Raw genomic sequence first — 72,089 nt, forward strand, 5'->3', positions numbered from 1 at the left:
TAGATAGCAGAAAATAGATAGTAGACTATGCGGTTAGCAGAAAACCCTACAAAACATCCACGCTGAACATTCAAGAACCCCCACACCGACTGACGGTGTGGAGGGAGAATATCAGCCCCCTAGAGCTTCCAGCGAGTCAAAGATCAAATGTAAAGCAAGCTGGACAAAAACACTGAATAATGCAAACGATCCAAATTGTACAAAACAGACTTAGCTTTTCTTGCATGAGGCAGACTGAAAGGAATCCGGAGGAGACCAAATAGGTCTGGATACAACGATGCCAGGCAAGAGACTGAGTCCAGAGGAGACTCAAATAGGAAACACCCGCTGCTTAACGACACAGCTGGAGCTCAGGCCTGCAACAAGACATACCTAACACAATACCGTTAGTGACCACCAGAGGGAGCCCAGAAACACAGTTCACAACACCCGTCCTTCACCATGCTGTGATTTTAATTACATCCAAACACAGTTGGTTCCGACCTTCCTATAAATGCAGGCTTTACCATGTTATTAGCCATAGGTAAGTGTTCACACTAGGCAGACAGGTCAGGTACCCATCCAATCTGAGATTACCTTGACGTTTGGTGGATGGGCTCACAATTTTTGGCCAAATCTTGTGCTAAGCATCTCATGTGTTTTTTTCATAGATTTCACAAGCCATTATGCTATTCACATTTCATGTATCGCACATTTCCTTGCTTTAGTACAGTAAAATTGAGTGCAGCCATTGATCTATTTGCTATATGTCTTTTTAGGTTATGCACCAGTTCAGACTAGATTGCTGTTCAGTCAGTTTTCCTATATTTACTATGCACTGTTTTTTCTGACTTGAACGCCCCGCCCTTCACCATGCTGTGATTTTAATTACATCTAAACACAGTTGGTTCCGACCTTCCTATAAATGCAGGCTTTACCATGTTATTAGCCATAGGTAAGTGTTCACACTAGGCAGACAGGTCAGGTACCCATCCGATCTGAGATTATATTGACATTTGGTGGATGGGCTCACAATTTTTGGCCAAATCTTGTGCTAAGCATCTCATGTGTTTTTTTCATAGATTTCACAAGCCATTATGCTATTCACATTTCATGTATCGCACATTTCCTTGCTTTAGTACATTAAAATTGAGTGCAGTCATTGATCTATTTGCTATATGTCTTTTTAGGTTATGCACCACTTCAGACTAGATTGCTGTTAAGTCAGTTTTCCTATATTTACTATGTACTGTTTTTTCTGACTTGAACTCCCCGCCCTTCACCATGCTGTGATTTTAATTACATCCAAACACAGTTGGTTTTGGCCTTCCTATAAATGCAGGCTTTACAATGTTATTAGCCATAGGTAAGTGTTCACGCTAGGCAGACAGGTCAGGTACCCATCCGATCTGAGATTACCTTGACGTTTGGTGGATGGGTTCACAATTTTTGGCCAAATCTTGTGCTAAGCATCTCATGTGTTTTTTCATAGATTTCACAAGCCATTATGCTATTCACATTTCATGTATCGCACATTTCCTTGCTTTAGTACAGTAAAATTGAGTGCAGCCATTGATCTATTTGCTATATGTCTTTTTTGGATATGCACCAGTTCAGACTAGATTGCTGTTCAGTCAGTTTTCCTATATTTACTATGTACTGTTTTTTCTGACTTGAACGCCCCGCCCTTCACCATGCTGTGATTTTAATTACAACCAAACACAGTTGGTTCCGACCTTCCTATAAATGCAGGCTTTACCATGTTATTAGCCATAGGTAAGTGTCCACGCTAGGCAGACAGGTCAGGTGCCCATCCGATCTGAGATTGCCTTGACGTTTGGTGGATGGGCTCACAATTTTTGGCCAAATCTTGTGCTAAGCATCTCATGTGTTTTTTCATAGATTTCACAAGCCATTATGCTATTCACATTTCATGTATCGCACATTTCCTTCCTTTAGTACAGTAAAATTGAGTGCAGCCATTGATCTATTTGAGATATCATGGACTCATCAGACGAGGGGCCATAAACCCCTAGAAAATAAAAGCCACAAGAATTTAGATCAAACCATCATAGGCATAGTTTCAGTAAACTTTAATGTTTTACAATGACAAACAGAAAACATATAAAGGCTTAGATCTGTTTGTTTGTGAAGTGAATAAACAAACATTTATCAAGATTGTGTCACTATGAGCATTGTCTGTCACATCTGTAAATGTTTTACAAGAAATGCATCTATGTGATTGTCTGAATGTAATCGGCATACAGTTGTCACAATACCCGGGTATTAATGCAGCAGGGAAACTGCACCCAGCAGCAACGGAGCTGGACCAGAAACTGGGTAACTAACATGATCACCAACGGGACCTTCCACATGAGACAGAGTGATCAGGTAAAGCAACAGGACCTTAGACCATGTAACAGAGTGGGAGGCGGTCAGGGGGCAGAGCCAGACACCGAGGAAACAGAGAAGAGACAAGCATAAAAGAATAGTGAAACAAGCAGAGGTCGTAGCCAAGAGATCACAAGATACCAACAGGGAGAGTCAGGGAATTATCAGAAGCTATGCCAGAAGTCAATAATCCAGGAAAAAGAATAAAGCACGTGACAGCAAGACACAAAGCAAGCCAGCACACACTTCAGATGTCAAGCATACAGACTGCAGAAAAACCTATAGCTGACAAGGATACCAGGTTAGGAGCGAGTATAAATAGCCCTCCTATCTTGAAAGAGAGCCTAACAACATTAACCCTGAGAGCACAGGACATTAACCTTGTCCTAACCATGACAACAGTATTTTAATCTTGTTTACAAATCGCCATTTGTATATTCGCCATTTGTACATTTGAGGCAGCAAAAGTTATGGCTCTCAAAGAAAGAAACTAATATAGTGGACGAAGCTATATTTTTAAGGAACTACTGAGCCAAGCTAACAGCATTGCTTTATCAAATTTATATGAAGTGTATTGTGTCAAATGTGAGCAACCAGACAACACAAAAAGTAGCTTTTTAAGGGAGCTCTTTAAGGTACACAAATGTTTTGAAGTCTTTGCCAATACGGATGTGGTTTCACCAATGTGGGTTACCTTTTTTAAAAATATACTGTTGCCATCACAGCCACCCTTGACCAAACTTCACAGGCCTATAACAGTACAAAGCACATTCGCCCTGGTGATCTACTGGCAGTTAAACAAGAGACATTGCAGGAGACAGAGTTAAAAAGTAAGCCCAATGTAGTGGTGCGGGTCACTGATACTTAAAATGGAGTGCATGAGCTGCCAAACAATTCCCCAATGGGGGTACCTTTTTTAAAAATAGACTAGTGCCATCGCAGGCCCCTTGCCCAAAATTGACCGGCCCATAACAGTACTGAGCACATTCATCCTGGTTATCTAGTGGCAGTTAAAGGACACATTGCAGGAGACAGAGTTAAGAAGTAGGCCCAATGTAATGTAATGCCTAATTCCCCAATGTGGGGTCCTTTTTTTACTAAATAAACTAGTGCCATCACAGCCATGTGCCCAAAATTCACCGGTCTATAACAGTACAGAGCATGTTCACCCTGGTCATCTAGTGGTTCTGGATGATGAGGATGAGGATAAGGAGAGGATAACAACATACAGACCAAATCTGGAAGAGTATACCCATGTATGGTTGTGAAGAGGTGCATGAGAATACACCTCCCCAAAAGAGAGAATGTATTTGAGATTATATTTCACTGTTTTCACTTGGTGGTGTACAGAAGTCTTTCCCAATCCAGGCCTTGTTCATTTTTATAAGAGTCAGCCTGTCAGCATTTTCAGTTGACAGGCAGATGCGCTTATCTGTTATAATTCCACCAGCGGCACTAAAAACCCGCTCTGACCGAACGCTAGCAGCAGGGCAGGCCTGGACCTCCAAGGCATAGACAGCCAGTTCATGCCACGTGTCCAGCTTGTATACCCAATAATTAAAAGGCACAGAGGAATCACGGAGGACGTTTGTACGATCTGCAAGGTACTCCCTCAGCATCTTCCCAAACATTGCACTTCTTGTGACAGCACCCCTTGCCTCTGTGCCGTCACGATGGGAGGGTCTGAGAAAACTGTCCCAGAACTTTGCCATTGTTCCCCTGCCTGAGCTAGATTGCACTTCTGTCTCTCGCTTGGACTCCTTGGTTGTACAACAAACTCTGACGTCTGCTGCCAGTGTTCTCACATGGGAATTTTCTAAGTAATTCCGCTACAATGGCCCTCTGGTACTGCACCATTTTAGTACACCTCTCTGCCTCTGGTAGAAGAGATTGAAAGTTCTCCTTGTAGCGTGGGTCCAGAAGTGTCACCAACCAGTAATAAGTGTCACCCAAAATTTTTATAATGCGAGGGTCACGTGGAACGCATCACAACATAAAGTCAGCCATGCATGCCAGAATGCTAACAGGCAAGACTTCAGTGTCTTCACCAACAGGACGACTGACCATGTTGTCCTCCTCCTCCTCATTCTCCTCCTCCCTGTCCTCAGACCATCCTTGCTGAACAGACGGTATGACAGCTGTGTTTGTAGTACTGTCTATAGCGAATGAAAGTAGCTTCCTCTTCCTCATTGACTACCAGTCCATGATGAGAAGACATGAGGCTGGGCAGAGTGTAATCCCCCTGTATGGTTACTTGCTCCATGTCCTCATGCTCTGCCTGCAATGCATCCTCTTTAATTGTGAGCAGAGAGGTTTTCAGAATGCTGAGAAGCGGGATGGTGATGCTAATTATGGCATCATTGCTGCTCGCCATCTTGGTGCAGTCCTCAAAGTTTTGAGGATGGTACATACTGTATGTCTGACATCCATGTCCACTCCTGAGGTCTTATGTGTGGAGTATGAACTGAAAATCGATGGCCTTGTTGATGTTGGTAGTCAACAGCTGCCCTCTTCTGCTCACAAAGCCTTTCCAACATAAGCAGCGTAGAGTTCCAGCACGTGGGGACATCACACAACAGTCGGTGAGCTGGAAGCTGCAAATGCTGCTGAAGCACGACATGGGGGGCTGAAGCTGTAGCTGACTTTCTAAAATGGGCAGACAGATGGCGTACTTTCATTAGCAGATCCGGGTAGCTTTTCAGAAATCGTTGAACTACGAGGTTAAGCACATGGGCCAAGCAAGGTACGTGTGTGAGCTCACCTTTCCTCAGAGCCACCACCAGGTTATGGCCATTGTCACACACGACCATGCCTGGCTGTAGATTCAGCGGTGTCATCCAAACATCTGACTGCTTTTTTAGCACTGTCCACAACTCTTCCGTCCATTCCAACGAGCCTAAAAGGCTGCATTTCTATCGCAAGCAGAAGAGAAATATTATAATTTAGGACTGTGGCCTGTGGGGCGTTGGTGGGGTTATAGACAACTAAAGGTTGTGCTGGGACAAGGACATGGACGGGCTTGATGATGGTGTTGCTTGACTCTGGGCAACACCAGGTGCAGGGCTAGAGGCATCTTCACATGCACGGTGTACTGGGGATTGGCTACTCCACAAAAAAGTCAAAGAAGCATTGGTGTGACCTGCAGGCAGTGGTTCTGGAGCCTGGGGTTCGGCCAACAAAGTCGGGTGCTTTGCTGCCATGTGCCTGATCATGCTGGTGGTGGTCAGGCTGGTTGTTTTGCTACCCCTGCTGATGCGTGCATGGCAGGTGCTGCAATGGCCTGTTTGGGGTTATTGGCAGAGTCTTTAAAAAATAGCCAGACTCGGGAATATCTAACAGTTTGGATGGCTACTTCCCGCGTGTTGGTGTTACAGGGAACGGATGCATTCGTTCTGTCTGTGGCCACCAAACTGCTTCTTCCTGCCTGTTGTGGTGATATGCCTTCTTCCCCATGTGTGCTGCTGCCCTCGCTCTGCATGCCCTCCTGCCAGGTTGGGTCAGTCACTATGTCATTCACCACCTCGTCTTCCACACCGGCACCCTGTTCCTCCTTCTGACTTTCTGGCATTTGTGTCTCATCATCATCCACCTCTTCTGACACTTTCCCAACATCTCCTTCGCGTGACCGGGGCTGGTCAAAGCTTTGGGCATCTGTACACGCGATCTCATCTGTCCCCACTTCAAGTTGACTTGCCGAGAGTTTAGAATCTTGAAATGGAAAACTGAACAGCTCTTCAGAGTGTCAAAGTGTGGGATCAGTTGTCTCAGGGCACTTGGCATGGTGGGAGGAAGGAGGATCAGGGTGAGGAATATCCGGGCCACACTCAGGGCTACTCAGACTTGACCATGTGCAAGACATCGTGGTGGTGGTGGTGGCTAAGTGACTGGAAGCATTATCCGCTATCCAACCAACAACCGTTTCACACTGCTCTGGCTTCAATAGTGGTGTGCTGCAGTCACCTAGAAAGTGGGACAGGAAGGTCGAGCGAGAAGATGTGGGTCTTTGTTGTTGCCCAGTTTCACCTTGGCCACAGCCTTGTCCTCTGTATGCACCATCATCATCATGTCCAAATCCCCGTCCCTTGCTCTTGCCTTTCCCATTTTAAATGGACTACTGCACTATTTCAAATGCTCAACAAAAATATATTTATTAGTAGCTAAATTATATCTGATCAGTATGCCTGCAAATCTACGATTTTTAAAACCCAAACACCAGGCAGGCCTCAGCCTGATATAACAGACTGTACTCAATTTTGGGGGGCTTTTTTGTGAAGTAAATTTATGCAAAATAGTGCTGTATAGAATTAGAGTATCAGACAGCAAAAAAAAAGGGGTACTCCGGCTTACAATGACCAAACTTGGACCACGTAGATATATGAGGGCTGTCACGGAAATACCACACTGGCAAATATGTGGCCTTTTATATTTTTTGAAGCGAAACAGTGCTGTGTAGAATTAAAGTATCAGACAGCAAAAAAAAAATGGTCCACCGGCCTACAATGCCCAAACTTGGACCAAGTAGATATATTAGATATATGAGGGCTGTCATGGAAATACCACACTGGCAAATAAGTGTCCTTTTTATATTTTTTGAAGCGAAGTAGTGCTGGAGTGTATAGAATTAGAGTAACAGACACCAGAAACAGTGGCAAAACGGCCTAAAATGCTAAAACTTGGAGCACGCAGATATAGGAGGGCTGTCACGGAAATACCACACTGGCATATATGTGGCCTGTTTTTTTAAAAAAAATGCCAAATAGTGCTGTATATAATTAGAGTAACAGACAGCAAAAACAGTGGCAAAATGGCCTAAAATGAAAAAAACTTGAAGCACACAGATATAGGAGGCCTTTTTCGGTGAATTTAAAACACCGAAAAAAAAAGGGGCACAAGGCTAGCACACACAACTATGCTACGTATGCCTGACAAACTAAGATTTTTCAACAGGCCTCAGTCTAGCAGAACACACTCTATATTTTTGTTGTTTTGGGGTGAATTTTTGGAAAAAAAAATGCAACTAGGTATATAGTAAAGAAGCTGTAGCAGCAGCAGACAGTTATGGAGCTTTGGGAGGGATGCAGTGGGAGCAATGGACGTACATACAGTGCCTGCAGGCCTTGCACTGATGTGGATATGCTGTGCCCTGCCTACCTAGCGCTGCAATATTGTGGATTTAAGAGTTGCAGACCTACACTAACTCTTAAAACAACGACTCTGACCCTATCTCGGCACCAGCTCTCCCTACTCTCGCTGAATCAGGAACAGAATGCGGCGAGCAGGGCGGCGCCAGATCTCTTATACTCGGGATGATGCTGTGCGGCCAAGCCAATCACTGCACGACCACAAAAAAGATGGCTGCGGCATTTCATGGCCTGGCAGACAATCCCTGCACCGTGATTGGGTCTCTAAAGTCCGGCAAAAATGCTGGGTGGAGACACCAGTTACCACCAAATAATCCTGGAAATGCTCGGTGCTCGCCGAGTACACCGAGCAAAGTGATACTCGGGAGAGTAACGAGCAGTGGCGAGCACTTTCGCTCATCACTAGTGGTATTTGATGGTTCTGCAGTTGCTTATCAGGATGTTATAGCCATTTTTAGTAATTCCTGGGAGGAGCACTTTGTGCATCTGTCTCAGGTGCTGCAGAGACTTAACCCAGCAGGTCTGACTGTTAAGCCAAAGAAGAGTCAGATAGCCATGCTGAAAGTACAATACCTTAGACACCATGTGCGGGGAGGGGTGCTAAAACCTAAACAAGGGAACGTAGAAGCCATCACGGCATGGCCTACTCCATCAATCAAGAGGCAGGAAATTTGTGCGAAACTACCATGCTCTGGCTAAGACCTTAACGGACCTGACAAAGAAGAAGAAGATCCCCAAATCATTTCCTGGACTTCTCAATGTGAGACATTTGGTGCCCTAAAATCAGCATTGGCTAGTTCACCCGTTCTTCAGGCCCCAGATTTCACCCACTGTTTTTTTGGTTCAGACTCATGGCAGCACTTATGGGCTAGGTGTAGTTCTCAGCCAGGTAAACCAGCAAGGTATAGAGCACCCTATTTTCTATCTAAGCATGGAACTAGTGCCCAGAGAGGTTGCTTATGCCACAGTTGAAAAGGAGTGTTTAGCAATTTTGTGTGCTCTGCAGAAACTACAGCCATACTTCTATGGGTGCAACGTCACCACGATAACCGATCATAACCCACTGAGTTGGCTCAAGAAAGTAGTAGGAGATAATGGGAAATTGCCCAGATGGAGACTGACTTTGCAGCAATATAATTTTACAATTCAACATAAGAAAGGTCTTGATCATGGCAATGCTGATGGTTTATATAGCCAAAGGGGCCCAGAACTGGAGATGTGCTAGGGAGCTGACCAGTAAGTCAAACTCCCATGCATATTCAAAAGGGGTAGGTGTGACGGAAGTATAAAAATGTAAGGTAGCAGGGCCGGTGCCAGGTTTTCATGGGCCCCGGACAAAAGAGTCTCAATGGGTCCCTTTAACACATACCACAATTCATGATGCACATATACAGCAGAGAAATATAGGTATAGTACAATGTCAAAGGTTTGACTTACTTCTTACATTACATGAGTGATATCAATATCTCTGAAACCGGACAGTATAGTCCTCTATACAGTATCATGAGCATCACATAGTCCTTTATACAGAATAATGAGCCCCATATATTGCTCTATATAGTATTTTCGGAACCACATAGTACTCCATACAGAATATTGAGCCCCATATATTGCGCCATACAGAATAATGGACCCCATATAATGCTCGATAAAGTATAGTGAGCCCCATATAATGCTCCATACAGTATATGATGAACCCCATATATCGCTCCATACAGAACAGGCCCCATATAATGCTCCATACAGAATAGGCCCCATATAATGCTCCATACAGTATATGATGGGCACCATATAATGCTCCAGTATATGATAGGCCTATTATATATTGCAAACAGAATGGACCCCATATAATGTTCCATATGTAAATGGCCCCATAAGATGCTCTATATGTAATTGGCCCCATAAAATGTTCCATATGTAATCGGTTTCATAAGATGCTCCATATATAATGGGCCCTATATACTGCTCCATATGTATTTGGCCCCATAAGATGTTCCATATGTAATTGGCCCCATAAAATGCTCCATATGTAATTGGCCCCATATGATCCTCAATATGTAATTGGCCTCATAAAATGCTCCTTATGCAATTGGTCCCATAAGATGCTCCATATGTAATTGGCCTCGTAAGATGCTCCATATATAACTGACCCCATAGGATACTCCTTATGTAGTTGGCCCCATAAGATGCATCAAATATAAAAAAAATAAAATAAAATACTCACCTCTCCTCGCCGGCCACTGCTCTACTCCAGACTCCTCAGTTTTGCCATCTTCGGGCTCTCCACGCTGGACTGTTCAGGCAGAGGGCACACAGTTGTGATGTCATCGCGCCCTCTGACCTGAACGTCACAGTCAGAAGACGTAGAAGACGCCACAGAGATGGAATAACAGGGAGAGGTGAGTATCACAAGTGCCGGGGCCCGAAGCAAGTGGGGGGGCCACTCATGGACACTTTGCCCCAATAGCGTGTCTGTTTACCCAATGGCAAGTGGGCCCCTCACCTGCTCAGGGACCCGGTACTTACTTGGGTGCGCCAGGTGCTGGCACCGGCCCTGTAAGGTAGACTATAATGTCAGTAGAACAACTGAGTAAGGCTGCAGCCACATGTTGTCTCTGCTCAAAGGAGATACCATCTGCCTGCTCTTATTGCCGAAACTCAACCACAGGGGGGGTCTCTTGGAAGAATGCTAGAGGTGTCAAGCATGGCAGTTTCAAAGAGCTAGCAGATGGTTTATAGCTGTGAAAGGATATTTCTTATTGTCTGTATAGAGAGGGAGATGCAGGAAATTTGAAATGCCACAACTTAGTCCATCGTCCATTCACAAACAGCATCTTTTAAAGGAGCCAATCCGGGTCATCAAGGAGCTATGTGCCTATAGTTAGGACTATAAAAAGCTGATGACACAAAAAGAAGGTGCTCACATGTGGGGGTGGTGTGGGAGGCTGATGTGATTCATAACTCACTTCTCCTTCCCTCAAGGAAAACAGAAGTTACAGTGAAGAGCAAAAGGGTAACAATGTTTTGAACTTTTGACTTTCAGGCTCCATATCGAATCATCCACTACTGCTTTGCTCGTGAGATTACCATCATTTTATAGACAATCATCTTGGCTATCTTATACATAAATATGGCTTGCAGCTATTTAACATATGATTAGTTATACAGATTCTTGTCATGTCTCTGCATTGTTACTGTCTTGTGCCTGGTGGTGGAAAAATATTTTTCTTCCTAAATACTACAAAAACCCTGTTATAACTCTATCTAATAGCTCAGTGTATTATTAGGTTGATTCCCAAGTGAAAGGTTATTGGTTTGAATCAAGGAGCAGCCATGAAGACGATTTCCCAAGAAAAGAGAAACAGCATCATCCAGCTCATCGATAGCGGTCTATTGGCCAGGAAAATTGCCAAACTGCATCATATGAGTGCCATGACAGATGGAAGAATACGAAATGAAGTCCATCCATCCATTCAGAAGACAAAAGCTGGACATCAAGGCAAAATATCGGAGTCAACAAATCATCTCTTTCCAAGATCTATCAGTTCTGGTGCTACAAACACGGCAGTAGAGGTGGCTTGTATGCTTCATAATAGTGAGATTATGGACGTCCTTGCAAGCACGGTATGATGCACATTACACAAGTCTGGAATAGTGGCCTTAAAAAAGTGCAGAAGCTTCAACTTCAATATTGTCAGGGTATTTGCAAATTTCCTGCAGATCTGCAGCTTTCTTTCGGCGCAGAAACGCTGCCGATCTGCAAGTGATTTACAGTACAATGTAAATCAATGGCAAAAAAAATACTGTGCTAATGGTGCGGAAACATCTGCACGGAAAATGCAGCAGATTCAGAAAAGGACCATGTCACTTCTTTTTGCAGATCTGCTGCGTTTCTGCACCCATTCCATTACAGAAATCTGCAGGGGGAAAAAAAGGAAGAAATCTGCACAAAAATCTGCAACGTGTGCACATACCAAAAAAAGGCGCAGATTCTGACTTGTGTTTTCTGCCAAGGAATGCAGAATCTGCACAGAAAATTCCACAGTCAAATCTGCAACGTGTGCATATAGCCTCATAAGAAGAGTTGGTTTGAGTTTGCAAACATATACGAAAGTGGACATTTAGATTTGAAATGGGTGATTTAGAGCAATGACATGAAAATCAATAGACTAGGCTCTGATACAGTAGATGCAAATAGATCTGAAAGAAACAAGGAAAAAAGGAGCTAACGGACTGCGAAATTGAAGGAAGTGTCAAGTTTGGTGGAGTAAGCCTGATGATATGGGGTTGTTTCGCAGCCAAATGCATTGAATACTTGACCAGGATCGATGGTGGTCTCAATGCTGAGCTATATCTGAGTATCCTGTGAGATGAGTTACTTCAGAAACTGCCGAAAATAACTCATAAAGGTGACATTATGATTCGAGGTGCTATTATTACGGAAGTAATCAAACATGCCATTTTCTCTGTATACCAAATAGTGTACAAAAATTAAAATGGTCTTAGTAGCAGTTTAAAGTTGATAAATGTTTCTCTACCTTAATGTCATTTTCCTTTTCTTGCAAAGCAGCGTTTAACTCCTGTATTGACTTTTCCAGGTCTTTAATTTCATGTTTAATAAGATTTTGATTCTTCTCTGTTAATTGATTAATGAGAGAGTCCTTATTATCAAGCATGAGAGTCATCTGTTGGATCAGCCTGATAAGACAAAAATTATAGATGTCATCCTTACAACTCATTTATGATAAAACAACAAGAAAATTACATTCATGTAAATTAAGACAGAATTCTAAATACTGCTTGTGTAAACGTATATTGTGATTGTTTTTTCCACTGATTCTTGTAACGATCCTGCCATTCACTGTGTCCTAGCCCTTTTGTCGTGATCTGGTAATTCTTGGAATTCTGATCTCAGACTGTTTCCTGGCTACACCTTTGTCTTACCCCTCTGTCCATGATGTACCCTCTTGGCTCTTGACCTTGGACCTCTTGACTACCCAGCCTCACGGCTTGTCTGTGAGTAGTGACTAGCGTCACATTACCATTGGTCTGTGCAATTGTCTTTTTCACCAGTATGGATCCTGTTCACATGCTCTGTAACCAGGTGGTGAATCTGATGCAGATGATTCAGGATCTGACTACGGAATACCAGAGTCTTGAATCATTGCAATATCAGTTGCAGGGTAATTAGTTGGATGAAAACTTCTCATAGCTATCCACTGCCGGCAGTGACTGATATCAGTATCCTCTGATGTACAGTTGGTTTCTCCTGAACCAGTATTGACCCTTCCTGATAATTTTTTAGGTGAGAAAGACCAGTTTAGGGTGTTCAGGGAGAGCTGTAGGCTATTTTTTTTACCCTGCAGCCCCAGTCATTAGAGAATAAGTAACAGTGTGGCGCCCCAGGGTCCTGGTCGTCACAGTGGCATTGCTTTCCTCTCGGGGAGAGTGATGCTACGTTCGGAGGCAAGGAAGGATAACTGCATCCAGGTACCACAAGCATGCAACATATTCATACTCCAGGCCACCAGGGGGAGCTTTTGATCCTATTTACTAGGTGACTCCCCATATAGCTGTAACTGGTAGTCTGTAGGGAAAGTTAGAAAGTTCCAGACAGCCGTCTGATGAGGATAGAGGGTTCACAGAGCTGTGCATGCCCTAAGAGCTGCAGCTCCCAGAAAGATACATTTTGAAAGCAGAATTGATTGCAGTGAGCATGAAGGAAAGCAAAGCATGGGAGAGGATACCAGAAGGGGACCAGCCCTGAGCAGGCTGCCTCCTTCTGAGGGGTAGAACACCGGTAGCCGGAACACCAAGGTAGTAAGGACCTCTATGCCTTACTTTAGAGAGCAGCAGGACAGCTAATTGCATGTTACCTGTCCGTACTTATACCCAGGAGGCACAGTGACACCCCACAGAGCCGGGTTATCTAAGAAACCCTATAAACAGGCTCAAGTCATCAGTCATACGGGTTTTGTCCTATCCTAAAAGGGGGACAGAGAGAGAGACACCACATCTGTGATGAAGAGGGGTCACCGAACCCTCATCAGAGCCCCCAGGCCGATCAGGACGAGCCAGATGAAAGGCATGGACCAAATCAGCAGCATGGACATCAGAGGCAAAAACCCAAGAATTATCCTCCTGGCCATAACCCTTCCATTTGACCAGATACTGAAGCTTCTGCCTCGAAAAACGAGAATCCAAAATCTTCTCAACCACATACTCCAACTCCCCATCAACCAACACAGGGGCAGGAGGATCAACAGAGGGAACAACGGGCACCACATATTTCCGCAACAAAGATCTATGGAAAACATTATGGATGGCAAAAGAGGCCGGAAGGGCCAAACGAAAAGACACCAGATTGATAATCTCAGAAATCCTATAAGGACCAATAAACCGAGGCTTAAACTAAGGGGAAGAAACCTTCATAGGAACATGACGGGAAGACAACCAGACCAAATCCCCAACCCGAAGCCGGGAACCAACACACCGACGACGGTTAGCAAAACGTTGAGCCTCCTCCTGAGACAACACCAAATTGTCCACCACATGAGCCCATATCTGCTACAACCTGTCAACGACAGAATCCACACCAGGACAATCAGAAGGCTCAACCTGCCCTGAAGAAAAACTAGGATGAAAACCAAAATTACAAAAGAAGGGCGAAACCAAGGTAGCCGAACTAGCCCGATTATTAAGGGCAAACTCGGCCAATGGCAAGAAAGCCACCCAATCATCCTGATCAGCAGACACAAAGCATCGCAAATAAGTTTCCAAAGTCTGATTAGTTCGCACGGTTTGGCCATTTGTCTGAGGATGAAATGCGGAAAAAAAAGACAAATCAATGCCCAGCCTAGCACAAAAGGCCCGCCAAAACCTAGAAACAAACTGGGAACCTCTGTCGGACACAATATTCTCCGGAATACCATGCAAACGAACCACATGCTGAAAAAACAACGGAACCAAATCAGAAGAGGAAGGCAATTTAGGCAAAGGCACCAAATGAACCATCTTGGAGAACCGGTCACAAACCACCCAGATAACCGACATCCTTTGGGAAACCGGAAGATCTGAAATAAAATCCATAGAAATATGCGTCCAGGGCCTCTCAGGGACCGGCAAAGGCAAAAGCAACCCACTAGCACGGGAACAACAAGGCTTGGCCCGCGCACAAGTCCCACAGGACTGCACAAAAGAACGCACATCACGCGACAAAGAAGGCCACCAAAAGGACCGACCAACCAAATCTCTGGTACCAAAAATACCAGGATGGCCAGCCAACACAAGAACAATGAACCTCAGAAATCACTCTACTAGTCCATCTATCAGGAACAAACAGTTTCCCCAGTGGACAGCGGTCAGGTTTGTCAGCCTGAAATTCCTGAAGAACCCGTCGTAAATCAGGGGAAATGGCAGAAAGGACAACCCCTTCCTTCAGAATGCCGACCGGTTCAAGGACCTCAGGAGAATCAGGCAAAAAACTCCTAGAGAGGGCATCAGCCTTAATATTCTTAGAACCAGGAAGATACGAGACAACGAAATCAAAACGGGAGAAAAACAGGGACCATCGAGCCTGTCTAGGATTCAGCCGTTTGGCAGACTCGAGGTAAATCAGATTTTTATGATCGGTCAAGACCACAATACTGTGCTTGGCTCCCTCAAGCCAATGTCCCCATTCCTCAAACGCCCACTTCATAGCCAACAACTCCCGATTGCCGACATCATAATTGCATTCAGCAGGCGAAAACTTACGGAAAAAGAAGGCACAAGGTTTCATCAAGGAACCATCAGAATTCCTCTGAGACAAAACGGCCCCTGCCCCAATCTCAGAAGCGTCAACCTCAACCTGAAACGGAAGAGAAACATCCAGCTGACGCAACACCGGGGCCGAAGTAAATCGGCGTTTAAGCTCCTGAAAGGCAGAGACAGCCGCAGAGGACCAATTCGTCACATCAGCGCCTTTCTTCGTCAAATCGGTCAGGGGTTTAACCACACTGGAGAAGTTAGCAATGAAACGGCGATAAAAATTAGCATAGCCCAAAAATTTCTGAAGGCTCTTCACGGAAGTGGGCTGAATCCAATCATGAATGGCCTGAACCTTAACCGGATCCATCTCTATAGATGAAGGAGAAAAAATGAAGCCCAAAAAAGAAACCTTCTGCACTCCAAAGAGACACTTAGACCCCTTCACAAATAAAGCATTATCACGAAGGATCTGAAATACCATCCTGACCTGTTTCACATGAGACTCCCAATCATCGGAAAAAATCAAAATGTCATCCAAATATACAATCATGAATTTATCAAGATAACTCCGGAAGATATCATGCATGAAGGACTGAAAAACAGATGGAGCATTAGAGAGCCCAAATGGCATCACAAGGTATTCAAAATGGCCTTCGTATTAAACACAGTCTTCCATTCATCACCCTGCTTAATACGAACTAGATTATATGCTATCATTAAGTGCTTTTTTAACAAAAAATTGGTGGTTACGGCCTACTAACGGTGTCTGCCGCTCCCTGGTGTTGTCCTCCACTGTATAAAGCTGAGCTTCATTCTTTAGGCTTTCGGCCTATAGTATCAGATATTAAACTGCATTTGGCCTTCAACTTTGGTTACGGCCTACTAACGGTGTCTGGCGCTCCCTGGTGTTGTCCTCCTCCTGAGTGTTCTCCTCCTCCTTGGTGTTCTCCTCCAGGTTGCCTTGTCTGAGCTTCAACCTTCTGGCTCTCATTAAGTGCTGTTTTTTAAAAAATTGGTGGTTATGGCCTACTAACCGTGTCTGCCGCTCCCTGGTGTTGTCCTCCACTATCTAAATCTGAGCTTCAACCTTCTGGCTCTCATTAAGTGCTTTTTTAACAAAAAATTGGTGGTTACGGCCTACTAACGGTGTCTGCCCCTCCCTGGTGTTGTCCTCCACTGTCTAAATCTGAGCTTCAACCTTCTGGCTCTCATTAAGTGCTGTTTTTTAAAAAATTGGTGGTTACGGCATACTAACGGTGTCTGTCGCTCCCTGGTGTTGTCCTCCACTGTCTAAATCTGAGCTTCAACCTTCTGGCTCTCATTAAGTGCTGTTTTTTAAAAAATTGGTGGTTACGGCCTACTAACGGTGTCTGCCGCTCCCTGGTGTTGTCCTCCACTGTCTAAATCAGAGCTTCAACCTTCTGGCTTTCATTAAGTGCTGTTTTTTAAAAAATTGGTGGTTACGGCCTACTAACGGTGTCTGCCGCTCCCTGGTGTTGTCCTCCACTGTCTAATTCTGAGCTTCAACCTTCTGGCTCTCATTAAGTGCTGTTTTTTAAAAAATTGGTGGTTACGGCCTACTAACGGTGTCTGCCGCTCCCTGGTGTTGTCCTCCACTGTCTAAATCTGAGCTTCAACCTTCTGGCTCTCATTAAGTGCTGTTTTTTAAAAAATTGGTGGTTACGGCCTACTAACGGTGTCTGCCGCTCCCTGGTGTTGTCCTCCTCCTGAGTGTTCTCCTCCTCCTTGGTGTTCTCCTCCAGGTTGCCTTGTCTGAGCCTCAACCTTCTGGCTCTCATTAAGTGCTTTTTTAACAAAAAATTGGTGGTTACGGCCTACTAACGGTGTCTGCCGCTCCCTGGTGTTGTCCTCCTCCTGAGTGTTTTCCTCCTCCTTGGTGTTCTCCTCCAGGTTGCCTTGTCTGAGCTTCAACCTTCTGGCTCTCATTAAGTGCTTTTTTAACAAAAAATTGGTGGTTACGGCCTACTAACGGTGTCTGCCACTCCCTGGTGTTGTCCTCCACTGTCTAAATCTGAGCTTCAACCTTCTGGCTCTCATTAAGTGCTGTTTTTTAAAAAATTGGTGGTTAGGGCCTACTAACGGTGTCTGCCGCTCCCTGGTGTTGTCCTCCACTGTCTAAATCTGAGCTTCAAACTTCTGGCTCTCATTAAGTGCTTTTTTAACAAAAAATTGGTGGTTACGGCCTACTAACAGTGTCTGCCGCTCCCTGGTGTTGTCCTTTTCCTGAGTGTTCTCCTCCTCCTTGGTGTTCTCCTTCAGGTTGCCTTGTCTGAGCTTCAACCTTCTGGCTCTCATTAAGTGCTGTTTTTTTAAAAATTGGTGGTTAGGGCCTACTAACGGTGTCTGCCGCTCCCTGGTGTTGTCCTCCACTGTCTAAGGGCTCATTTCCACTTGCAAGAGAAAAAACGGTCCGTAATCTGGACCGAAAAAACGGATGTAGAGTATGCGATTGTCATGCGAGTGTTAAGCGAGTGCAATGCGATTTTTAATCGCACCATCCGTTTTACATCCGTATGACATCCGTTTTTTTTCTCTGCAACTATTTTTATACAGTCATTTACTGGACCATTTACAGTGTTCTATGCCACAGAATGGTAATGTATCCGTAAAAAACGGACGGAATACGGATGGTCCGTATTCCATGCGTTTTTTTTCACGCACCCATTGACTTGCATTGGCGAGTCTCGTCCGAGACTCGCAGCAAATCACAGCATGCTGCGATTTTTTTATCAGTACGATTTCGGCTGAGAAAAAAATCGCAAATGAAAAGGCACCTATTGACTAACATTGGTCCGAGTGCAATCCGATTTTTTATCGGATTGCACTCGTCCGTTTTCCTCGCAAGTGGAAATGAGCCCTAAATCTGAGCTTCAACCTTCTGGCTCTCATTAAGTGCTGTTTTTTAAAAAATTGGTGGTTATGGCCTACTAACGGTGTCTGCCACTCCCTGGTGTTGTCCTCCTCCTGAGTGTTCTCCTCCTCCTTGGTGTTCTCCTCCATGTTGCCTTGTCTCAGCTTCAACCTTCTGGCTCTCATTAAGTGCTTTTTTAACAAAAAATTGGTGGTTACGGCCTACTAACGGTGTCTGCCGCTCCCTGGTGTTGTCCTCCTCCTGAGTGTTCTCCTCCTCCTTGGTGTTCTCCTCCAGGTTGCCTTGTCTGAGCTTCAACCTTCTGGCTCTCATTAAGTGCTTTTTTAACAAAAAATTGGTGGTTACAGCCTACTAACGGTGTCTGCCGCTCCCTGGTGTTGTCCTCCACTGTCTAAATCTGAGCTTCAACCTTCTGGCTCTCATTAAGTGCTGTTTTTTAATAAATTGGTGGTTAGGGCCTACTAACGGTGTCTGCCGCTCCCTGGTGTTGTCCTCTACTGTCTAAATCTGAGCTTCAACCTTCTGGCTCTCATTAAGTGCTGTTTTTAAAAAAAATGGTGGTTAGGGCCTACTAACGGTGTCTGCCGCTCCCTGGTGTTGTCCTCCACTGTCTAAATCTGAGCTTCAACCTTCTGGCTCTCATTAAGTGCTGTTTTTAAAAAAATTGGTGGTTACGGCCTACTAACGGTGTCTGCCGCTCCCTGGTGTTGTCCTCCTCCTGAGTGTTCTCCTCCTCCTTGGTGTTCTCCTCCAGGTTGCCTTGTCTGAGCTTTAACCTTCTGGCTCTCATTAAGTGCTTTTTTAACAAAAAATTGGTGGTTACGGCCTACTAACGGTGTCTGCCGCTCCCTGGTGTTGTCCTCCTCCTGAGTGTTCTCCTCCTCCTTGGTGTTCTCCTCCAGGTTGCCTTGTCTGAGCTTCAACCTTCTGGCTCTCATTAAGTGCTTTTTTAACAAAAAATTGGTGGTTACGGCCTACTAACGGTGTCTGCCGCTCCCTGGTGTTGTCCTCCACTGTCTAAATCTGAGCTTCAACCTTCTGGCTCTCATTAAGTGCTGTTTTTTAAAAAATTGGTGGTTAGGGCCTACTAACGGTGTCTGCCGCTCCCTGGTGTTGTCCTCCACTGTCTAAATCTGAGCTTCAAACTTCTGGCTCTCATTAAGTGCTTTTTTAACAAAAAATTGGTGGTTACGGCCTACTAACAGTGTCTGCCGCTCCCTGGTGTTGTCCTTTTCCTGAGTGTTCTCCTCCTCCTTGGTGTTCTCCTTCAGGTTGCCTTGTCTGAGCTTCAACCTTCTGGCTCTCATTAAGTGCTGTTTTTTTAAAAATTGTTGGTTTGTGCCTACTAACGGTGTCTGCCGCTCCCTGGTGTTGTCCTCCACTGTTTAAGGGCTCATTTCCACTTGCAAGAGAAAAAACGGTCCGTAATCTGGACCGAAAAAACGGATGTAGAGTATGCGATTGTCATGCGAGTGTTAAGCGAGTGCAATGCGATTTTTAATCGCACCATCCGTTTTACATCCGTATGACATCCGTTTTTTTTCTCTGCAACTATTTTTATACAGTCATTTACTGGACCATTTACAGTGTTCTATGCCACAGAATGGTAATGTATCCGTAAAAAACGGACGGAATACGGATGGTCCGTATTCCATGCGTTTTTTTTCACGCACCCATTGACTTGCATTGGCGAGTCTCGTCCGAGACTCGCAGCAAATCACAGCATGCTGCGATTTTTTTATCAGTACGATTTCGGCTGAGAAAAAAATCGCAAATGAAAAGGCACCTATTGACTAACATTGGTCCGAGTGCAATCCGATTTTTTATCGGATTGCACTCGTCCGTTTTCCTCGCAAGTGGAAATGAGCCCTAAATCTGAGCTTCAACCTTCTGGCTCTCATTAAGTGCTGTTTTTTAAAAAATTGGTGGTTATGGCCTACTAACGGTGTCTGCCACTCCCTGGTGTTGTCCTCCTCCTGAGTGTTCTCCTCCTCCTTGGTGTTCTCCTCCATGTTGCCTTGTCTCAGCTTCAACCTTCTGGCTCTCATTAAGTGCTTTTTTAACAAAAAATTGGTGGTTACGGCCTACTAACGGTGTCTGCCGCTCCCTGGTGTTGTCCTCCTCCTGAGTGTTCTCCTCCTCCTTGGTGTTCTCCTCCAGGTTGCCTTGTCTGAGCTTCAACCTTCTGGCTCTCATTAAGTGCTTTTTTAACAAAAAATTGGTGGTTACAGCCTACTAACGGTGTCTGCCGCTCCCTGGTGTTGTCCTCCACTGTCTAAATCTGAGCTTCAACCTTCTGGCTCTCATTAAGTGCTGTTTTTTAATAAATTGGTGGTTAGGGCCTACTAACGGTGTCTGCCGCTCCCTGGTGTTGTCCTCTACTGTCTAAATCTGAGCTTCAACCTTCTGGCTCTCATTAAGTGCTGTTTTTTAAAAAAATGGTGGTTAGGGCCTACTAACGGTGTCTGCCGCTCCCTGGTGTTGTCCTCCACTGTCTAAATCTGAGCTTCAACCTTCTGGCTCTCATTAAGTGCTGTTTTTAAAAAAATTGGTGGTTACGGCCTACTAACGGTGTCTGCCGCTCCCTGGTGTTGTCCTCCTCCTGAGTGTTCTCCTCCTCCTTGGTGTTCTCCTCCAGGTTGCCTTGTCTGAGCTTTAACCTTCTGGCTCTCATTAAGTGCTTTTTTAACAAAAAATTGGTGGTTACGGCCTACTAACGGTGTCTGCCGCTCCCTGGTGTTGTCCTCCTCCTGAGTGTTCTCCTCCTCCTTGGTGTTCTCCTCCAGGTTGCCTTGTCTGAGCTTCAACCTTCTGGCTCTCATTAAGTGCTTTTTTAACAAAAAATTGGTGGTTACGGCCTACTAACGGTGTCTGCCGCTCCCTGGTGTTGTCCTCCACTGTCTAAATCTGAGCTTCAACCTTCTGGCTCTCATTAAGTGCTGTTTTTTAAAAAATTGGTGGTTAGGGCCTACTAACGGTGTCTGCCGCTCCCTGGTGTTGTCCTCCACTGTCTAAATCTGAGCTTCAAACTTCTGGCTCTCATTAAGTGCTTTTTTAACAAAAAATTGGTGGTTACGGCCTACTAACAGTGTCTGCCGCTCCCTGGTGTTGTCCTTTTCCTGAGTGTTCTCCTCCTCCTTGGTGTTCTCCTTCAGGTTGCCTTGTCTGAGCTTCAACCTTCTGGCTCTCATTAAGTGCTGTTTTTTTAAAAATTGTTGGTTTGTGCCTACTAACGGTGTCTGCCGCTCCCTGGTGTTGTCCTCCACTGTCTAAGGGCTCATTTCCACTTGCAAGAGAAAAAACGGTCCGTAATCTGGACCGAAAAAACGGATGTAGAGTATGCGATTGTCATGCGAGTGTTAAGCGAGTGCAATGCGATTTTTAATCGCACCATCCGTTTTACATCCGTATGACATCCGTTTTTTTTCTCTGCAACTATTTTTATACAGTCATTTACTGGACCATTTACAGTGTTCTATGCCACAGAATGGTAATGTATCCGTAAAAAACGGACGGAATACGGATGGTCCGTATTCCATGCGTTTTTTTTCACGCACCCATTGACTTGCATTGGCGAGTCTCGTCCGAGACTCGCAGCAAATCACAGCATGCTGCGATTTTTTTATCAGTACGATTTCGGCTGAGAAAAAAATCGCAAATGAAAAGGCACCTATTGACTAACATTGGTCCGAGTGCAATCCGATTTTTTATCGGATTGCACTCGTCCATTTTCCTCGCAAGTGGAAATGAGCCCTAAATCTGAGCTTCAACCTTCTGGCTCTCATTAAGTGCTGTTTTTTAAAAAATTGGTGGTTATGGCCTACTAACGGTGTCTGCCACTCCCTGGTGTTGTCCTCCTCCTGAGTGTTCTCCTCCTCCTTGGTGTTCTCCTCCATGTTGCCTTGTCTCAGCTTCAACCTTCTGGCTCTCATTAAGTGCTTTTTTAACAAAAAATTGGTGGTTACGGCCTACTAACGGTGTCTGCCGCTCCCTGGTGTTGTCCTCCTCCTGAGTGTTCTCCTCCTCCTTGGTGTTCTCCTCCAGGTTGCCTTGTCTGAGCTTCAACCTTCTGGCTCTCATTAAGTGCTTTTTTAACAAAAAATTGGTGGTTACAGCCTACTAACGGTGTCTGCCGCTCCCTGGTGTTGTCCTCCACTGTCTAAATCTGAGCTTCAACCTTCTGGCTCTCATTAAGTGCTGTTTTTTAATAAATTGGTGGTTAGGGCCTACTAACGGTGTCTGCCGCTCCCTGGTGTTGTCCTCTACTGTCTAAATCTGAGCTTCAACCTTCTGGCTCTCATTAAGTGCTGTTTTTTAAAAAAATGGTGGTTAGGGCCTACTAACGGTGTCTGCCGCTCCCTGGTGTTGTCCTCCACTGTCTAAATCTGAGCTTCAACCTTCTGGCTCTCATTAAGTGCTGTTTTTAAAAAAATTGGTGGTTACGGCCTACTAACGGTGTCTGCCGCTCCCTGGTGTTGTCCTCCTCCTGAGTGTTCTCCTCCTCCTTGGTGTTCTCCTCCAGGTTGCCTTGTCTGAGCTTTAACCTTCTGGCTCTCATTAAGTGCTTTTTTAACAAAAAATTGGTGGTTACGGCCTACTAACGGTGTCTGCCGCTCCCTGGTGTTGTCCTCCTCCTGAGTGTTCTCCTCCTCCTTGGTGTTCTCCTCCAGGTTGCCTTGTCTGAGCTTCAACCTTCTGGCTCTCATTAAGTGCTTTTTTAACAAAAAATTGGTGGTTACGGCCTACTAACGGTGTCTGCCGCTCCCTGGTGTTGTCCTCCACTGTCTAAATCTGAGCTTCAACCTTCTGGCTCTCATTAAGGCTACGTTCACATTTGCGGTGTGCGCCGCAGCGTCGTCGCCGCAACATTGGCGCCGCATGGGGCCGCATGTACATGCGTTGTCATGCGTTGTGTTGCGTTGTACGCCGCATGCGGCGTTAGGGCGCACCTGTCAGGGCGCAGCAAACGCAACATGTTGCATTTTTCGGGCGGCGCCGACCTTTTAAAAAACGCATGCGTCGTGTTTGCGTCGTGTTTGCGTCGTCGATGCGCCTTTTTCCCCATTGAATTGTATTGACAACGTGGTGTGTTGTACGACGCATGCGTTTTCCAATAAAAAATGCAAAACATTGTCTAGACTTTGTCTAGACACTAAAAAAACACTTATATATATATAAAAAGGGGTTTGGCATTGTCTTTCACAAGGCTATTCACTACAGACAAGACTGAGAGGAGAATCTGCTTTCCAAACCTGTAAGTATATATTTCTCTTTGCATATTTTTAATTCTGTGTTTTATTTCTTGATTTTGATTTAATTTGTGCAATGTTTGGTCTGAGCTATTGTACGGTTATGGCACTGTGGGTTGTTATTGAAATTTTTTTTTTTTTAATCTGGTTCTGATGTACTTCTGGCGTTATGCTGGCGTTTATTGTCTTCGGCCTTGCTTGGTTTTGGATTGGTTTTGGATTGGTTTTGGGTTGTTCTGGTGTCATGCGGTTGTTCAATGTATTTTTTTGGGCTGATTTTTTACTGTTAAATTTCTGGTGCATGTCTTTTTCTGGTTTCTATTGTTGGGGGTAACCGTAAGGCGTTTTATTGGCTCATGTCTTGCTGTGTTTTATTGTAAAGTATGCTGTTGGCATTTTTTTTTCTTTCCTTGAGTGTCTTTTCTTGCTGGTGGGGGGGGCTACATTTATGATGTTTCATTTGTATTGTATTGTTCCGTGCGGCTATATGCCATTCTATTTTCATTTGTTTGTTTTTTTATATATCTGATGGTTTTACGTCGTTTTCCATATGGCATATATCTCGTTCCTTGACTGTTTGCATTGCCAAGTGTGTAGTATAATGGATGTTTTTTTTGTTTTTGGTGGGGCCCTTTTTTTTTAGTTTCATGGTTTTTTTTTTCTATTTGACTATGGTTTATCTTTTGGGTTGCTGTATATTGTAACAGCGGTTGTCGCATAATGTTTATTGCTTATTATCTAGAATAGTATTTATCGCCTTTTTCTGATGTATTTCTGTGGTTATATGTCACCAGATGGTGTTGTTTTGGATTATATCTTGTTGTAATTGTAAAGGATGGCGTTCATTAGTTTGCTATTTCATTGTGCCTTTTTTTTCTGTATAAATAAAAGGTTTTTGTTTTTTTTTAATTTTTTTTTTTTTTTAAATTTGGACATAGGTGTCTATTTTGGCTTAATTTTGTTTGGGTCTTCTGGATGAAACTTTTTCATACTCTGCATTGTGTTGTATATGCTATTGTATTCTCTTGCAATGTATGGCGTTGTGGTGTCGCTTGTTGAGTTTGCATTGTCCTATCAGTCAACAGTCCATTGTGGTGGTTATTTTTTGGGGGGCTATTTTTTGTATGTGGCATTGTTAGCTTTGGATGTGATTTTTTGCTCATTTTTTCATTGCAGAACAAACTTGCAAGAATGGCGAGTGACTCCGAACATAGCCAATCGGCGCGGGGGAGTGCGGTGAGTAATTATGTCCAGTTGCTTACTTTTCGCTGTCATTTGTAGCCTTGGCAATAATTTTTGTCTACAATTTTTACAGGCTTCTTCAAGTGAGGGGGAAGGCACTCAGCGGGAGCAGAGAGCTCCGGGGCCAAGGTGTGGCGTCAAGCCGGCGAGTATTTTTTTTTTTTTTTCTTGACTAGCATCCTGCTGTGAGGAACAGGACATTTCACTAGCATCCTGCTGTGAGGAACAGTACATTTGAGTAGCATCCTGCTTTCACTAGGGATGTTTACATTAATTACATTATAGCTTTTAAGGGCTGCAAGTATTGGGGGAAGGTAACATACACACAAGAACATACCTAAATACAGGTGTAGAAACCAGAAATATACATACATCAAATGGCATATTATTCAAAGACAGGACAGGGCAAAGGTACATATCATGACAGGTGCTGGTGGTTGTTAATATTTGCATATTTGTAACCTTATTGTTTTCTAATTTTTCTAGGTTTCACAACGGGACCACGGGTAGAGTATTGATGTGGACCTCCTGATCACCAGCATCCAGGAGCGTGGCCCGTTGTGGGACAGCCGTGACCCCCGGCACATGGACCAGGTGGTGTTGAGGCGTTTGTGGGTTGAGGTGGCAAAGTCGCTGTGGGATGGCTTTGAAAGCGCTTCAAGCACGGACAAAAGCAACTTTGGTGAGTATTGCTGATACGCTGTGCTGATACGCTGCAATGACTCATCTTGCCAGGATAAACACAACCGTGTGTGATGCGATCAACGCCTAAACTTTGCATCGCACACGGTTGTTCTATCCTTTTTAAATGCTAAATATGTAACCTTTTTTTTTCTTTGCATTCACAGTTAAAAAGTTGAGGACCAGATGGCGATCCATGAAGGACCGTTTCAATAAGGGGCTCCGTACTGAGGAGGAGCAATCTCGAAGTGGTGCTGCTGCGGCCAAGTCTGTGCCCTACAAATACCACAGGGCATTACAGTTCTTAAGACCGATCCTTGGCCGCCGACAGTAAGTATTTATCCCACATACCATATTGCACAGCCACATTGTACATTGCCCAGCCACATACCATATTGCACGGCCACATTGTACATTGGCCAGCCACGTACATTGTGCATCCACATAGTATATTGCCAGGCCACTATATCGCAGCCACATAGTACATGTTCTAGCCACGTATCCACATAGTATATTTCCCATGCACATAGTGTATTGCCCATCCATGTAGTCAGCGTAGCATATTGGCCATCCACTTAACTTTTTCCCTAGTGGAATGGTATATAGCCCATTAGTAATTTTTTTGGTTAAGTGTGAGTCCTTGTAGTCCATGACAGGTTACGTTCTGAGTCAGGGTAGTTCTGATCGCAGGAATAGTGATGACGTCTCGATCACATGATCCTAACGTCATGGCCGTTCCTGCGATCAGATCAGCAAAGTCAATGTTTTTTTGTTTTTTTTTTATTTTTATCTTGACTTTAAATTTTATACTATTTTTGCAGCATAGGCAGCGTCAAGAAAGAGTTTTAGACAAAAAAATTATTTACCGATGACAGTGGTATGCGGTCAAAAGGCTTTGGCAGCGGGAATGAGCAGTCATTTTCTGCCGTTGGTATGTTCATGATTGTTATCGTCAGCCATAACGGTCAGCTGGCGATAACAATCTGCAATTTATTATAGGCCACACAGACTGAGAGACAGAGGATTGTAATGTATTGTTGTGTAATGTAATGTTAATTTTGTTACAGGAGTTGGCGTATGTGGTAGGTTATTAATAGAAGACTAATTTTTCCCTTATCTTTTCACAGGACACACAGCAGCACCCTCGAGCGAGCTCGCCCATCAGGAGCGGACCTTCATGAATCGCCATCTGACCCGTCACAGCCATCCCACAGCGACAGCAGGCTCGCACCACCATCTGGAGAACCGGCAGCCGGTCCATCAGGTGTTCCCCTGCCCGAGGCCTCTGGCACTCCTTCGTTCGGGAATTCCCGACAGCGCCAGCGGGCCTCGGACAGGCCAACCATGCCCAAATTTTTGCATTTGAGCACGGTCTTCCAGAACTATTTCAAGGCGTTGGGCGATAGAATGGACACTGCTCTGTCCAATATCGACCGGCGCCTTGAAAATATGGAATCCAAGCTCTCGAGGCCGGCCAAACAGGGAGACATACCCTAAGGGTATGTGTCCACGTTCAGGATTGCATCAGGATTTGGTCAGGATTTTACATCAGTATTTGTAACCCAAAACCAGGAGTGGGTGATAAATACAGAAGTGGAGCATATGTTTCTATTCTACTTTTAGAGGAAAAGTAGAATAGAAACATATGCTCCACTTCTGTATTTAATTTTATTGTAATTAGAGGAATTGTTCCACTCCTGGTTTTGGCTTACAAATACTGGTGAAAAATCCTGACAAAATCCTGATGCAATCCTGAACGTGGACACATACCCTAAAGGTACCTTCACACTTAACAATGCTGCAGCGAAACAGACAATGATGCAGATCACTGCAGCATCGCTATTTGGTCGCTGGAGAGCTGTCTGTGTGACAGCTCTCCAGCGACCAACGATGCCGAGGTCCCCGGGTAACCAGGGTAAACATCGGGTTGCTAAGCGCAGGGCCGCGCTTCCGATGTTTACCCTGGTTACCAGTGTTAAATGTAAAAAAAACAACAGTACATATACTCACAATCGCGTCCCCCGGCGTCCGCTTCCCTGCACTGACTGAGTGACGGCCCTAACAGCAGAGCGGTCACATCACCGCTGTGCTGTGCATTCACTTTACGGCCGGCGCTCAGTCAGTGCAGGAAGCGGACGCCGGGGGACGCGAAGATGAGTATATGTACTGTTGGTTTTTTTACATTTAACACTGGTAACCAAGGTAAATATCAGGTTACTAAGCGCCGCCCTACGCTTAGTAACCCGATATTTACCCTGATTACCATTGTAAAACATCGCTGGTATCGTTGCTTTTGCTGTCAAACACAACGATACACGGCAATCTGACAACCAAATAAATATGTTATATGGTATGGTATAAATTTGTTCTTTGAAGCAGGGTAGAAAACTTAGAAAAAAATTTTATTAAACAACAACATTTTAAAAACAAAGGGTTCCAATTTTTTAGATAAGGCACATTACATTTGTGAAGTCTAGGTAGATGCAAAATTTGACATAACCAAACCAACCTAAACGGATTACATTTATTGCACATAACACTGGAGAATTAGTTTATTATTATATTATATTTTTAGCACAGTCACAGTAGAGGTATTTATTGGTGTAGTTAAAACCAGAATACAGTCCAACAGTGACATTAACACTACACCATTTGATCTTGCCATGACACACGGCCAACATCTGACACAAAATAGGCCGCAAAACGATCCCTCATCTGCGCAATTTCCACACTTGTCCTCAGAGGATGATCATGGTAATCTGGCAATGGGTTGGCTATGGGTTCATCGAGTTCCACATTCAGTCTCTCTTTGGCCATAATGTAATTGTGGAGAACCACACAAGCCTTCACCACCTCATCCACTGTTTCAATTTTAAGATTAATGGCGGATCCTAATATACGCCATTTGGAGACAAGGATGCCAAAGGCGCACTCCACAGTCCTTCTGGCCCTGGACAGTCTGTAATTGAAAACCCTTTTTGTATGGTCCAAGCCCCGACTGGAGTAGGGTTTCAATAGGTTGGCAGACATTTGGAATGCCTCATCCCCAACCACAACAAATGGCATCGCAGGGCCTTCGGTGTGGGGAAGAGGTCGTGGCTGGGGGAAATTAAAATTGTTGCCATATAATTTTTGACCCATATCCGACTCTTTAAATGTCCGTGAGTCATTTGCACGGCCAAACGCACCAATGTCCACTGCGAGAAACCTGCAGTCCGCACCGGCAATTGCCATGAGCACAGTTGAAAAGTATTTTTTATAATTGTAGAAAAGGGATCCACTTTTCGCAGGCTTGGTAATCCGAATGTGCTTTCCATCCACTGCGCCAATACAGTTTGGAAAAGAACACACTTGCTCAAATTTCTGTGCGTTGGCCTCCCAGATTTCACTTGTAGGGACGGGTAAAAATTCCTCCCGGAGATTATCCCACAAAGCGCGGCATGTCTCAGCAATAATTCCAGAAAGAGTGGAGACTCCAATCCTGAATTGAAAATGAAGTGATCTCAAGGTCTCTCCAGTAGCCAGGAAACTGCCAAGAAGATAAAGAAATTACATTAAAGTACATTGCAATTTATAAAAGTACATTGACCATACCAAACCCAAAAAAAAAAAAAAAAAGGGAAGAACATATCACAGTCATTCAAACAGCTACGTACCATAGAGTCACCAGCAGCCATTCCTCTGCGGAAATAGCTCTCCGGAGCTGCGTGTCCTGCCTGCTAATGGATCCTTCCACCCGACGCAAAAGATAGCGGAAGCTGTCCTGAGACATCCTGGTATATTCAAAATATTTCTCCAGTTTGTCATTGAGTTCGCCAAACAAGCAATGGTATGCTCCACGACTTCCACGATAGGGTGTATCCAAAAGCGGGGACGACTCCATCTCCGTTTTTCCCTTTCCCTTTGATGAAAACAGGCGACAGCATAGGCATTAGCCAAGGCAAATTCCATCTCCATATCCATGTAGATACTGTCCATGGGACGCTCCATCATGAATACCAGCAAAATGGGAGGAATTCATCTCTGCCAGGGTATATATAGACAATTACATTACACCAACCCTCTTCTAGCCATTGGTGGTCCTTATCTAGTGTGTAGACACTTTTTTTTTTTTTTGGGTGATGAAGAATGACTCACTGTAGGAAAACGCATGCGTCGAAAAACGCAGCGTTTTTTGGTCAAAACGCAACTGTGTTTCCAAAAAACGCAGCGTTTTTCTACGCATGCGTTGAACGCATGCGGCGAAAAACCATGCGTTTCTATTGCGTTTTTGTTGCGTTGTGCGTTGCGGCGACGACGCTGCGGCGCACACCGCAAATGTGAACGTAGACTAAGTGCTGTTTTTTAAAAAAAATTGGTGGTTAGGGCCTACTAACGGTGTCTGCCGCTCCCTGGTGTTGTCCTCCACTGTCTAAATCTGAGCTTCAACCTTCTGGCTCTCATTAAGTGCTGTTTTTTAAAAAAATTGGTGGTTACGGCCTACTAACGGTGTCTGCCGCTCCCTGGTGTTGTCCTCCACTGTCTAAATCTGAGCTTCAACCTTCTGGCTCTCATTAAGTGCTGTTTTTTAAAAAATTGGTGGTTAGGGCCTACTAACGGTGTCTGCCGCTCCCTGGTGTTGTCCTCCACTGTCTAAATCTGAGCTTCAACCTTCTGGCTCTCATTAAGTGCTTTTTTAACAAAAAATTGGTGGTTACGGCCTATTAACGGTGTCTGCCGCTCCCTGGTGTTGTCCTCCTCCTGAGTGTTCTCCTCCTCCTTGGTGTTCTCCTCCAGGTTGCCTTGTCTGAGCTTCAACCTTCTGGCTCTCATTAAGTGCTTTTTTAACAAAAAATTGGTGGTTACGGCCTACTAACGGTGTCTGCCGCTCCCTGGTGTTGTCCTCCACTGTCTAAATCTGAGCTTCAACCTTCTGGCTCTCATTAAGTGTTGTTTTTAAAAAAATTGGTGGTTACGGCCTACTAACGGTGTCTGCCACTCCCTGGTGTTGTCCTCCACTATCTAAATCTGAGCTTCAACCTTCTGGCTCTCATTAAGTGCTGTTTTTTAATAAATTGGTGGTTAGGGCCTACTAACGGTGTCTGCCGCTCCCTGGTGTTGTCCTCTACTGTCTAAATCTGAGCTTCAACCTTCTGGCTCTCATTAAGTGCTGTTTTTAAAAAAATTGGTGGTTACGGCCTACTAACGGTGTCTGCCGCTCCCTGGTGTTGTCCTCCTCCTGAGTGTTCTCCTCCTCCTTGGTGTTCTCCTCCAGGTTGCCTTGTCTGAGCTTCAACCTTCTGGCTCTCATTAAGTGCTTTTTTAACAAAAAATGGTGGTTACGGCCTACTAACGGTGTCTGCCGCTCCCTGGTGTTGTCCTCCACTGTATAAAGCTGAGCTTCAGTCTTTAGGCTTTTGGCCTATAGTAGCAGATATTAAACTGCATTTGGCCTACTAGTGTGGTTGGGCCCTTAAAACAGTGTCTGTTGCTCCTGGGTTTCCTACTCCACTGAACAAAGCAATGCCGCCTGTTTAGTCCTGTTACCAATTTTGAACTGCATTTAGCCTACTTTATTCTTTGGCCCTATATCTGTGTTTCCTCCTCATCCTGCCCATTGCCCAGCCACTGCTAGATGAGTCTGCTGGTACATTGACCTAGACCACTACATTCCCCTTGTACTCTACACAGCCAGAATCTGACCCTGCTGAAAGTAAGGTTCCCCTTCCCGCATGTTATACCACCTTGAACTTTAGGAAGGCAAAGTTTGACCAGCTTAGAGATGCCCTTAATCTGGTAGACTGGGACAATATCCTCAGAAATAAGAATACAGATAATAAATGGAAAATGTTTAAGAACATCCTAAATAGGCACTGTAAGCGGTTTATACCTTGTGGGAATAAAAGGACTAGAAATAGGAAAAACCCAATGTGGCTAAACAAAGAAGTAAGACAGGCAATTAACAGTAAAAAGAAAGCTTTTGCACTACTAAAGCAGGATGGCACCATTGAAGCTCTAAAAAACTATAGGGAGAAAAATACTTTATCTAAAAAACTAACTAAAGCTGCCAAGAAGGAAACAGAGAAGCACATTGCTAAGGAGAGTAAAACTAATCCCAAACTGTTCTTCAACTATATCAATAGTAAAAGAATAAAAACTGAAAATGTAGGCCCCTTAAAAAATAGTGAGGAAAGAATGGTTGTAGATGACGAGGAAAAAGCTAACATATTAAACACCTTCTTCTCCACGGTATTCACAGTGGAAAATGAAATGCTAGGTGAAATCCCAAGAAACAATGAAAACCCTATATTAAGGGTCACCAATCTAACCCAAGAAGAGGTGCGAAACCGGCTAAATAAGATTAAAATAGATAAATCTCCGGGTCCGGATGGCATACACCCACGAGTACTAAGAGAACTAAGTAATGTAATAGATAAGCCATTATTTCTTATTTTTAGGGACTCTATAGCGACGGGGTCTGTTCCGCAGGACTGGCGCATAGCAAATGTGGTGCCAATATTCAAAAAGGGCTCTAAAAGTGAACCTGGAAATTATAGGCCAGTAAGTCTAACCTCTACTGTTGGTAAAATATTTGAAGGGTTTCTGAAGGATGTTATTCTGGATTATCTCAATGAGAATAACTGTTTAACTCCATATCAGCATGGGTTTATGAGAAATCGCTCCTGTCAAACCAATCTAATCAGTTTTTATGAAGAGGTAAGCTATAGGCTGGACCACGATGAGTCATTGGACGTGGTATATCTCGATTTTTCCAAAGCATCTGATACCGTGCCGCACAAGAGGTTGGTACACAAAATGAGAATGCTTGGTCTGGGGGAAAATGTGTGTAAATGGGTTAGTAACTGGCTTAGTGATAGAAAGCAGAGGGTGGTTATAAATGGTATAGTCTCTAACTGGGTCGCTGTGACCAGTGGGGTACTGCAGGGGTCGGTATTGGGACCTGTTCTCTTCAACATATTCATTAATGATCTGGTAGAAGGTTTACACAGTAAAATATTGATATTTGCAGATGATACAAAACTATGTAAAGCAGTTAATACAAGAGAAGATAGTATTCTGCTACAGATGGATCTGGATAAGTTGGAAACTTGGGCTGAAAGGTGGAAGATGAGGTTTAACAATGATAAATGTAAGGTTATACACATGGGAAGAAGGAATCAATGTCACCATTACACACTGAATGGGAAACCACTGGGTAAATCTGACATGGAGAAGGACTTGGGGATCCTAGTTAATGATAAACTTACCTGGAGCAGCCAGTGCCAGGCAGCAGCTGCCAAGGCAAACAGGATCATGGGGTGCATTAAAAGAGGTCTGGATACACATGATGAGAGCATTATACTGCCTCTGTACAAATCCCTAGTTAGACCGCACATGGAGTACTGTGTCCAGTTTTGGGCACCGGTGCTCAGGAAGGATATAATGGAACTAGAGAGAGTACAAAGGAGGGCAACAAAATTAATAAAGGGGATGGGAGAACTACAATACCCAGATAGATTAGCGAAATTAGGATTATTTAGTCTAGAAAAAAGACGACTGAGGGGCGATCTAATAACCATGTATAAGTATATAAGGGGACAATACAAATATCTTGCTGAGGATCTGTTTATACCAAGGAAGGTGACGGGCACAAGGGGGCATTCTTTGCGTCTGGAGGAGAGAAGGTTTTTCCACCAAAATAGAAGAGGATTCTTTACTGTTAGGGCAGTGAGAATTTGGAATTGCTTGCCTGAGGAGGTGGTGATGGCGAACTCAGTTGAGGGGTTCAAGAGAGGCCTGGATGTCTTCCTGGAGCAGAACAATATTGTATCATACAATTATTAGGTTCTGTAGAAGGACGTAGATCTGGGGATTTATTATGATGGAATATAGGCTGAACTGGATGGACAAATGTCTTTTTTCGGCCTTACTAACTATGTAACTATGTAACTATGTAACCTTACACAGGGACAAAGAGGAAGGTGCAGATGAAAGTGCAGGTTCCTTCATCAGGTGGGGGGCATACTCGTTGGCGACGTCACTGGCACAGGGCCCCTCAGAGTACGCAAAAGTGTCGCTGCTAGTGGGAGGCGCCCCCGCCGTGCAAACACACCGCTGTACTTTAAGGGGCCCTGTGCCAGTGCCAATGCCAACGAGTGGGCCCCCCCTGCTTGCTTAGGATCACAGCACTTGCAAACTTGACATACTTACCTCTCACTGCTCCACCGCCATGACGTAGTCCACGTTTCCTGGGCCCACTAAAACCTTGAACCAGCCCTACCCCCCACAACTTTTGCCAAATGACCCCCAATTTCCAACGCCCTACTATTATTATAAAGTTAATTAAGATTGACAAGCTTCAGAAACAAGAATGGATGTTTTTGGCATTAAAATGGGCACTGTAGGTGTTTTCCTGGCCTCCACTCACTGCCGACTATGCTTCCCCATTGACTTGCATTGGGTTTCGTGTTTCGGTCGATCCCCGACTTTTAGCGATAATCGGCCGACTGCACTCGACTCGACTTTGGACAAAGTCGGGTTTCGCAAAATCCGACTCAATCTTACAAAAATGAAAGTCACTCAACCCTACTCGGAAGCACTCGAAGAAATAGAGTTGCCAGCTTTCCATCGCCCCAAGGCCACTCAGTATTCCCATCATGTGGGGAACAGGCGCAAGAACAAGCAGGACGCCACGCTGAATCCCCTGCCCCACCACTGCTGGGCAGAGACCCAGGACAGTGACCCCGCGGTCCATTGGGTGAAAGAGCTCCTGACGCAGGCAGGTTCGCACCCTGGCCCGGATGATCCACAAGAGACGCAACAACTGTGGAAGGGGAGAGGCAAACAGTTTATTTATGATGGTAAGCTGTGCCGAAGAAGCATCGACCCACGGACTCATGAGTTGGTATGGAAGATAGTAGTCCCAAGACAAGATGCACCAATGGTTCTGGAAGCATACCACGATGGGGCAGTGTAAAATCTATAGGGGATAACTCAGGAGACTCTTTGCGTGGAACAAGACAACTACAGGACACAGTTTTATAAGTGGTAAAGTCTATATTATCACACGGTGATTCAAACAGGTGCAGAGAGAAACTCAAGTCCACAACACTTGGTGCAAATAATAAACTCAGCTTAGCAGTCTATAGGAAACTTCACAGGAAAATGCAATCAAGCAGAAAGTCTATGAAGCACAGTTATTCTTGAAGATACTTGACACGAATAAATCCTTTAAATCCTTGTCTTAGTCCAGGCACAGATAGATATGCTTATTAGGCAGTTCAAATCATTACTTAGCTCAACCAGGGAGGTGTTGTGAACTCTATTTCTGGGCTCCCTCTTGTGGTCACAAGTGGTACTGTGTGAGTGCTGTCTTTCTGCAGGTTTGTGACTGGCATCAGCTGTCTCGTTATCTGTGGGCTGTTTTTCTATTTAAGCTCACTTGGAATCTCAGTCTATGCCTGCTGTCGTTGTATTCAGTGCTATTCTGTTTGCTCCTGTCTACATCCGTTGCCAGTCTCTTCAAGAGAAGCTAAGTTCTGTTTGCTTATTCTTGCTCATCTGTGTTCAATATGTTCCTAGAATATTATGAGTTTTGTCCAGCTTGCTAATATGTGATTTCTCTGCTTGCTGGTAGCTCTGGGGTGCTGAGTTGCTCCCCCCACATCGTTAGTTGGTGTGGGGGTTCTCGCATTCTCTGCGTGGATATTTTTGTATAGGGTTTTTTACTGACCGCACAGATCCCTTGCTATTTTCTGCTATCTAGTGTTAGCGGGCCTCATTTGCTTAACCTGTTTCATCTCTGCGTTTGTCTTTTCCTCTTAACTCACCGTTATTATTTGTGGGGGGCTGTTCTATTTCTTTGGGGTTATTTCTCTGAGGCAAGTGAGGTCTTACTTTATCTCTAGGGGTAGTCAGTTTCTCAGGCCGTGAAGAGACGTCTAGGATTTCAGGAAACGTTCCACGGCTACCTTTAGTGTGTTTGGTTAGGATCAGCTTTGCGGTCAGTCCAGTTACCACATCCCCAGAGCTCGTCCTATTGTCTCTTACTTAGCTGATTAGATTTGTGATCCTGAGCCACTGGGATCATAACAGGGAGGCCTGGTTAATAGTTTCAGGTTATTGCAAAGCAGCAACAGCTTACATGTCCAGCAAATGCAGATGGAAGTAAACACGAACAGCAGATGAAGGAGGATTACTGGAAACTTGTGTATGCAGCAGGAACTCAGAGCAGAGTAGCAGGATCACCACACAGGTTCACAGGAGCAGGTGTATAGCCAGGGAGTAATCAGAGGTCAGGAGCTGGATGCAAGGCAGAATACTCTAGCACAGACTGAAGGCTGGGGTGGAGTTTTATAGCAGGAAGACAGTGCACATGAGACCAAAGACGCCATCTTGGAAAAGGGCAGTAATGTACAAAAGGTAAGAAATGTTCAGAGTCCCGACATTACTCCCTCCTTAGAAGCGGCCTCAGGACAATCCTGGACCTAGTTTCCCAGGGAATCTCTGATGAAAACGAGAAATTTTCTGTTGGGCATTGATGTTTTCCACAGGTTCCCAAGAGTCTTCCTCAGGGGGATATCCCTGCCATCTTATCTGATATTGGAGCCGATTCCTGCGAATCCTGGAATCAATAATTTCCTCCACCACGAATTGTTCTTGCCCATCAATCACCACAGGCTGCCGATGTGGCACAACATGTCCCTGGAAGGTATTAGGAGATACAGGCTTTAGTAAAGATACATGAAAAACTGGGTGTACCTTCATTGTCCTAGGCAGCTTCAGCCGGCAGGCCACAGAGCTCACAATACCATTGATCTTGAAAGGGCCAATGAATTTCTGTCCAAGCTTTTGTGAAGGAACGTTTAACTTCAGATTCTTGGTTGCTAACCACACAGAATCTCCTACATTGAACATGGGTGCAGGTTTACGGAATCTATCAGCCGATCTCTTATAACATTCTTGAGCTGTGGTCAGGGATTCCTTCAGAACCTCCAGATTCTGTCTCATCGCAGTCAGAATTTTCTCCACTGCCGGAACCGGAGAATTAATTGGAGACCTAGGTAAAATACATGGATGATAACCCAAATTGGCAAAGAAAGGTGTAAATTTAGTGGAGGCTGTTATGGACCTGGTGGTTAGGAGCACCCGGAATGACCTGATGGTTAAACTAGAAACCGGGACAAGCTCTGGGGACGTGGGAACTGTGCTGACCGCAAACCCTACTCCTATCACAAACACTAGAGATAGCCGTGGAGCGTACCTAACTCTCCATAGACACCTCTGCACAGCCTAAGAGCTAACTACCCCTTAAAGAGAGAAATAGAAGCCTTACCTTGCCTCAGAGAAATTCCCCAAAGGAAAAGGCAGCCCCCACATATATTGACTGTGAGTTAAGAGGAAAGTCACAAACACAGGAATGAAACAGGTTTTAGCAAAGGAGGCCAGTCTTCACTAAATAGTCAGAGGATAGAAATGCGGTCAGAAAAAAACTACAAAAGCCATGCAGAATATGCAAAAAGACCCCACACCGACTCACGGTGTGGAGGTGCAACTCTGCACCCCCAGAGCTTCCAGCTAGCAAGGAAATATCATGATAGCAAGCTGGACTAGAATGTAGCAGTACTAAGAAATATATTCAGAATGCAGTAACAACAAATGAACTATCAGGGACTTAGCTTCTGCTGGAGTAGACAGGTCATCAGAGAAGTCCAAGAGAGATCTGAACCAATACTGAGACATTGACAGCTGGCAAGAAGTAACGATCTGAGTGGAGTTAAATAGGAAAGTCAGCATGACAATAAACGAGGGCAGCTGAGCCAGTCAACCTCAGTGACCAGCAGTTCCGCTCAAAGCCACCAGAGGGAGTCCAAGAGCAGAATTAACCAAAGTACCATTCATGACCACAGGAGGGAGTCCGAGAACGGAATTCACAACAGGAGGCGCTCTGAGAATTATTATATGAAAATTCGGCTAATGGCAACAACTCCAACCAATCATCCTGGAGATGGCTGACATAACATCTTAGATATTGTTCCAGCGTCTGGTTGGTACGCTCAGTCTGACCATTTGTCTGGGGATGGTAAGCAGAAGAGAGACAGACATTAATATTGAGTGCAGAGCAAAACCCCTTCCAGAATCTTGAAGTGAACTGTACTCCATGGTCAGAGATGATCTCATCCGGAACCCCGTGCAACCGAAAGACATTCTGTATAACCTAGTTCACTGTATCTTTAGCTGAGGGGAGGCCGGTGCATGGAACAAAATGAGCAGCTTTAGTCAGGCGATCAACTACTAGCATGATGGTATTAATGCCCCCCGATGTAGGCAGCTCCACAATAAAGTCCATTGATATAGACCCCCAAGGGCGGGTCGGAACAGGTAATTGTTGTAGAAGACCCATAGGAGCCACATGAGGAGTCTTGTAATGGGCACATACCTCGCAAGAGAGAACATAGTCCTTGGTATCCTTCAGGCAAGTTGGCCACCAGAAGAATTGGCTCAGGAACTCTTGTGTCTTCTGAACCCCCCTGTGACCAGCAAGCTTGGAGTCATGTACCAACTTGAGGATCTGCAGACGGACGACCTCCGGGACGTAGATACGTCGACCTCTGAACCACATGCCACCCTTAAAGACAAGATTAATATCCACAGGTGGGTTGGCCAGAAATACATCACCTTCATAGGCCTCCCTGCACTCCTTCCACAAGTCCTGATCGCTGATAACTCCAATTAAATTGGCATCAGATAGAAATGTCTTGGATGGGGCTCCAGGTACGGAATCCGCAGCATGGATTCGGGATAATGCATCAGCCTTCCCATTACGAGAACCTGGACGGTACGAGATAACAAAGTTAAAGTTCCAACGAGCCTGACAAGGAGAAAGACATCTAGCGGATCTAAGGAACTCTAGATTGCGATGGTCAGTTAGCACTATGATCTGTTGTGCAGCTCCTTGCAGATGATGCCTCCATTCTTTTAAAGCCGCAATAATAGCCAGCAATTCCTTGTCTCCCACATCGTAATTCTTCTCTGCTGAGGTTAGTCTACGGGAAAAGAAAGCACAAGGATGTAGCAAACCCTTCTCTCCAGTTCTTTGGGAGAGAATAGCCCCCAAAGCATTATCAGAAGCTTCCACCTCCACAACGAAAGGAAGTGTTGGATATGGGTGTATCAACAGCGGTGCTGATGTGAAACAGATCTTAAGCCAATCAAAAGCTTCTTGAGCCTGTGATGACCACTTAAAGGGCTATAGCTTCTTTGTCAAGAAAGTAATGGGACGGACAATATCAGAAAAATTTGAAATGAAGCATCTGTAGAAATTTGCAAAACCAATAAAACGTTGGACCTCCTTAACGTTCTTGGGTACCGGCCAGTCAAGGATAGCCTGAATCTTACCAGATTCCATGTTCAGCCCCTGGGGAGAGATGATATAACCTAAGAACTGTATCTCAGAACGATGGAACTCGCATTTCTCCAGCTTAATATACAGATGGTTCTCTTTCAGACGTCTTAAAACAGTTTTGACATGTTCTTCATGTTCCTGTAGAGAGTCAGAAAAGATTAGTATATCGTCCAAATAGATCACTACAAACTGGTCCAACAACTCTCTGAAAATGTCATTAGCAAGGTGTTGAAATGTTGCAGGGGTGTTACAAAGCCTGAAGGGCATCACAAGAGATTCAAAGTGTCCATACCGGCATCTGAATGCTGTCTTCCACTCATCCCCTGGACGAATACGCACCAAATTATAAGCCCCACGAAGATCCAGTTTAGAGAACACCTTAGCATGGCGGTCTCTTTCCAGTAATTCGGGAATCAGAGGCAAAGGGTAACGGTTTTGTACGGTTACCTTATTGAGTTCTTGTTAGTCAACACAGGGTCTCAGGGTCCCATCCTTCTTTACAAAAAAAGATAGGTGCCCCTGCTGGTGAGGAAGAAGGACATATGAAGCCTTTGGCCAGATTTTCATCAATATACTCTTTTAGGGCTTGAAGCTCAGGTGCCGCCAAAGGGTATACGTTACCAAAAGGAATGGCTGCCCTGGGAAGCAGCTCAATGGGACAGTCATAATGCCTGGGTGGAGGAAGCTGATCTACATTCTTCTTGTCACAGATGTCAGAGAACTCTTTATAAGCTGGAGGTAAAGAAAATACCTGTACATGTGGTTCCGTAGCCGTGGACTCAGGGACAGCTTCTGTTAACGCTGAGTTGCTCCTTGTTGGAAACGTAATCTCCTTGGTCTCCCAGTTGATAATTGGGTTCTGAGAACGCAACCAAGGAATGCCTAAAAGCACAGGAAAATGAGGAGAAGAAATTAGCAAGAAAGAAAGTTGCTCCTGATGATTAGGCTCCAACAAAATTTCAAGGGGTACCGTCTCCTGATCCACAGGCCAGAGATTAAAGGTGACCCATCCACTGTTTCCATGGTGATTGGAGAGGCTCTTTGCTGAATTCTAATACCATGTTCCTTGGCAAATGCGATATCCATGAAATTGCCACCTGCACCAGAGTCAATCATAGCTGAACTGGAAATCCACTGTCCTGTACACAGGATCTTAATAGGGAGAGAACAGTGAGAGTTCTTTTCCTTCAGCTCCTTGGGGGGTGAAGTCATAGAAAGTGAATGGAATACTTTAAAGGTAGGCTATATTCAGAGATGTCAGATTCATCATCATAGTTGTCATACTCCCCTATTGCTGCTAGCACCTTGTTAGGCCGTCTAGGACACTTAAGACAATTGATCAAGAAGTGGTCAGACTGGCCGCAGTAGAAACATAGACTTTCACGAAGGCAATGCTCCCATCACTCATTGATCTCGCGCCTCTGAACGGAATCAATTTGCATGGGCACCTCCTCCACCTCCCGAGAGGTTTTAACTGCAGGCTCTTTGGAAGGAAGGGAAAAGTTAGAAACACGGTTATATGCAGCAAATTTCTCCTGCCTACGCTCAGTAAGGCGAATGTCTATGTGCACACAATGCTGTATAAATGTCTCTAGCTCTTGTGGTGACTCAGAGTGGGCTAGTTCATCTTTTACAATACTAGACAGACCCCTTTTAAAAATAGGCAATTGTGCATAACTGTCCCAATTGGTATCTACCGCCAATCTCCTGAATTCAGTGGCATACTCAATAACAGAACGTTTAGCCTGGCGTAAAGACAACAAAGCAGATTCAGCGGTTGCACGGCGATTAGGGTCATCAAACATTAATGCCATAGCGGCCAAGAAATCATCCAAGTCATTTAACCGTGGGTCACGAGACTCAATCATCAGATTCGCCCAGGCGAGCGCTCGTGCGGTCAGCAGCATTATTACACACAATACTTTGGATCTATCATTAGGAAAACGGTCAGCATGCACATCAAAATATAGCATACATTGATTCACAAAGCCAAGAAATTTGTCGCGATCACCATTAAATCTGAATGGGGGCAACTTAGGATGGGCTAGCTGGTGGCGGTTGCCCAGAGGGAAAAGTCGCTTGTACAGCTATTTGCGTGCTTATGTCCTGAAAAGCCCATCCATACTGGGACTCTTTGCCAGCAAGTTTGTTTTCCTGGGCTGCCATGTGGGTGCTTAAGTCCTGCAAAGTCTGTCCAAACACTTGTTGATTGTGTTCAAAGCTTCCAAACTTTTTTGCAGACCTTCCACATCTTTCTGCAGTGATCTAATTATGGAAAACACCTGCTCTAGTCTGCTTTCTGCAGTCATTGTTCCAGCAGTCTCCTTTTTTTTTAGGCTAGAGTATCCTGTAATAGTTATAAAGGATAACTCAGGAGACTCTTTGCGTGGAACAAGACAACTACAGGACACAGTTTTATAAGTGGTAAAGTCTATATTATCACACGGTGATTCAAACAGGTGCAGAGAGAAACTCAAATCCACAACACTTGGTGCAAATAATAAACGCAGCTTAGCAGTCTATAGGAAACTTCAGAGGAAAATGCAATCAAGCAGAAAGTCTATGAAGCACAGTTATTCTTGAGGATACTTGACACGAATAAATCCTTGTCTTAGTCCAGGCACAGATAGATATGCTTATAAGGCAGTTCAAATCATATCTTAGCTCAACCAGGGAGGCCTGGTTAATAGTCTCAGGTTATTGCAAAGCAGCAACAGCTTACATGTCCAGCAAATGCAGATGGAAGTAAACACGAACAGCAGATAAAGGAGGATTACTGGAGACTTGCGTATGCAGCAGGAACTCAGAGCAGAGTAGCAGGATCACCACACAGGTTCACAGGAGCAGGTGTATAGCCAGGGAGTAATCAGAGGTCAGGAGCTGGATGCAAGGCAGAGCACTCTAGCACAGACTGAAGGCTGGGGTGGAGTTTTACAGCAGGAAGACACAGTGCACATGAGACCAAAGACGCCATCTTGGAAAAGGGCAGTAATGCACAAAAGGTAAAAAATGTTCAGAGTCCTGACAAGCAGGACACTTCGGATGGAGGAAGTTGGAGAGTCTACTCCGTAGAAGGTTCTACTGGATTGCCATGAAGAAAGCCATCGAAAAGTGGTGTCGAGAGTGTGGCCCATGTAGCCTACGCAGGAAGGACCGTGACAGACAAAGGGCTCCCCTGCAGCCTATCATCACCAAACGGCCGCTTGAACTGGTCGCGCTAGATCATGTAAAGGTAACACCCAGCCGGTCAGGCTATGTCTATGCTTTAACTATCGTGGACCACTACTCTAGATTTCTGGTAGTTGTGCCTGTCAAAGATCTGATGTCCAGGATAGCAGCCAAAGCCTTCCAGCAGTACTTCTGTAGACCACACGGGTACCCGGAGAAGGTACTGACTGATCAAGGACCAGCATTTGAAGCGGAGCTGTTCCAGGAATTCTGCAATTTATATGGGTGTAAGAAGAGCAGAACGACACCATATCACCCACAAACTAACAGGATGTGCGAGAAGATGAACCAAGTGGTAATCGACTTACTGAAGACCTTGCCTGTGAAGGAACGGAACTTATGGCCAACAAAGTTGCCTGACTTGGTAGACATGTACAACCACATCCCAGTGAATTCCACCAACTGCACTCCAGCATACCTGATGCGAGGAAGATCCAGCAAGTTACCTGTTGATCTAGACATGGGGGTCCTAACCCCAGAAGATACCTCGCCAGATGCAGATTGGGATACAGAAAGGCAGCAAAGGTACCGCAAAGTACAGGAATGCGTGGAAAGAAGTCTAGCCCAAAGCCAGACAAAAACAAGAAATTGACTACAACCAGCATGCTCCTGCAATTCCCTTGTCGCAAGGTGAACAAGTACTCAAACGGAAGAGGAGACTACACAAACTTGACGACCAATGGGAAGTGGAACCATATACCATCCTGCCATCCGACTTTGACAATACGAAGGTCTGTCTCATCAACAAAGATGGAGGAGAAACTTTGACAGCAATAACCAGAGACCACCTCAAAATATGCCCTGATAAGTTGAGAGATAGGGAAACAGATCCAGGAACATCTCCACCTGTAGAAGAGGAGAAGATGATACACACTGTTCTTGGCGATTTTCCCCAGTCTTGGACTCAAATAAATCTGGCCATCGTGGTACCTGTTTTAACGTTTCGGCAGCCGAAGACGCCGGAACCAAATGTGATGCCAGATCATCTGGAGCAAAAAGAGACTCTGCACCAACAGATTCCCATAGCCGACGCGATCCTGGCTGTAACTCAACCATAGCAGACTCCAACAGAGGATGCCATGCCAACAGTTGAATCGGCAAGTCCTCCCTCTGCTGTTGGTGAATCTGCTATGCCCACAATTAGTAGCAGCAGTCCTGTGAGCTCCAGTATGCCAGTGCTACCTAGACTTACTAGAAGTGTAGCCAGAAGACAGTGCACCACACCAGCGATAGCGAGCACAGCGGACCCTGTTAGGTCACTACCAACCCCTGCATTGCGGAGGTCTACACGTAGCACTAAAAATCAGACCGCAATTCGCAAAAAAACTTGCAAATATTAACGGTTGCTGCTGTTTGGTTGAAAATGTTTGTATATATATGTTTGTTACAGATTTAAAATGGACAATGGAGTAATGGACAGTGAATTGCTCCAAAACTTTCATTATACTTTTAAAAGGATCCCTTTGTTTACCCGGGATCCTTGCTGTTTCAAGTTTGCACTCACTGAACTGGGAGTCATGAACTGTGTATGGCCAAGACTTTCGCAACGTTCAAGTGTCCTCACCTCCCATAAAGGGAAGCATTGTTATCTTAACCTGTTTTAAAGCATTTCAAAAATGTGTATGTCTTTTTGCTAATGTATTGTTGTTCTTCTTTTCCCAGTCCCGGAGTACTGGATTTAACAGGGAGGGGAGTGCGGCACTCCAGAGTCCTGGTCGTCGCAGTGATGTCATTATCCTTTCAGGGGAGAAGTGATGTCATGTCTGAAGGCAATGAAAGACAACCACATTCAGGTATTACACGCATGCAACATGTTCACACTCCAGACCAGAAGGGGGAGCTCTAAGCCTGTTTAGGGTGAGCTTCCCTATGTTACATCCTGATCTGGAGGAAAAGGAGTTCAGTTCCTGTCAGGCAGACAGAAGAAGTGGAGCTCTGCTGGCCTGAAGTGCTGCAACTCCTGGAAAAAGACACAAAAAGGTGACCATACTGCAGAGAGTGTGCAGAGCAAAGGAGAGGAATATCAGAGGGAGGTCAGCCAGGAACAAGCTGCTCCTTTCTGAGGTGCAGAAGCCGGTAGCCAGGAACACCGAGGGAGCAACTGTCTCTACGCCTTGCTCCAGAGACCGGCAGGACAGTCAATTCTAAGATGGCTGCCCGACCTTAATACCTAAGAAGACATAGTGGCAAATTGTGGGGGTCGGGGCGTCTCTAGGGTCCCTACAAACAAGCCCCAGGCTATCCCAGTCATACGGGTTGTCCTATCCATTCCATCTGGGGGACAGAGAGTAAGAAATAACAACATCTAGAACATCTACAAGAGTTGTGAGGACCTTACCGAGAAGCTCAGCAGGGAGGTACTACAATGCACAGGCGCTAGTAGGTAGGCTACTGATTTCCACCTGGGCAAGGGGACTCTGGCATTGCCTTCAGACCGACCGGACCCTGCCTGCCCTATCACCTGGCGCTCCGGGCTGAGGATACCATCTGAAGTCATCAGTAAACAAGGTAAAAGACTGCAAACCTGTCTCCTCGTTCTTTACTGCACCTTGCCCATATATAAACTCTTTTACTGGACACCCCTGAGGGCCACGGAACGGGTCAGCCACCGTGACATCCCCCGAACCGCAGGACCCGGTACCGAGTACCCCATTGCCCTACACTGGAGGCGATCCACTCGCATCTTACAAAAGTGAGTACAATTGAGGCTCTGACTGCCAGGTCAGAGCGACGTGAGCAGCGTGATCAGATCATGTAATCATGCAGCTGATTTCGCTCACTCACAATGCAGAGGCGAACAATGGTGGTAAGTGCTCCAGTGGAGCAGAAGACACCAAATATTAAGTGCACGGGGAGGACAATTGGAGTGGGGATGAGGGGATTTATTATGTGTGGGGAGAATTGGAGTGAGGATGGGGGTGTTTAATGTGTGGGGTGAGATTTGAAGTGGAGATGGGGTTATTTATTGTGTGTGGGGAGATTTGTAGTGGGGATTTGGGGATTTAATGTGTGGGGGAGATTCGAGGACACAAAATGAAGAGCAGGGGGAGATGGGAAAGCAGTACAGGGGAATGGGGGCATATATGAGGAAAGAGTATGGGGGAATGGGGGGCATATATGAGGAAACAGTATGGGGGGGTGGGTGCAGACAGTATGGGAAGCGAATGGGGGAATGTATGTGGACACAGTATGAGTAGCAATGTGAAAAATGTATGTGGACAGAGTACAGGGAGTGAAGGTGATGGGATGTGTGCAGTCACAGTATGGAGAGTCAGGTAAGCAGGCAGTATTGAAAGTGAGGGGGTAAATATATTAGGAGACAGTATGGTGAACTGGGGGGATGTGAGAGGAGACAGTATGAGGATGGAGGGGAATAGTGTGAGGAGACAATTTGGGGGGAGAAAAGTGAGCGGGTACAGAATAGAAACTGAGTAGTGGGGCGTAGCATGGAGGGACAGTGTAAGGGCACAGCCAGGAGGGGACAGTATAACAAGGAGGGGGAGTGTGATGAGAGAGTACAGTATAAATACTGGGCCTTATAGGGGGGACACAGTGTGAGAAGACAGTGTGAAGAGGGGACCAGTATAGAAAGTTGCGGTCAGTGTGAAGAACATGTACCATAAGAGGGACAATGTGGGGTCATATTTTGTGCAGACAATATAGTGAGGGGCAATTTTTTATTTAGGAGCATTATAATGACACTTGTATCTTTTAAGGGCATCATGTGGAGATTTTCTGCTAAAGAGCGGACAAGATGGAAGTCTGCAGAGACAAGCTGTGGATGAGAAAACTCATTATGGGGTCTGGACAAGATGAAGAAAAGAAGGAGAATGACTCCAGAGACAACGTCATCTATAACGTACCTGGATGTAAATGTTATTTGTGATACCGACTAATTCTCATGTTTTTATTTATGTTAGGAGCATTTCATGGAATTTCCAGATTTGTAATGAGTCTGCAGTCATTCTTTGCGACTGCAGACTTCTGAATTCTCACAGTGCGCTCTGCACGCTGTCCGGATTCTGTCGTGCTGGCGATTTACATACTTGCTGTCATGTGTTGATTAGACATGTGCGGCGTCAGTCAATGAAAATGAACTGAGCGAGGCCGGGCACGTCTAATTGGAATGTGGTCAGGGGTATACAAATCACATGATTGTGCTGACATGACTGTCCACCGGCAAAGGAGAATCCTAAAAGTGTGCAGTGCGTGCGTTGTGAGAATTCAGAAGCCTGCAATGTCAGGGTTCAGCTCTGCAGGTTCCAGTAGTCATCACATGGACACATCACTCACATGCGATTTTCATACTTGTGGTCCTGTGACAACGAGCTTCTCTTCCTGCTTTTCTGTTTTTCACTGAACATTGAGAGCATTAGGGAGAGGAGCTCATGGGTACATGACTAAGTGTGTAAATTGCATGTGTGCTGGGGGGAGGGGGGGGGCGCCAAAATGAATTCTTTCCCCGGGTGCCAGAAACCCTAGATACACCTCTGCTGGTATGCTACTGTGAGCAGTGATTACCAGGTCTGGTGGAGGGAGGTCTGTGCACAGGCAGTGAGGCAGGGACTGAGGGTGTGCACAGAGAGAGAATGGAGACCCGGAGACTGCCCGTCCCATTCTACGCTGTAGCCTGGAGCCCTCATTATCGTAGGAATATGTCAGTTAATAAATTGTTTTTCTAAAGCTTTATAGTGTAGTTTTAGGTCAGGGAGGGATGATTAGGGATGAGCTAGCAAGGTGCAGGGACAGGTAGTGATGGCTACTTGCGGACATGTGCAGCACTTGCAGTTTTGCACTTGCGGTGAGACAAAAAAACACTGCTAGCAGAGTTTTTTCCATTGCTGCAAGTACCGCATTTAACGGATCTCTGCAAAACCGCAAGTGCCGCATATGTCCGCAAGTCCCATAGGGAGTGAATGAGGCCGAACGCAGTGTTGCTGTAAGTGATCCGTTACGCGGCAGATGCGGAAAAACTGCCGGATCTGCTGCAAAAGGCTACTTTCACATCAGCGATTTTTGCCAAAGTCACTGCCGATGGTGTCATACTCACCTATGAGGGAGGCAGCACTAAAAGTGCCTAGGGCAGCAGAAACTCTAAATACGGCGTTGGTGTCACACATTTACTTATACTTGTGTATATATTAAACACTATTGTATTTTATTGTCATACAGCCAACATCACAAGGATTTGTTAAAAAAAATAACAATTACTGTCACTTTATATGATAATCACATATAACTATATATATATATATATATATATATATATATATATATATATATATATATATATATATATATATACACTCACCGGCCACTTTATTAGGTACACCTGTCCAACTTCTTGTTAACACTTAATTTCTAATCAGCCAATCACATGGCGGCAACTCAGTGCATTTAGGCATGTAGACATGGTCAAGACAATCTCCTGCAGTTCAAACCGAGCATCAGTATGGGGAAGAAAGGTGATTTGAGTGCCTTTGAACGTGGCATGGTTGTTGGTGCCAGAAGGGCTGGTCTGAGTATTTCAGAAACTGCTGATCTACTGGGATTTTCACGCACAACCATCTCTAGGGTTTACAGAGAATGGTCCGAAAAAGAAAAAAAATCCAGTGAGCGGCAGTTCTGTGGGCGGAAATGCCTTGTTGATGCCAGAGGTCAGAGGAGAATGGGCAGACTGGTTCGAGCTGATAGAAAGGCAACAGTGACTCAAATCGCCACCCGTTACAACCAAGGTAGGCCTAAGAGCATCTCTGAACGCACAGTGCGTCGAACTTTGAGGCAGATGGGATACAGCAGCAGAAGACCACACCGGGTACCACTCCTTTCAGCTAAGAACAGGAAACTGAGGCTACAATTTGTACAAGCTCATCGAAATTGGACAGTAGAAGATTGGAAAAACGTTGCTTGGTTCTGATGAGTCTCGATTTCTGCTGCGACATTCGGATGGTAGGGTCAGAATTTGGCGTAAACAACATGAAAGCATGGATCCATCCTGCCTTGTATGGAGCATCTTTGGGATGTGCAGCCGACAAATCTGCGGCAACTGTGTGATGCCATCATGTCAATATGGACCAAAATCTCTGAGGAATGCTTCCAGCACCTTGTTGAATCTATGCCACGAAGAATTGAGGCAGTTCTGAAGGCAAAAGGGGGTCCAACCCGTTACTAGCATGGTGTACCTAATAAAGTGGCCGGTGAGCGTATATATATATGAGAAATCGGAGGCAGCACACCGTTTGTAGTGAAAAAGAGCTTATTGAATCAGCCCAGAAAGCTTCTGTGCTGATTAAACAAGCTCTTTTTCACTACAAACGGTGTGCTGCCTCCAATTTTTCTTTTTTATAATTGAAGTTTGGTATTTGCCCTTGAGAAAGCGGCGTGGCAGAGCCGCAAAACGCGTATCGGGGCACTTTTTTCCAGCGGGACTCCTCTCCTCTGCCCTCCCTGTTGGTAAACCTATTGGTCATATCTATGTTTGCATTACGGAGTACTTAGAATTCGTTATTTCAATCTGACCTTTGCTTGGACCGTTTTGTATACATCCAGGCTGGCCAACTTTACTCTCCACATGGGTTTTTTTTCTTCCCTCTGTGTGTAGCCACTCTTTTATATAGGGGGGCAAAGTGGCGGTAGCTCCCCCTCTGTGTCTGAAATGTTGTTTTAAAGAGCTCTTCGGAGTGTGCTAGTGTGGAATCACTAGTCTCATGGGACTCAACATGGTTGGATGAAGGAGGATCAGGGTGAGGATTAAGTGATCCAGTCTGTAGGGTCATAGAATCATAGAATGGTAGAGTTGGAAGGGACCTCCTGGGTCATCTGGTCCAACCCCCTGCTCAAAGCAGGATTCACTAAATCATCCCAGACAGATGTCTGTCCAGACTCTGTTTGAAATCTTCCATGGAAGGAGAACTCAGCACCTCTCGTGGCAGCCTGTTCCACTAATATCTAATCTGTGTCTCCTTCCATTCAGTTACATCCGATTGCTTCTAGTCTTTCCTTGTGCAAATGAGAATAAAGAGGGTCGTGAGGCTGAACCGTGTGGAAGACTGGGTAGTGCTACCAAGCCCCTTGGAAGCATTATCTGCTATGCAACCGACCACCTGTCCACACTATTCTGGCTTCAGAAATGGTGTACCATGCCTCCATGCAAAGGGGGACAGGAACCTGTGTGTCATAGATGGGCATTTTTCTTGTGCTCCAGCAACAGGCCTAGTCACACCTGCCCAACGTCCTCAGCATCTGCATGCACCATCAGCACTTCCACTTCCACGTCCATTACAACACGCCTTATGCATTTTTTAATTGCTAGGTCTCTTAAAACAAGTTTATTTTTAGTAAAATAAAAAAGTTGGTCACCTGCAGCAGTCAAACCAGTTTTGGGGAGTTTAATACCAGAGTAATGTAAGAGAAAGAACGCAAAAGTGTATGGATGACAATCAAATTCAATCCAGAAAAATGTTTCAACTCTGTTTTGGAGTATTATATGCCACAGAAATGTACCACAAACCGCTGTTACACTGGGTGAGGGAGAAGCAAGGTGCACAACAAAACAACAATGGGGAGAGGGAGGAGAAGCCTAATCACTATTGAAGGGGGGAGTGGATACCCCTAGGCAGATCGAGCAACACCCTGTCTTCCATAAACATCGCTAAATAGGTTCTGCACCTATCGCAAGCAGGATCCTAATCCCTGCCTGTCCCTGGCGATAGGCCCTGGATAGGGAGGGGATGGAGTGAGCGCTAGTCAGCACCCACTGCTACTAAAGACAGAGAAGGTGGACAAATGAAGGGATACACTTAGCTTGAGAAGACCACAGAGATATCATGCCAGCAATCCTCCAAGAGTACTCCAAGAAGACATTTGCCGACTGCTAGTATTTCCAACCAGACAGAGGGAAATTGAGCTAATACCAGCACCTTGCTGAAGAGACTGAAGATATTTAACCCCTTCATGACCTTGGGATTTTCCATTTTTCCATGTTCGTTTCTCACTCCCCTCCTTCCCAGAGCCATAACTTTTTTACTTTTCTATCAATTTGGCCATATAAGGGCTTATTTTTTGCGGGACGAGTTGTAATTTTGAACGACATCATTGGTTTTACCATGTCATGTACTAGAAAATGGGAAAAAAATTCCAAGTGCAGTGAAATTGCAAAAAAAGTGCAGTCCCACACTTGTTTCTTGTTTGGCTTTTTTGCTAGGTTCACTAAATGCTAAAACTGACCTACCATTATGATTCTCCAGGTCAGTATGAGTTCATAGACACCTAACATGACTAGGTTATTTTTTATATAAGTGGTGAAAAAAAATTCCAAACTTTGCTAAAAAAAAAAAAAAAATTGTGCCATTTTCCGATACTTGTAGGGTCTCCATTTTTCATGATCTGGGGTCGGTTGAGGGCTTATTTTTTGCGTGCCGAGCTGGCATTTTTAATGATACCATGTCGGTGAAGATACGTTTTTTTGATCGCCCGTTATTGCATTTTAATGCAATGTTGCGGCGACCAAAAAAACGTAATTCTGGCGTTTCAAATTTTTTTTTCATTACGCCGTTTAGCGATCAGGTTAATGCTTTTTTTAATTGATAGATTGGGCGATTCTGAATGCTGCGATACCAAATATGTGTAGGTTTTTATTGATTTATTTTGAATGGGGCGAAAGGGGGGTGATTTAAACTTTTTTTTTTTTTTATTTTATTTACATTTTTTTTACTTTTTTTTTTTTTTACTTTTGCCATGCTTCAATAGCCTCCATGGGAGGCTAGAAGCTGGCACAACATGATTGGCTCTGCTACATAGCAGCGATCTGATGTTCGCTGCTATGTAGCAGAAATGCAGGTGTGCTGTGAGCGCCGACCACAGAGTGGCGCTCAAAGCTGCCGGGGATCATTAACCATAGAGGTCTCAAGGACCTCTATGGTTACTATTCAGAAGCATCGGCGACCTCCGATCATGTGACGGGGGTCGGCGATGCGCTCATTTCCTGCCGCCCGGACGGAAGCGCCGGTTAAATGCCGCTGTTTGACAGCGGCATTTAACTAGTTAATAGTGGTGTGTGAATCACGATTTTACCCGCTGCTATTGGGGGCACATGTCAGCTGTTCAAAACAGCTGACATGTCCCGGCTTTGATGCAGGCTCACCGCCGGAGCCCTGCATCAAAGCAGGGGATCTGACCTCGGACGTACTATCCCGTCCGAGGTCAGAAAGGGGTTAAACCTTCAGCATAGAACCATAGAATCATAGAATTGTAGAGTTGGAAGGGACCTCCTGGGTCATCTGGTCCAACCCCCTGCTGAAAGTAGGATTCACCAAATCACCCCAGACAGATGTCTGTCCAGCCTCTGATTTAAGACTTCCATGGAAGGAGAACTCACCACCTCACTCACCACCTCTCGTGGCAACCTGTTCCACTCATTGATCACCCTAACTGTCAAAAAGTTTTTTCTAATATCTAATCTGTGTCTCTTCTCATTCAGTTTCATCCCATTGCTTCTAGTCTTTCCTTGTGCAAATGAGAATAAAGATGATCCTTCTACAATGTGACAGCCCTTGAGATACTGTATTTGTAGACATCTATTAAGTCTCCTCTCAGTCTTCTTTTTTGCAAGCTAAACATTCCCAAATCCTGTAACCATTCCTCATAGGACATGGTTTGCAGACTGGTCACCATTCTGGTCATTCTTCTCTGAACTTGCTCCAGTTGATGTATTTTTAAAAATGTGATGTCCCAAACTGGACACAGTGTTCCAGATTTGGTCTGACCAAGGAGGAGTAGAGGGCAAGAATAACTTTGCGTGATGTAGACTGTATGCTTCTGTTAGTACAAGGGTGTGTTAATTAGCTGCAAAAGGTGGAGGTAACTCTTGGGTCCTAGAGGTACAAGAATATCACTCTATAACAGAGATGCAAAAATCAAGAAGGTGCTCGTAGAGCTAATCACAATGACCTTCTGTAGCTGGACCCAGGATGACTATCTGTCACACCTGACACACCCGTGACAACCACGTAACACTGTATGGGTGATAAATGTAAGTGCAGCGCCCCAGAGTCCTGGTCGTTGCAGTACTGTCGCTCCACCACTAAGGGGAGTGATGGTACGTCCGATTGCACTAAAAGAGTTCACCTTGCAGGTATCACAGACACACATTACACTTCACACTCCGGCCGCCAGGGGGAGCAAAAGGTCCTATCAACTAGGCCACTCTTCACACATGGGTAAAACTGGGGGTTGGATAGGAAGTTAGTTAGAAAGTAGCTGGGGAGAGCTCGAGAGAGGACCTGTCAGGGGTGGGATCCTGGCAGAGCCCTAGAAAAGGACAGATTGTTATGGAGCCGTGCCTGTGCCTTATAGCGGCAGACTCCTAGGAAAGGACATGAAGCGAAGCATATTGTGGAGAAGTGAGAAACGGGATCACAGCACAAAGGAGATAGAACCAGAAGGAGTCATGCCTCAAGATCAGCAACATCCTTCTGAGGCGCGTAGGCTGCGGCCGGAACGCCGAGGAAGTAAGAGACTCTATGCATTACTTTGAACTACAGCCGGGCAGTTAATTTTAGGTTGGCGGTCTCACCTTTACACCTAACGAAGACAACGGAGGCGATTGTGGGAGAGGGGCGTCTCTAGGGTCCCTATAAAATAACTCCAGGCCTACCCCGTCATACGGGTGCGTCCTATCCAAACCATCTGGGGGACGGAGAGAAAGAACAGAAACATACACGACAGTTGTGAGGACTATCCCGTGGTGCTCAGCAGGGAGGTACTACAACACACAGGCGCTGGTAGGAAGGACACTGATTTCCACCTGTAAAGGAAACTCTGGATGTGCCTTCGGACCGGCCGGTCTCAGCTAGCCCTGTTAACAGTGCTCTGGATTGCGGATGCCGAAGCCTTCAGTAAAGAGGTAAAGAGACTGCAACCCTGTGTCCTCGTTATTTACTGCGATCTACACCACCACCTACACCTTTTATTGGGCGCCCCTTAGCAGGACCACGGACCGGGTCGGGCCACAGTTACATCCTCAGAACCGAGAGACCCAGATTCGAGTACCCCGCTGTCCTGCGTTTGGGGGCCGCTCCATAAGCCTGCAAAAATTTTTAACTCTTACTTACAGTTTTAGGGCTTGTTTCCACTTGCGAGAAACACATCCGTATCTCGCACGTGGAAACGAAGCTCTGGTGCCGGCACTTGGGAGCGGAGCGTGCGGCTCCATGTGTTCCTATGCGGCCACACCCTCCGCTCTGGAGTGCCGGCACCAGAGCTTGGTTTCCACATGCGAGATACGGACGTGTTTCTCGCAAATGGAAACAAGCCCTTATATAGATCACAGGAAATGTATCCAGACCATGGAATAGTGTATGAGTGAGAACTGTAATCCAGCTAAATTTTTTAATGCTTTTTTGGAGTGTTGGATATCACAGAAATGTACCACAGAACATGCAAAACTGTATGGCTGAGAAATGTAAGCCTTCAAAAACTTTAAACACTTTTTTCAATTTTAGACATCACAGAAAAGTACTCAGACCATGTAATACTGTATGACTGAGAAACGTAACTCTAAATAATTTTTAAATGGGTTTTCTCAGTTTTATAGATCACAGAAATGTTTTCTACATTATGGAATAATGTATGGGTGATACAATTAACCCATGAACATGTTTCAAGTGCCGGCACCAGAGCTTGGTTTCCACATGCGAGATACGGACGTGTTTCTCGCAAATGGAAACAAGCCCTTATATAGATCACAGGAAATGTATCCAGACCATGGAATAGTGTATGAGTGAGAACTGTAATCCAGCTAAATTTTTTAATGCTTTTTTGGAGTGTTGGATATCACAGAAATGTACCACAGAACATGCAAAACTGTATGGCTGAGAAATGTAAGCCTTCAAAAACTTTAAACACTTTTTTCAATTTTAGACATCACAGAAAAGTACTCAGACCATGTAATACTGTATGACTGAGAAACGTAACTCTAAATAATTTTTAAATGGGTTTTCTCAGTTTTATAGATCACAGAAATGTTTTCTACATTATGGAATAATGTATGGGTGATACAATTAACCCATGAACATGTTTCAACGATTTTTAGGAGTGTTGTACAACACCAAAAAGGACCTCAAAGCATGTAATACTTGATGGATCAAAATATATTAAATTTTTTCAGCCGCCTCCCAAAAAGCGGCAGCTCTATTTTTGCTAATGGACTGCACAGTACTAATCCCTGTCTACATACTGTATTCTGTCAATCTACCTGCTGCGGTGACTCTGTTTCCCTCCCTAGACGTAATGCTAAATGTATGCGAAACAAACAGCAAAGCTAATTTTTTGTCCTTAGAAGGGCTGTTAGTATGATGGCTCAGCTTCAGCACCATTATCAATACTACAGGCCTCTGATTCGTTATACTGTGCACACAGGCCTTGAAAAAAACTCTCTTCCTCAAATGCGAAGTATCACAGAGCTGTGCAGGTGTCAGTGTGCTGAGTCAGGCGGCGTCAGTTCTTTTGTAACCCTTCATGATGTCACATGGCTTGCAAATCACAGTAATGCCACAAACAAGATGGCTACAGCATTACAGTGATGCTCAACCAATCCCTACATGTGTATTGGCTTTGTAACAGGTGCCAAAAATACGGAATGGGGAGTCTAGTTTTACATCGAGCACTGCCCAATACTCGCCGAGTAATGAGTACAATCAAATGATAACCGAGTATCACCGAGCACGTTTGCTCATCCCTATTAATAAACTAAAATAAACATAAAGGAAAAACCTATATACATAAATACTCATTTAATCTCTTTCTTTAAATGTATTCAGAGCTATAAATGCTACATAAGTACCTGTCCTTTTCAGATAATATGGTACAATAGTTCTTCTGCAGTAACCTTGCTTCTGTCATATCTGCAGTAAATCCCTCAATAGTTTTTTTTAGCTTCAGGCAATTTTCTTTTTCAGTTTCAGATAAAGCAGACATCCGATCTGCTTCGTTCATAGCGACTTTGACCTCCTAAAAATAAGCATAGATCAAAACATTAGTAGAAAATAAGCAGCAAAGCATTAATACAAACACCCAAGAATATTGACATTTATAGAGACATTGGAACAAAAAATGTTTAAGACTGTGTGAGATTTGTAAGGCTGTGCTAATCTGCACTGAGCACCTAATCAACATATTGACTGTATGCCAATGGACCTTCAATAAAGCTTTGGAATCCTAACCAGTGGCTCATGTAAGATGTTTTTTCATGTTTTTTTTCAGATGATTACTAATTAAAGAGGTTGTGTAGACTTAGGGTACCGTCACACAGTGCAATTTTGATCGCTACAACGGCACGATTCGTGACGTTCCAGCGATGCATTTACGATATCGCTGTGTCTGACACGCTACTGCGATCCGGATCCCCGCTGAGAATCGTACGTCGTAGCAGATCGTTTGAAACTTTCTTTCGTCGTCTAGTGTCCCGCTGTGGCGGCATGATTGCATTGTATGACACAGGTTGTATACGATGTGCGCACAGTAACCAACGGCTTCTACATCGCAAATACGTCATGAAATTATCGCTCCAGCGCCGTGTATTGCAACGTGTGACCGCAGTATACGACGCTGGAGCGATACTTATACGATGCTGCAACGTCACGAATCGTGCCGTCGTAGCGATGAAAATGGCACTGTGTGATGGTACCCTTAGGCTACAAGTCTGCAGTCACATGGGAATCCTCATATTGTGGGCATTGCGTGCCTGGGTTGCTAACTTGATTTTTTTTCTGAACAGTTTCTCAAACAATCATGGACAGGCAACTTCTTTTTTTTTTTTTTTATGGACACATTAGATGACAATAATAAATCATTAAGATTACACATTATTGATGAGCGAGTGTGCTGGTTACTCGAGATTTCCGAGCATGCTCGGGTGTTCTCCGAATAACTTGGGCATGCTCGGAGATTATGTTTGAGTCCCCACAGCTGCTTGATTTGCGACTGTTAGACAGCCTGAATAAATGTGGGGATTCCCTAACAAACAGGCAACCCCCACATGTATTCAGGCTGTCTTTTAATTGCAAATCATGCAGCTGCGGGGACATAAACTAAATCTCCGAGCACGCCGAAATACTCGGAGAACACCCGAGCATGCTCGGAAATCTTGAGTAACGAGCACACACGCTGATCACTATTACACATACTGTAAATATACAAGTTAGACCATAAATTGTATATAAAAAACATTAGCTCCAGTCACAGTGATAAGTACAGTCATAAAAAACCTGTGCAAGTTTTTCCAACTTCAAAAAAATCACAGATGCATAATTTTATTTTACAGATGGGATAAAAGTGCTCCATTTTTGTGGATTGTCCATTTTTGGACAGTTGGCAACCCTGCTGCTCGCCGTGAGGGTTCTCCAGTGTCGGCACCAGAAACGTGACCACAATTATGTGGTTTGCAAACAGAAGGTCACATGCCGACCAGACGTGTGGGTGCCATCACTCAATGCAAGCTTATTGTGCTGGGCTGTATTAACAAATTACTCAGAGGGAATATAATCCTAATTTAAGGGATTGGGATTTAAAAACTTGACTTGCATTACGTTTTATTAATAAACATGGTCTAAACTATTACTTAAAATACTAAAATGGTTTTGCATTAATACTATGTTCTATTAGGTTTCTCTGTTATAGGTATTACTACTCTATCAGCTATTATTTATCTTACTTAGGAATGTGGCTGCAGTCCATTAGCTAGTATAGCAATCTGAGGGTAAGTGTGAAAAGTAGTATCACCTCAAACATGATTTAAAGGGAACCTGTCAGCAGGATTGTGCACAGTAACCTACAGACAGTGTCAGGTCGGCGCCATTATACTGATCAAAATGATACCTTGGTAATGAAATTCATCTTGTCGTTGTTGTTCTGTATTTTCAGTCCCGAGCCTCGACCAAGTATTGAGTGCATTTACTGAACATACATTTCAGTAGGCCAACATGTCGGATATTAAAATCATATTTCAAGCTGGTGTTATATTTTAATTTACTAAGATAATGACTTTTGTGTTTTCATTGGCTGTAAGCCATAGTCGTCAACATTAACAGAAATAAACACTTGAAATACATCACTCTGTTTGTAATGACTCTAGAATATATGAATTTCACTTTTTGTATTGAAGAACTGAAATAACTTAACTTTTTGATGATATTCTAATTTAGTTAGAAGCACATGGAGCAGTTTATGTCTATATTACTGTTTCATATTGCTACTTGGTGACATTTTACTATTTTGTGTCCAGCAGAGTGAAATACTGTATGTGTTATTTGAAAATGCATATCTGTTTGACTTACCTTTATGTTTTTAAAATTATTTGTTTTGTGGTTTTAAGGGTATCAGAGTGTAGGAAGGTGGAAGGTGGACCTAGGGAACTATAGGCCTGTCAGACTGACTTCTATACAAGGAAAGATCTTTGAAAAAAATATTAAAAAACATGTGTACAAGTACCTGGATGAAAATGAAGTGACTAACCAGAGCCAGCAAGGGTTTGTAACTAATAAGCCATGTCAGACTAACTTAATTTCTTTCTATGACAATCATTGACTGGGTGGATCAGGGGAACGCAGTAGATAAGGTATATCTTGACTTCAAAACAGAAACAAAGGAATGCTTGATGGTGGCAGGGCATCAGTGTATTTTTGAAGTCAACTCACAGTGCAAGATATAAATTTAGGATAGGTGTAATGTCCCTGCGACCAAAAATCTGGACCTAAGTAAGAATATGTGGACAGTCGAAGAATATGCAGGAAAACAGAAGAAAGGAAAGCAGCCATACAGTCCAAAATATTGTAGTGAAAAATCAGATTTAGTTTATTTAATTATAATCAGGTAAAAATATAACAGAAAAAACAACAATGCGTGTAGTAGAATAAAATTGTTAAAAACAAGGATGCACACCCAGAATTGGGACTAGAGGTTAGAGTACCAGAATCTGACAGATCAAATAAATATGTATTATTAGTAGAGATACTGCAAGATATAAAGAAAAGGTAAAAGGATGAGGATCAAATGATAATATAAACCACAAAGTGTGTATTAAGGAGCTCTAAGGGCTGGTACTCACCCCTACCCCTTTATGAACCGACCCGGTTCTCATTGCAGAATATGGATGCTATGTACAGTGCCTACAAGTAGTATTCAACCCCCTGCAGATTTAGCAGGTTTAATAAGATGCAAATAAGTTAGAGCCTTCAAACTTCAAACAAGAGCAGGATTTATTAACAGATGCATAAATCTTACAAACCAAAAAGTTTTGTTGCTCAGTTAAATTTTTATAAATTTTAAACATAAAAGTGTGGGTCAATTATTATTCAACCCCTAGGTTTAATATTTTGTGGAATAACCTTTGTTTGCAATTACAGCTAATAATCGTCTTTTATAAGACCTGATCAGGCCGGCACAGGTCTCTGGAGTGATCTTGGCCCACTCCTCCATGCAGATCTTCTCCAAGTTATCTAGGTTCTTTGGGTGTCTCATGTGGACTTTAATCTTGAGCTCCTTCCACAAGTTTTCAATTGGGTTAAGGTCAGGAGACTGACTAGGCCACTGCAACACCTTGATTTTTTGCCTCTTGAACCAGGCCTTGGTTTTCTTGGCTGTGTGCTTTGGGTAGTTGTCTTGTTGGAAGATGAAATGACGACCCATCTTAAGATCCTTGATGGAGGAGTGGAGGTTCTTGGCCAAAATCTCCAGGTAGGCCGTGCTATCCATCTTCCCATGGATGCGGACCAGATGGCCAGGCCCCTTGGCTGAGAAACAGCCCCACAGCATGATGCTGCCACCACCATGCTTGACTGTAGGGATGGTATTCTTGGGGTCGTATGCAGTGCCATCCAGTCTCCAAACGTCACGTGTGTGGTTGGCATCAAAGATCTCGATCTTGGTCTCATCAGACCAGAGAACCTTGAACCAGTCAGTCTCAGAGTCCTCCAAGTGATCATGAGCAAACTGTAGACAAGCCTTGACATGACGCTTTGAAAGTAAAGGTACCTTACGGGCTCGTCTGGAACGGAGACCATTGCGGTGGAGTACGTTACTTATGGTATTGACTGAAACCAATGTCCTCACTGCCATGAGATCTTCCCGGAGCTCCTTCCTTGTTGTCCTTGGGTTAGCCTTGACTCTTCGGACAAGCCTGGCCTCGGCACGGGAGGAAACTTTCAAAGGCTGTCCAGGCCGTGGATGGCTAACAGTAGTTCCATAAGCCTTCCACTTCCGGATGATGCTCCCAACAGTGGAGACAGGTAGGCCCAACTCCTTGGAAAGGGTTTTGTACCCCTTGCCAGCCTTGTGACCCTCCACGATCTTGTCTCTGATGGCCTTGGAATGCTCCTTTGTCTTCCCCATGTTGACCATATATGAGTGCTGTTCACAAGTTTGGGGAGGGTCTTAAATAGTCAGAAAAGGCTGGAAAAAGAGATAATTAATCCAAACATGTGAAGCTCATTGTTCTTTGTGCCTGAACTACTTCTTAATACTTTAGGGGAACCAAACAGAATTCTGGTGGGTTGAGGGGTTGAATAATAAATGACCCTCTGAAAAAACTTTTCCCAATTTAAAAAAAAAAAATAAACAAAGAAATAACATTCTTTTTTGCTGCAGTGCATTTCACACTTCCAGGCTGCTCTACAGTCCAAATGTCACAATGCCAAGTTAATTCCAAATGTGTAAACCTGCTAAATCTGCAGGGGGTTGAATACTACTTGTAGGCACTGTATATGATTATAATTGTTGTTATGTACCTTTTTGCTGCTATAATACCAGTTTTACTATGCCATTTTGTGTGCTGCTGCAATGTATACTACTTTATTATTGGAAAAATGCAGTACCTCAGTTGGGACACTAGATGGGGCATCATAGGGTACATAGTTAACTATAGGAGAAGCTAGCTGTGGGTAAGACAGGAACCTTGCCCTATGTTGTTCAATATCTTTATCAATGATTTAGATGAAAGAATTGAGGATAAACGGATTAAATTTACTGATGACACAAGCTAGGCAGGATAGTTAATACTAGAGAAAGGAGAGGGGATTCAAAAATATCTAAACAAACTGGAACTGTGGGGGCAACAACTAACAGAAAGTTTTTTTTAACAGGGATAAATGCAAAATCCTACATCTGGGCAAGAAAATTAAAAACAAAGAAAATACAGAATGAGAAGAATAGGGTTAAGCAACAGAACATGTGAAAAATACTTGGGTATACTAATAGATCACAGACTGAACACGAGTCAACAGTGTGAAGCAGCAGCAAAAAAAGGCAAACACAATTCTGGTTGCATTAACAGAAGTATACAGTCTAGTTCACAAGCAACTTTTCCCCTATACTCTTCTTTGGTCAGACCTCATCTGGAAAACGGTGTCCAGTTCTGGGCACAACATTTAAAAAAAAACATGAACAAACTGAAGCTAGTTCAGAGAACAGCAACCGAAATGGTGACCAGTTTGAAAACAATGTCCTTTGAGGAACGGTAAAGGATTTGGGAATGTTTAGCTTACAAAAGGGAAGACTGAGAGGAGACTTAATAGCTCTCTACAAATATCTTAAGGGCTGTTACACTGTGGAGCTATCAATGTTTGTCATGAAGAGGGAGTGTTTGGATGCCCCAGTTCTATCTGCAGGGATTTATTTATATCCCACTTCCTATTTCCGGTTTGGAACTTGCAGCTCTCTGGCCCCCCATACCCTTAGGTCAGTCAGGGAACTGCACCTAGGATAATTAGTCGCCAGAAAGGCTGCCTTGCTATGTACTGGCTACTGGGCACACTGCAGCGAGGGCGATATAACTACTCCCGCTGAGGTGAGAATTATAATTATCAAACGCGATCCGTCGCCAGTTTTGCCCAACCAGCTCAGAACGCTTTGCTGCCACCACCTCCTATTCCTATGATTAACAGCGTGTTAGGAGCCAATCCAGTCAGTAGTGTAATTTGCTTCAGAGGACGTTGGGGGTACGTTTTAGAGCAAGGAAAACGAAGCTAGGAAATATTATAATTTTTACTCCAAAAAGAAATAGGCAGTGTTTACAAAAGTCTAAAAAGGTATTACAAAGATGAGACAATTATAGTATGTACAGGGCAATTACAAATAAATAGGGATTAAAGAAGAAAAAACACTTACAGTCATTTCAGATCATGACAAACCATGTGGTGGGGGAGGGGCGATATCAAAATGCATCAGAGCAGCTTGCAGAGGTGCTGTTAGCTCTTTTCCTGGGAAAAGAGTCCTCCTCCTAACTCAGCTCCTAAATGTATATGCTCTGCTTGATGACCTCACTGAGTGGGCTGCGCCCTGGAATGCCCTCCCCTTTCTGGAAGTTATATCAAATCTTCCATTAGTCATTTCACTTGGGGAGAAGCTCGGGGACGGATAACAAACGTTTTATATGACTTCTCCCAAAATTAGCTTACATAAAAGTCTAAACATGGCTTGGCTATGTGACTCGGGTAAGCAGTAATGCGTTTCTCAAATTCTGCCAGGCGCTGAGCTTAGAAAACACACTGTGTGATGGCCTGGCCGATGCAGAGGCCAAAAATGTATTTGTCCTGCTTCCAGACTTAATCTGCGCGATTATATACCAGTTTAAGAGAACAAAGGGAATGCCCCTCTGACCATGCTTTTTGCACATGGCTGAGTAGGCCTGCTCACAACACACTGGTTTCACATTACAGCTGTATGCAGGGGGGAGGTAGGAGCTGGAAAAGAAGAGCTACTTTGTGCTCTTTACACAGACCTAACTGGGGGAAGAGAAGCATGTAAATGCTGGTAAAGCAATGGAAAATTCTAGGAGGGTACTTTTGAATATGAGCACATTTGGAATATAATTACGGTACACCTCCCCTTTTGGATTTTTCTACGGAGGCAGGACCTCTTGGTACTCCACCATGCGCACCTCGACAGGTTCTCCCCGGCAGGACAACCCATCTGCGTTGCCATGCTCACTGCCCTTTTTGTGCTTCACGGTAATGTCGTGCTGCTGGAGGGTAAGGCTCGAGCCTAGCAAGCTTCCGTTGGTACCGGACACAGTATGCAACCAGCTCAGGGGGTTGTGGTCGGTCACCACAGTGAAGGTGCTCCCATACAGGTAGGGATGCAAGCGTTGCAGGGCTCAGACCATGGCCAGGCATTCCTTCTCGGTGGTGGAATAGGCCACTTCCCTCTGTAAAAGCTTACGGCTCAGGTACAACATGGGGTGCTCTTGGTCCCCCAAGTCCACCTGGCTGAGCACAGCATTGAGGCCAAACACGCTGGCATCGGTCTGTACTAGGAATGGCTGATGGCTTTCAACACCAGAGAACTGGTATTGAAATATTGAATATAGGCACCAGAGATAGCAAATGTGGTGCCTATATTCAAAAAGGGCTCTAAAAGTGAACCTGGAAATTATAGGCCAGTAAGTCTAACCTCTACTGTTGGTAAAATATTTGAAGGGTTTCTGAAGGATGTTATTCTGGATTATCTCAATGAGAATAACTGTTTAACTCCATATCAGCATGGGTTTATGAGAAATCGCTCCTATCAAACCAATCTAATCAGTTTTTATGAAGAGGTAAGCTATAGGCTGGACCACGGTGAGTCATTGGATGTGGTATATCTCGATTTTTCCAAAGCGTTTGATACCGTGCCGCACAAGAGGTTGGTACACAAAATGAGAATGCTTGGTCTGGGGGAAAATGTGTGTAAATGGGTTAGTAACTGGCTTAGTGATAGAAAGCAGAGGGTGGTTATAAATGGTATAGTCTCTAACTGGGTCGCTGTGACCAGTGGGGTACCGCAGGGGTCGGTATTGGGACCTGTTCTCTTCAACATATTCATTAATGATCTGGTAGAAGGTTTACACAGTAAAATATTGATATTTGCAGATGATACAAAACTATGTAAAGCAGTTAATACAAGAGAAGATAGTATTCTGCTACAGATGGATCTAGATAAGTTGGCAACTTGGGCTGAAAGGTGGCAGATGAGGTTTAACAATGATAAATGTAAGGTTATACACATGGGAAGAAGGAATCAATATCACCATTACACACTGAACGGGAAACCACTGGGTAAATCTGACAGGGAGAAGGAAGGACTTGGGGATCCTAGTTAATGATAAACTTACCTGGAGCAGCCAGTGCCAGGCAGCAGCTGCCAAGGCAAACAGGATCATGGGGTGCATTAAAAGAGGTCTGGATACACATGATGAGAGCATTATACTGCCTCTGTACAAATCACTAGTTAGACCGCACATGGAGTACTGTGTCCAGTTTTGGGCACCGGTGCTCAGGAAGGATATAATGGAACTAGAGAGAGTACAAAGGATGGCAACAAAATTAATAAAGGGGATGGGAGAACTACAATACCCAGATAGATTAGCGAAATTAGGATTATTTAGTCTAGAAAAAAGACGACTGAGGGGCGATCTAATAACCATGTATAAGTATATAAGGGGACAATACAAATATCTCGCTGAGGATCTGTTTATACCAAGGAAGGTGACGGGCACAAGGGGGCATTCTTTGCGTCTGGAGGAGAGAAGGTTTTTCCACCAACATAGAAGAGGATTCTTTACTGTTAGGGCAGTGAGAATCTGGAATTGCTTGCCTGAGGAGGTGGTGATGGCGAACTCAGTCGAGGGGTTCAAAAGAGGCCTGGATGTCTTCCTGGAGCAGAACAATATTGTATCATACACTTATTAGGTTCTGTAGAAGGACGTAGATCTGGGGATTTATTATGATGGAATATAGGCTGAACTGGATGGACAAATGTCTTTTTTCGGCCTTACTATGTTACTATGTTACTTTGTAACTGCTCAGGGCTGTTTTTAAAGCCCGAAAAGCCACCTCACAGCCATCTGTCCAGTCGACTGTTTGGGGTAGCTTCTTCCGTGTGAGGTCCGTCAAGGGTTTTGCCAGGCTACTATAGTTCTGTACGAAGCGCCTATAGTACCCTGCAGTGCCTAGGAAGGACATCACCTGCTTCTTGGTGCTGGGGGTGGGCCAGGACACGATAGAGTCCACTTTCCCAGGTTCTGGCCTCATGAAGCCCCCGCTTACCTGGTGCCCCAGGTAGTGGACCTCGTTCATGCCCATCTGGCACTTTATCGGCTTGATGGTCAGACTTGCTTGGTGAATTCACCTGAGCACCTCCAAGAGATGCTGCAGGTGTTCCTCCCAGGAGAGATTGAAGACAGCATTGTCATCCAGGTACGCCACCGCGTACTTCTCCAGTCACTGAAGCAGGTGATTGTCCATCCGCTGGAAAGTGGCAGGGCATTCTTCATGCTGAATGGCATGACCGTGGACTTGCACAGTCCGAAGGGGGAGATAAAGGTGAACTTCTCCTGCGCCTCGGAGCTCAGGGGAATCTGTCAATATCCCCAACTGAAATCCATTATGGACAAATATTTTGTGCCAGCTAACTGCTCAAGCAGCTCCTCGATGCGCCGCATTGGGTGTGTATCAGATGCTGTGATGGCATTGAGCCCCCTGTAGTCCACGCAGAACCGAGTGGTCTGATCCTTCTTTGGCACAAGGACTACTGGTGAGGTCCACGTGCTTTTGGACCGTTGAATCACCCCCAGCTGTAACATCTCATCGATCTTCTGGTGCATAACCTGCTGCATCTCGTCGGAAATCCGATAGGGCGTCCGCCGTAGTGGGGCATGATTCCCGGTGTCCACCTCGTGGACCGCTAACTCAGTCCTTCCAGGTCTGTTGGTGAACATGGCCCAAAAGGATTCCAGTGTGGTCCACAACTGCGACCGCTGGGCTTTGGATAGCAAGGTGCTTACCTCCACGTCCTCGATGGACCCACCAGCCTTGGCTTGGGCCAGCATGTCCAGGATGGGGTCTTCCTCCCCGTCTTTGGGCAGGTTGCAGATCGGTAGGACGCAGGCTTCACGTTCGTGATGAGCCTTCATCATATTGACGTGAAAGGTTTTTTGCCTACCCCGAGCGTGGTCAAGAGTGACCACGTAGGTGACTGGGTTGAGCTGTTTGTGGATGAAGTATGGGCCTTCCCAGACTGCCTGAAGCTTATCCTTTGGTACGAGGACAAGCACCCACACATTCTGACCCAACTGTTAGGTCCGCTCTTGCGCATTCTGGTCATACCAGTGCTTCTGATCGGCCTGGGCCTGCGCCATGGTGTCATGCACCAACTGCGTCAAAGTCTTCATTTTGTCACAGAAGCGCATGACATACTCCACGATGGACACTTCAGAAGGGTTTGGCTCTTCTTTCCAAGATTTCCTTACCAACCCAAGGGGTCCCTGGACTCACTTGCCGTACAAGAGCTCAAAGGGGGAGAAGCCCATCAAGGCCTGCGGGACCTCTCTGTAAGCGAATAGCAGGTGTGGGAGGTACCGCTCCCAGTCGCGTCCTTGGGTCTCAACCAGCATGCATAGCATCTGTTTGAGGGTACCATTGAAGCGCTCACACAAACCATTGGTCTGGGTGTGATACGCACTCGATACCAGCCGCTTCACCTGCATTTTGTTGAAGAGGGCCTCCATTAGGCGAGACATGAATTGGGTCCCTTAGTTGGTAAGCATCTCCTTGGGAAATCCTACTCGTGAACAGATGGTCAACAGAACATCCTCCACCTTTTCCATCCTAGTTGAGGACAGAGCCACTGCCTCTGGGTACCGGATAGCATAGTCTACCACAGTGAGGAAGTATTGCTTTCCAGAGCTGCTGGGGACGGTCAGCGGGCCCACAATGTCCACCACGATCCTCTGGAAAGGCTCCTATATCACTGGCAAAGGCCCGCCTTCCCCACTCTTTGGCAGGTGATACTGGAGCGGCATTAGTTTCTCACACCTGTCCCATCTTGGGCCAATAGAAGTGTTGAGACAGCCGGGCCTTAGTTTTGCTGATCCCCAAGTGTCCAGTGAGTGGGATCTCATGGGCAATCTGCAACAACTCACCCCAGAATTGGTGCGGGATGACCAGCTGTCTTTCCCTCAACCATTCCTTTTGGGATTGACAGGGCAGGGAACTGTCTCCCGTTATAACCTCCCTTGTTCCCAGAACACCCTCTCCTTATCAGTCACGGAGGTGGGCGTCTCGGCGAGGTGTCTCAAGTTCTCCAGGCTCGCATCTGAGTGCAGAGCAGCCTGAAACTCCTGGCTAGAGGCAACCAGAAGTGACATCAGGGTCCCTTCCCCATGGGAACCCTCTGGGACCTGCTATGGGTCCATCTCTGGTTTGGGTCCGGAAGGTAGAATGTTATCTGCGTTCTGGGCACTCTGCGGGTGACAGCAGTTATGTAGGCTGTCTCCCTGGGGATTTTCACAGACCCATCAGCTGGCACTGCTATGGGTTCTACCTCCCCAGTCATCCCCAACATCTCAGGAGCAGTGCTATATATGGGGCAGTTATCTTCCTCTGTGGCACTGGTCAGTTGCAAGGCATCACCTTCCTCACGGTTCCCATGCATCTTCTTATTTCCCTTAGCACCATCGCTTGCTCCTGTTAGGGGTTCCTCAGCCATCCCAACCCGCAGAGTGACGTGGCTGATCACTCCTGCACCTGTAGACACATCATCCTTAGGAAGTAAATGGTTAGCAGGTAAAACATGCACATTTTCATCATCATCATCAGTATGAGATAAATCACTTTTAGGTAACGCATGCAATTTCCCGTAAATATCATCAGCATTAACATCACCCTTAGCATCATATTGGGTAGGGGGATCATGGACATAATATGCAAGCATTCTTCCCAAATCAGTCCCCAATAAAACATTGGTGGGCAAGTTATCGGACAACCCCACTTCCTTCACCCCGCTCCCGGCACCCCAATCTATAAACACCCGGGCCATTGGCAAGGGACAGCGGATGCCCCAATCCCAGTGACAGTCACGGTTTTCCCTGGAATAATCTCTTCAGGGGACGCCAGTTCAAGTTGGATGAGGGTTCGTTCAGGCATGGTGTCCTTTGAGGCCTGTAGTGACATGGCCCCCCAAGGTAACATGCTGCACGTTGTCATAGACCCTCCCAACCAACCCACCCACCAAAAGAACTGCCGCATTATGCCCTGGCTGCGGGGTTCTTTTGCTTCTCCAGACAGTTGGCGCTGAAATGACCAGTCTTATTGCAGGCAAAGAATTTGCGAAGGTCGGTGGTAGGTCTGGTGCTGGCAATGGGGACAGGCCTCCGTTGAGTCGGCTGGCAGGGGCACTGGGGTTGGTTGCAGGCTTATCCCCTCTCTAACTGGTGATAACTGGCTTCTGCACTACCAGTTTACGGTTGGCCTCATAGGCGTCGGCAATCTGCATTGCTTTATACACGTCTTTGGGCTCTTGGTCCATCACGAACTGTCGCACCTCAACTGGGCAAAGATGTAGAAACTGGTCTGATGATCAGGTCTCGCAGCTGCTCAAAGGTGGTTGCTGATAGTCCTTGGATCTACTGGTCAAAGTGGGTCCTGAATCCATGCACCACATCGCTATAACTGTTGTGTGGGCCATGTTGGAGGTTCCGCAACTTTTTACGGTAAACCTCAGGAATGAGCTGGTACTTCTTTATCAGGGCCTTCTTGATGGCCTCATAGTCTCCATCTTGGTATGATAGGAGAGAAGCAAATGCCTCCAGAGCTTTGCCTTTAAGCCCTGGGGTTAGGTATCGGGCACATTCTGCCACAGGCAGCCGGGTACTGTCTGCAGGCTTTCTCAAAGGCCCTCAGAAAAGTATCCAAGTCCTGTCCTTTTCCATCACAGGAAAGTGCTCTGGCCAGGGCTTAGGGGACAGAACATTGTTGGACTCACTGTTCCATGTGGTAGATGGTACTGCCCCAAGTTGGGCCATCCGCAGCTCATGGTCCCTCCGAGCATTGTCCTCAGTGGCTTGATGCCCAGCTCTCTCTGCCTCCCGCTGGGCTCTCTGCTTCCTGCTGCTTTGCTTGGTATTGCTGGATCAATCTCAGACGTCCATCACGGTCGTCGGCTGGGAGTTGTTCCAAGGCCACCTGCAGGTGGGGGTCCAATCCGCCCTGGTTGCAAGTAAGGCTGGCATTCCATGGTTGGACCTCTGCAGCAGCCCCATTTGCGCTTGGGCTGGCTTCTGCGTCCACTGGGCGATTTCCAGTTGCTCCAGAGCCGTGACCAGCTGGCTTTTGTTTTTGCCCATGTCTGTCTCAACCTGCAAAGGGTAATAAGAGTGTCCTTGTTATGCTGCTTATACCAGCCTTCTCCAAGCATTGCCATCTGAGAGATAGAGGATAAGACGGGAGTGGACCAGGTGTTCCAGAAGTTTAGAGATGAAAGGAAGATTAGAGACAGGTCTATAATTAGCAGCGCAGTTTTGATCGAGGGATTTTTTTTTAACTAGTGGATGTATGATGGCATGCTTAACCCCTTTCTGATATCAGATGTACTATCCTGTCGAGGTGACCCAGGCCCGTATGACCATCGAGGGGATAGTACGTCATACGTGATCAGCCGCGCTCACTGGTGTCAGCTGATTATCATAGCTGACATCTGGCACTATGTGCCAGGAGAGGTCACGGACCGCTCCCGGCACATTAACCCCCGGAACATTGCGATCAAACATGATGCCAGCATTCCGGCGGCATAGGGAAGCATAGCGCAGGGAGGGGGCTCCTTGCGTGCTTCTCTGAGACCCTCAGAACAATGCGATGTGATCGCATTGTTCCAAGGGCCTCCTCCATGCAGGCCCCTGGATCCAAGATGGCCACAGGGTCCTTCCGGGTTCTGCAGGGAGGTGGCTTGTCAGTGCCTGCAAGTCAAGCCTCCTGCACTGCCTGTCAGATCGCTGATCTGACACAGTGCTCTGCAAAGTGTCAGATCAGCGATCTGACTTTATATAGTGATGTTCCACCCTGGGACAAAGTAAAAAAGTAAAAAAAAAAAAAAAAAAAAAAATTAACATGTGTAAAAATATTTTTTTTTAAATTCCCAAATAAATATTGTTCCAATAAATACATTTCTTTATGTAAATAAAAAAACAATAAAAGTACACATATTTGGTATCCCCGAATCAGTGATGACCCTATAAAACTGTCCCACTAGCTAACCCCTTCAGTGAACACCGTAAAAAAACTAATCAAAAAACAATGCTTTATCATCATGCCGCCGAACAAAAAGATGGATAATAATAATCATGGTACGGCTGAAAACATCATCTTGTCCCGCCAAAAATGAGCCACCATACAGCACCATCAGCGAAAAAATAAAAAAAATTATAGCTCTCAGAATAAAGAGATGCAAAAACAATTATTTTTTATATAAAATAGTTTTTATTTTATAAAAGCGCCAAAACATAAAAAAAGATATAAATGAGGTATCGCTGTAATCATACTGACACAAAGAATAAAACTGCCTTATCAATTTTACCATACGTGGAATGGTATAAACACCCCACCCAAAATAAATTCATGAATTGCTGGTTTTTGTTCATTCCGCCTCACAGAAATCGTAATAAAAAGAGATCAAAAAATGTCATGTGACCAAAAATGGTGCCAATAAAAATGTCAACTCGTCCTGCAAAAAACAAGACCTCACATGACTCTGTGGGCCAAAATATGGAAAGATTATAGCTCTCAAAATGTGGTGATGCAAAAACTATTTTTTGCAACAAAAAGCGTCTTTCAGCGTGTGACAGCTGCAACATAAAAACCCGATATAAAAACCTGATATAAATAGTAAATCAAACCCTCCCCTTATCACCCCCTTAGCTAGGGAAAAATAATAAAATAAAAAAAGTATTTATTTCCATTTTCCCATTAGGGTTATTATTGGGGTTGGGGCTAAAGTTAGGGTTAGGGCGAAAGTTAGGGTTAGGGTTGGGGCTAAAGTTAGGGTTAGGGCTAAAGTTAGGGTTAAGGTTGGGGCTAAAGTTAGGGTTAGGGTTGGGGCTAAAGTTAGGGTTAGGGTTGGGACTAAAGTTAGGGTTGGGGCTAGAGTTGGAGTTAGGTTTTGGATTACGTTTCTGGCTGGGATTAGGGTTAGGGTTGGGATTAGGGTTAGGGGGGTGTCAGGGTTAGGGGTGTGGCTAGGGTTATGGTTGGGATAAGGGTTAGAGGTGTTTTGGGGTTAGGGGTGTGTTGAGGTTAGGGTTGTGGCTACCGTTGGGATTAGGGTTAGGGGTGTGTTGGGGTTAGGGGTGTGTTGGGGTTAGAGTTGGAGTTAGAATTGGGGTTTTTTCACTGTTTAGGCACATCGGGGGCTCTCCAAATGCGACATGGTGTCCGATCTCAATTCCAGCCAATTCTGCGTTGAAAAAGTAAAACGGTGCTCCTTCCCTTCTGAGCTCTGCCATGCACCCAAACAGTGGTTTACCCCCCCATATGGGGTATTGGCATACTCAGGACAAATTGGACAACAACATTTGCAGTCCAATTTCTCCCGTTACCCTTGGAAATATACAAAATTGGGGGCTAAAAAATCATTTTTTGTGGCAAAATAGTGAATTTTTATTTTCACACCTCAGCATTATAAACTTTAGTATAACACTTGGGGGTTCAAAGTTCTCACAACACATCTAGATAAGGGGGTCTAGTTTCCAATATGGGGTCACTTGTGGGAGTTTCTACTGTTTAGATACATCAGGGGCTCTGCAAACGCAACGCGGCGCCCACAGACCATTCCATCAAAGTCTGCATTCCAAACAGCGCTCCCTCCCTTCCGAGCTCTGCCATGCACCCAAACAGTGGTTTACCCCCACATATGGGGTATCAGCGTACTCAGGACAAATTGCACAACAACTTTTGGAATCCAACTTCTCCTGCTACCTTTGGGAAAATAATAAATTGGGGGCGAAAAAATCATTTTTGTGAAAAAAATGATTTTTTATTTTTACAGCTTTACATTATAAATTTCTGTGAGGCACTTGGGGGTTCAAATTGCTCACCACACATCTAGATAAGTTCCTTAGGGGGTCTACTTTCCAAAATGGTGTCTCTTGTGGGGGTTTTTCCACTGTTTAGGCACATCAGGGGCTCTCCAAACGCGACATGGCGTCCTATCTCAATTCCATCCAATTTTGCATTGAAAAGTCAAGCGGCACTCCTTCCCTTCCGAGCTCTGCCATGTGCCCAAACAGTGGTTTTCCTCCCATATATGGGGTATCAGAGTACTTGGGACAAATTACACAACAACTTTTGGGGTCTAATTTCTCCTGATACCCTTGGGAAAATAAAACAAATTGGATCTGAATTAATGTTTTTGTGAAAAAAAGTTAAATGTTCATTTTTTTTTAAACATTCCAAAAATTCCTGTGAAGCCCCTGAAGGGTTAATAGACTTCTTGTATATGGTTTTGAGCACCTTGAGGGGTGCAGTTTTTAGAATGTTGTCACTTGTGAGTATTTTCTATGACATATACCCCGCAAAATGACTTCAAATGTAATGTGGTCCCTAAAAAAAAAAGCTGCAAAAATGAGAAATTGCTGGTCAATAGTGATGAGCAAACACTAAAATGCTTGCGAGCTCGTTGCTCTGGTCGAGCAGATTGGAATACTTGGGTACTCTGCCAGAACAACGAGCCCAATGTAAGTCTATGGGAGACCCGAGTATTTTTAGCGCAATCCCCCTCGGGGGTCTTTTTAAGGTCTAAAAACATCTGAAAATGATGGAAACACTGCTCAAATGACACAGGGACATCATGGGAATCGCCCCTGGAAGCATTCCTGACTCCTAGTTCACAGCTTTAAACAATTTTTTTTCCGAGATTCATGCCATTTTTTCCGATGCCACCAAAAACACACTATAACGAAACCAAAACGGATTTTGCTGGGAAATATGTTAAGGTACATCCTTTGCAGGTTAATGACTTGCCTGTAAGGCCAAATTATTAACCCCAGAACGAAAAATTTCCTTCCCCACTTAGGCTTAGTTCAGACGCAGCGTTTTTGAAGCGTATTTCAACTTTAACATTGCTTTCAACCACTACAAATGCGTTCACTGGGAAATGTCATTGTAACATTTAACAACCCTAGCTGGCCATGTGGTGTGTGCCCAATTCCCAATTCATGGCCAATTCCCCAATGTGGGTTCCTTTTTTTACAAAATAAAATAAAATAGTGCCATCACAGCCCCCTTGCCCAAAATGCACCCTACAGAGCACATTCACCCTGATGACCTAGTGGCAGTTAAAGGACACATTGCAGG

At 44.8% G+C, this 72,089-nt stretch overlaps 1 protein-coding gene across 1 annotated transcript; it reads left to right on the top strand.

The window, feature by feature from the left end:
* Positions 1-22,578: 22,578 nt before the first annotated feature.
* On the top strand, positions 22,579-48,949 carry LOC143788143 (uncharacterized). Its single transcript, XM_077277551.1, has 4 exons — positions 22,579-25,326; positions 25,493-25,655; positions 26,453-26,798; positions 48,911-48,949. Exons 1-4 carry the CDS (start codon positions 25,230-25,232, stop codon positions 48,947-48,949), a joined length of 645 nt encoding a protein of 214 aa, XP_077133666.1. The 5' UTR covers positions 22,579-25,229.
* The last annotated feature ends 23,140 nt before the right edge of the window (positions 48,950-72,089 follow it).

This window comes from Ranitomeya variabilis, chromosome 8 (assembly GCF_051348905.1).
Source record: "Ranitomeya variabilis isolate aRanVar5 chromosome 8, aRanVar5.hap1, whole genome shotgun sequence".
NCBI classification, from domain to species: domain Eukaryota; kingdom Metazoa; phylum Chordata; class Amphibia; order Anura; family Dendrobatidae; genus Ranitomeya; species Ranitomeya variabilis.

Coding starts and splice junctions, on each gene's coding strand:
- LOC143788143 (XM_077277551.1), top strand. CDS start 25,230: ATGGACCAGGTGGTGTTGAGGCGTTTGTGGGTTGAGGTGGCAAAGTCG. Junction 25,327..25,492: donor CACGGACAAAAGCAACTTTG/GTGAGTATTGCT, acceptor TTGCATTCACAG/TTAAAAAGTTGAGGACCAGA. Junction 26,799..48,910: donor AATCCAAGCTCTCGAGGCCG/GCCAAACAGGGA, acceptor CCTTCCATTCAG/TTACATCCGATTGCTTCTAG.